The 71015-nt window shown below is 48.5% G+C and overlaps 3 protein-coding genes across 3 annotated transcripts; all 3 read right to left on the bottom strand.

Annotated features, from left to right (window-relative positions):
• Positions 1-33641: 33641 nt before the first annotated feature.
• On the bottom strand, positions 33642-38739 carry LOC120674268 (G-type lectin S-receptor-like serine/threonine-protein kinase SD2-5). The gene has a single exon (XM_039955420.1). The coding sequence runs from the start codon at positions 36113-36115 to the stop codon at positions 33848-33850; it is 2268 nt and encodes a 755-aa protein (XP_039811354.1). The 5' UTR covers positions 36116-38739; the 3' UTR covers positions 33642-33847.
• Positions 38740-38762: 23 nt separating this feature from the next.
• On the bottom strand, positions 38763-51084 carry LOC120672928 (epidermis-specific secreted glycoprotein EP1-like). The gene is made up of 5 exons (XM_039953558.1): positions 50923-51084; positions 44724-44771; positions 43964-44206; positions 43859-43881; positions 38763-40844 (listed from the first exon to the last, which is right to left on the bottom strand). Exons 1-5 carry the CDS (start codon positions 51082-51084, stop codon positions 39740-39742), a joined length of 1581 nt encoding a protein of 526 aa, XP_039809492.1. The 3' UTR covers positions 38763-39739.
• Positions 51085-55844: 4760 nt separating this feature from the next.
• LOC120672567 (G-type lectin S-receptor-like serine/threonine-protein kinase SD2-5) lies at positions 55845-59160 on the bottom strand. The gene has a single exon (XM_039953050.1). The coding sequence runs from the start codon at positions 58652-58654 to the stop codon at positions 56156-56158; it is 2499 nt and encodes an 832-aa protein (XP_039808984.1). The 5' UTR covers positions 58655-59160; the 3' UTR covers positions 55845-56155.
• Positions 59161-71015: the final 11855 nt, after the last annotated feature.

Genomic DNA, 71015 nt, shown 5'->3' with positions numbered 1-71015 from the left:
CTTAGGACATAATTTTCCTTCTATGCTAAAATTGCAGAGGATTGAGTCACCCCGAAAAAAGAAATAAGACACCAAAAATTAGCCTAATGCTCAAGTTGATTTTAATAAATTTTCGCTCTCAGATTCCAAATTACGGGTTACTAGAGAAGAAACTACAATCCCAGGACCAGAAATTGGTTAAACTAGGTGATTCCCCGTGCGTTGCTGCGGGATTTTTTTAAGATGCTTTTTTATACATGCATGATGTAAATAAAAAGTAACATAGTAACATTATATAATATAGTGGTGTATAGATCATATACAATCATTCAGAATGAGCCTTTGATGGTATTATTGGTTGGGTGCTAATGCACCATGTTTTAGGATGCGACAATAGTGGATGGTGGGGACCAAACATCTCGAGATGATGATGAATGAGATTACAGAAACCTGCAAGTTGTGACATTTAATATGTTTTAGTTTGTGATGTAGTTTTGACAATGGAGTCAAAAATAAATAAATAAATAAATAAATAAATGTTGCAATATCTGATTTGATAATCTGAAGACGACTGAAACAAAGAGGCCTTGGTTTTTGGGTTATAAAAAGAGAACATAGAAAGAAGAAAGAGTTAATCCTTTTGTTCTAAACTGAGGATGACAAAATCACATGATGCATACCTGGTGGCTGCCGGCTGCCAAGCTGTCGTGGAATTCCTGGTTACAGACTTCCCTTGTCTTCAAATGGCAAGTATACTGATGACACCTTACGAAATTAAGGAGCAAAATAACCACCGGGAAATAGTTAGTAGAATTTCACAAAAGGAGTCCACAGTAATCACCAAAAGCAAGTGAATGGCAAGTTTTGCCGCATCTACTAAATCTAACTTCTCCGGAGGCAGTAAAGCGACGGCTCCAAGTAGTTGGAGCCCGAGCAAGTTGTCGTACTTGGGTTCGAAGGCCCCCGTCGAGCCCGACACGGGGAGTGGCTTGATGTGGTGGCCCTGGGCTTGCGCTTCATGATGGTGAACATGGTCGTGGTCGCCACCTGCGCTGCAGTCAGCGCCACGATGCCGGTTCCTGCCGCAGCCTCGCGTGTAGTTGGACCCAATCTCCGCCGCCTCCTATCGCATTCGCCGGCCGAACGCCTAATGCTCCGTCTGCACGCCTCGCTCTAGCATTGTTGCCGTGTTGACGACGGCCTTTTAGCTCCTCTGCTTGGCGTCTCGAATGCGCAGCCTCTGCAGCCGCGGGTTGGGTTGGTGCGGGATCTATATATCCTATATAGACACAACCCACTAAACATCATTAATTGTAATTTTTCTGCAACCACATGAAACCACATCATCACATAAATCTAAACCGTTAGATTCCATCCTCTCTGTTTTCCTATATATCCGATGATCCAACATCCACCATCTCACTCACTCACACAAGGCCCCCCTCACTAAGGAATTCTCTCGACATGCAGCTATGCCACCTCAGCAGCCCCACCAAATCCCCATTAGCAGATTTCATGTCACCTGTCTCTTCGCTTCTCCCTCCTGTCATCAAGAAATTTTGCCATCATTATTGATGAGTCGCGTCTCTTCGTTTCTCCATGCCACCATCAATTCTTGGCTTTTCAACTGGGTAGTCATGACACGCAACAACACTATTTATTTATTGCCACGTCCAGCGATCCAGCGATGGCTCGGTCACCCGTTCATATCTCTCTATTCCGATCTTCGTGCGTGTGGCCGGCGGCCGCAGAGCCGCGTCATGATAGGTTCTCTGTCGAGGATCCGTCGTACCACCACGGCAGCGCTGGTGCTACCGTGTGCACATCAGCAAGATCATCGGCGAGTTCATGCTAGGCTCCTTCCGCTTCCGCATTAGCGACTGCATCCCTTGGCTGTCGTTGGGTCAGCGTCATCGACCGTATCGGCGGCCGGCGAGGCTGGAGTTCCGAACCATCGATCGGATCTTCCGTCCTCAACAAGATGATCGTGGACGACGCCTATAAGTAGATGCGATCCCCGGTTGCTGGGCATTGGGCTGTGTTCCCTCCCTCAACGCAGTGCGGCAAGTTCACAGTGATGGTTTGCTTTACCATATGCTGATGCTTATCTAGAAATTATTTTGTTATTTTATATTGTATCATGCAGTCTCACTATTCCAATTTCTTTGTCAATCTCTCAACCATGAATCCTGCATCATATCATAGTATGTGTAAAGTCTTAGATGAGATCAGTTTTTTGGCCACTTCATCGTCATGATGAGCATTGTGTTTATGAACTATTCCAGCTTTTTATCTTAGTCTGAAGAATGCAACAACTATGCAAAATTCACGTGACCATCGATATCTCAATGACAATGTTTAAGAGCCCGGTCGAATTAAGGTCTTGCTTAGTACATATGCAGAACACCATCAGTAGTACCAACTACTATTGTTTTTATCATGGAATAAAATTCGCTGGGTTCCCTCGAAGGTTGAAATAAACATTCCTGTGTATCAGGACTTATTTTGCAAACAATGAACCATTCTCTTTTGCAGCGCAACAAAATTAAATTAGATGTGAACACACTTTGAGGCATGCATAAGTCGTCTCATATACAAAGAACACAAGAAAATTATCACATCAACGTGTGGGGAATACACTCCTCCATACCCGCGGCAACGCGCGGGGAATCCACCAAGTAAACACCCGGGTTGTCTTTCGACTGGTCCTCCACCATGGCAAGACCTGCCTGCTCTTGGACCTACCAAAAGTGCCGACCTTCCTCCTTCACATCGTATTCACAGGTCGATCTCGCACCATCTGGCTTTCGTACGCTTTTTTTCAGTTGAATAATGCAACGTGTGTTACTATCCTAAAATAAAATTAAAATGTCCTTACCATAACTATTATAGTTCATCTTTTTATCAGTTTTGGCAACTAGAACTTCTTATATGTACATCTACGTTAGTATTTAAGCATTTTTTATATACAATCATGCCATATATATCCAATGCTAAAGTTGGCTGCAACTTAATAACTCCATATTTTCAGCACACTCAACTTCAACATTTTTGCCCTAAAATCCCGCAACAACGCGCGGGGTATTCAACTAGTCTGTATAGTTGTCCAGGTGAATGAGATCGCATGGTGCAGGCAGTTTTTAACAGACTTATTGCTAATAGTATTGTCCAATTAGCTTCTTGCAAATTGATGACGTGGTGGAGGCTGTTTCCAAAAGAGTTAATGTTAAGTGGTAGTGGCTAGTAGTAAATTATGTCTCTTCAACATGAACGGTAGATATGATGCTAGTTGCTGAGATCCAACGAACAACAATAATTGAGATGATGTGGCTCAATATGGTTGTAGAGAAATCAAAATTAATAAGCTTTAGTGGGGATGAACTATATAGTGGCTAGTAGTAAATTATGTCTCTTCAACATGAACGGTAGATATGATGCTAGTTGCTGAGATCCAACGAACAACACTAATTGAGATGATGTGGCTCAATATGGTTGTAGAGAAATCAAAATTAATAAGCTTTAGTGGGGATGAACTATATAAGAGTTATAGATATCCAAGAAATTATGTGTTGAAATATGCAATGCATACTTGGAACATTCTAGAAAATTGTGGAAATCACAGAAACTAACTGTGCATTGCAATGCATGAGGATAAGATCATGCCAAAGAAAAAAGGTTCTAGAAGAGTGGAGAGCAAGTATCAGTAATAATTATCATGTTTCATGGTGAAGTGTAGAATTCTCTAGAGGAAAAATATTTGTATGATATGATAAAGATAGAGAAAACTCTAAAAATGTAAAAGAGTGTAGAAGGTGGACATATGACAACACCATACCATGGAGTCCTATAAATAGGGGTGTCCCCCTCCCCCTTGCTATACCATGGCATAAGAGGTCTCAAGTAGGAGATGACAAGGTTGTCATGTAGTGTAATGATGTCATGGTAGGATAGCCACATAAAGAGTGTTTGTCATCTCGTGTTGTATTAAGTTGAGTTGTGAATAAAGGTTTGAGTTTTCTTGTAGAATGTTAGTCTCCCAGTCTCTAAGTACTTAGTGTATAAGTTGTGATCTATAGGTTGGCTCTGCCACCTGCGATCACAAAGGGTCTGGGCTTCATCGTAGGAAGACTCTGCCTCCCGGAAGTCAGCTTCATCTGTTGGTAGGCTCTGTCACCCTGAAGCCAGAAAGCGGCTCTGCCATCGAAAGAACCTTATACACTAGGTAACTAGAAATTGAAAAAGCTAACCGGCTCTAGAGTGAGTTGGTGTGTCTTAGGTGTAGTGGATATTAGGGTCACCTCGGTTCCCAACATTATGGTTTTAAATCACTTTCAAGCCATACACAGCACCTATCATGAACTTGGGCTCACTGATCCGACTAGTGTATGTGCAAAATCCAGTTAAGCAGCATAGTTGAACTGATTAATCTACGATAAGAGGCGAGAATTATTTATGACATTGTACTGTACTAGAAGAAATCTCAGGAAGTACTGAATAGAGGCAAGAACTATGGTATATTACTACTATACTAATCAGTAGTCAATCTTGCAGAAATTATGATAAGAGGACATTGCTAGAACGAACATGGCAGCACAACAATTTGATGGATCGGAACTTGATCACATTAGTAATAGGAACCTCATGAATTTAACAGCACAATAATGAGTAATCAAACGAACCTGAAAAAAAGAAAGGCATCGAAGCGACAGTAGAGCGCGCCGAGCCTGCGATCATCTCCATAGAGCTTCGCGAGCTGCTCCTTGATGCCGCTCTCGAGGTCATAGCGCAGAAGCAGGTTGTTCCTCTTGACGACGATGAAATCGCTGCGCGCGCCGGCGAAATCCGCGGTGATCTCGTGACCGTACACCACCGCCTTGTGCGCACGCTCCCACGGCGCCGCAGCGATGTACATCACCCACACTCCGTGGAGACCCTCGAGCTCATGGGGCCTATTCATCTTCTCGTCGCGGACGACGTCGAACGCACACAGCCGGAGCCGCCCGCCGGTCGACCCCATGGACTGCCCCACGCGCCTGCTGGATCTCTCTGCCTCCGGGGGCTCAGGCATCACCGAGGCACGGCTGCTAATGAGGTCCTAGCGGATGAGGCGGGAGCGGAACCGTCTCTGCAAGTAGAAGCTATTGCCGACGTAGATCCTCGGGGAGATGTCGCCGAAGCAGCACGCCCCGCCCTGCGCGCCGACTTCCGTCACGTTCCACGTGCAGATTTTGGAGGCGAACGTCTCCACATGCACGCGGTGGCGCTTGATGGGGATGAGGAGCACTACTTTGAAGGAGAGCTCCCTGCTTACCTCATCGAGGTGGTACTGGAGGCCGGACGCCGTGTCGCGGATCATCGGGATGGTGGGAGGAGGTAGCGAGAGCCAGCAGTTGGCGGCCAGGTCGCATATGAAGTAGTAGCTCCGGTTGCGGCCGAGCAGTAGCCGGTCGTGCAAAGCAACAAAGGAAATGCCAAGCATGGGCACGATTTGCTCAAAGAAGGCTACGTAGTCTTGCACAAGCAGGTCCGGAGCCCGTGCAGCAGCTTCCACATCCCCCTCCGCCGCTTGTTCCGACGAGACGGCCCCGCCGCCCGCCGGCTGATCAGGATCTGCAGGGGCGCTACCGTCGCGAACCTCATCAGGGTTCGGAGGCTTGGGGCCCTTGTTGTAGAATTTGTGGTTGACGAGGAGGTTGACGCCGAGGCGTTGGACCGGGTCAGTGGCGACGAGGGTCAGGTGGGTGTAGCCGACCCTTCGCCGCGGCTGGATGACGAGAGTGTCGGGGCCGCCATCGGGGAGTGGCAGTGGCCACGGCGAGAGGTGCTTCGCCAGGAACTTGGGCTCCTTCACCGTGGAAGCGTGACGCGTGACCCACGATATTAGTTGGCTTCGCACAATGCGGTTTATCATTTGGGTGGCCCACGCATGACGCGTCAGCAACTTTTGTTTCACACAGGTCGCGGCCATGCTCTCTCGGCCTCTCTTCTGGCGGCTTTGTGAGGCTACTGCGGCGCCGGCGGGCCGGCAGTATATGGCCGGACTCCGGCAGTCTAGCTAGACACCGGGCGCTGCCCCGTCACACCCCTTTGGCTTCTGTGCATGACTTTGGTAAGTGATATTTTCGATCATGCTGCCACGCGTTGCAACTTAAAATCTCTGGAACCACTTGGCAATTGCTGGTGCCTTCGCATCAAACGCAGTACTACGAACCGGCTCATTTTAGTATCGCAACAATTATGCATATTCAAAATTTCAAATGAGTGGAATCCCAAGAAAATGCATTGCCATCCACTTGAACAGCCATGTTTTAAAGCGTTGAATTGAACAAGCAGAAAATGAGAGCAACAAGTAACTATATCAGTATGGTGGAACTCGAATTCCGATGCCCTCATATCATCCTCCAACAAGACCAAACTTCACAACAGTCATCATCAAGCTCGATGGGCATCACAACCTCCGCCTGCAAGAGGACAGAACCAAGAGGAATATGGTAAGCTGAATTAAGGGAACAAAAATGGAACACCAATGAGAAGAGAATCATCTCCACGCTACACATGCTAAATTCAAATGCCAGGACTCTGTTATAGTATTAGTTTTACTTTGCCTTTCCTACAGTTTTTTTTTTCTTTCATATGGCAGTGTGATTTGTCGGTACAATCCTAAGAAAAAGAATCATGAACCATAAATCCGAAATAAATTTCTCAGATCATGAGTTCATGGAAGGAAAATTATGATGCAACAGAACATAGAAATAAACACAACACAACCGGGCAGCTATCAACAGAACCTATACAAAACAATAGTTAGGGTGTTACCTTCATCATCTGTGATAAAAAGCATGGTCTGCACATTCCTGAGATAGTCAATTTCTCTTTCAAGCTTCTTTTCAGCTGTCGAGTCCTCTACAGCTTCCTCAATCTTCTGCTCTACTTTTGCGATATTAAGCTCAATTTTGGACACCTCACAAGACGAGCAGTATGATGGATTGCCCTTGGTATCCTAGAAAAACAAGGTAGCAAAATTAAATGAGATGGGCCAAAAAAAAAGGAATACAGATTACATGAAGATAATCGTAGAGCACAGGTGGCAAACAAAATAAATGCATTCAACCACAAATCATGTGGTAGTACTGTTGACACCAGATTTTGGCACGTGTCAAGGAAGCGTGTTGGAAAGGAGAAAAAGTTCTGCGTTGTACGATCGGTGGATCCGGGAGGGTGATCGTGTGTCACGGTCAAAAATCTTGCTGACCGAAGAGGAGGAAGTTGACTAGATATCTTGACTTCGGTTTGGCAAGAATTATCTTATTTTTAGAAGTAGTTTTTATTCCCTAGAATAGATCATGTTTTGCCGTAATCGGCTAGGATTGTGTTAGCGTGGGGTATAAATATGAACCCCCGGCCATTGTAACAGATTGATACACATCCAACAAACAAAACCTTACTACTTGCAATTTACTTTCTCGTCGGCGGCTTCGCCATCTTTTTTCTTTCTGCGAGCTCTTTCAAGCTGATTAAGGACGTCTCACATTCGAGCGACTTGGTTTGCTGGTAAGTTTTCGTTTACCGAGTAAATCTGAGCCTTAGCTTCCGGGCGCATCGCTGTCGCTTCATTCAGATCTATTCAAAATTTATCGAATTTATCTAAGCTTTGATATCTGGGCGCATCGCTGTTTTCTCGTTTAGATTAATTCACAAACTACCCGGCTTAGTGATCTATTTAATCGACTGTAAACTCCTTGTTTATCACGATAAACCTTGTAAAGCCGATTAGATTGAATCATAAGCTTAGCTTTGTCCAGATCCATACATTCGTGTGTTTGTACATTGTTACCTGACACGTGTTGGCTTTTAGATCTAGCCGTCTGGTTGCTCATCGGCATCGGCAACTCATTGCCGATCCGTAGTAGATCGCTTTTAATACACGCTTATCTTACACGATCTTTTGTCGCCTTCTGTATCGGCAGAGACTTGCCGATACCCCGCGTAAGAGTGATTCGGAAATCCAGCCGATACACTCTTGAATTTGACGGTTTATTGTTTCCTTGTCAATTTACAGATCAAATTGACTGGCACGCTTAGTTTGCATTCTGAGGCTTGGCAAACGGTGCCCTCAAATTCCAGTGTGTTGATTTTGCGTCAACAAGTACTTTGACGACAGCAAGCACAACCAACCAAAAAATTACTCAAGATAACACATGTAAGGAATTAAGGATGCGTCAAAAGGCAGATACATGGCAAATAAACATTCTCACATGGCAAATAAACGTTCCAGGAAATACCTGTGGATTGGGTACAGCCTGGGGCTCAAAAGAAGCAGTCATGTCGCCATAGCACACTTTCAAATTGTCTTTAAATGCCTGCAATTAAAGTAAGAGAATGTCACATGTATTAGTCAGTTCTATATTGTATTATAGTGATACTTTTGATACGTACAAGCTCAGGAAAAAAGTTCACCTTCTGTTTTGAAGGCATTTTGTGCTCCTTTGGCGGTGTATGAGCAACAAGCTTGAAAATGCCAGCTTCCTAAACAAGAAACAGGTCACATGTGAGGGAATGCATTATGAATACAGGGGAAGGGCAAAGAAGTGATCAAATTACCTTTATAATTGTAGACTCCCAGAGCTCAATTTGGTCTAGTAACAATTTTATCATTAATGCTGTTTATCATTAATGCTGTTTCTTGATACACCTCACCTTCAACTAAACTGAGGTCGCAAACTGCTTCCGCGTAAGCTTTGGTTGTAACTTCAGACGCCCTAAAATCCATGCAAAATAAAAATTATCCAATTCATCCAGTGGCCACAAGACAATAACACTCAATGATTGAATGCTAACATACCTCCCAGGTAAGCCCATGAAGTCATGCAGTAGGACAACCATATTCAGCTCTACAGCCAGTTTGAGTGCATTTGATTTTGGCAGGTATTTTCTGGACAGTTCTGAAGCAAGCTGTGGATAAATGCATAAAGAAACTTAGCAAGTACAGAACAAGTATAAAACAGGCTGTGTACAATTGGATGTCCCAATTAGCATGTTCCCGAAAATGAGGGGCATATACATACCTCATAGCAAGTCAAAGATTTATCACAGAAATCAGTTCTCTCAGGTTCTGCTATTTTCAGCTGAGCAAGCAGCTTGTTTGTATCAGCTTTCCTAAAATGACATACAAAAACATTAATCAAATCGTGGTCATAATTTTTTGACACAGGACTTGACTCAATCAGGGATTGGCGCATTACATTTTATAGTGCAGTATCCAACTCCTAGGAGAGGTGGAGGAAGGAAAGAGATCCTTGTCAATTGTGTCGATGGCTTTTGAACAAACTTGGAACATCTCAGCCTCAACAACATTGCGATACTGTCTGACAGTCATCATTCTCAATTGAGGACAGGGTAAGTAGTGACGCCCTCGTACTGCAAGTCAATTTCCTGTGAGAGGTGGAATGCAGAGAATTCTCCTCCTCTGTAAGTTCCGCACCCAGTGATGCAAGCGAGGCCATAGCTTCAAATGCCTCTGCACAAACATATTACAAAGACCAGAACCATATCAAGGAATATGGGAGCAAAACAGGATCTAACGGTCAATTTGTTTAAAGTGGATATCACAGCAAAACAGGAACATGGTAGTAATGCATATTTTATCATTTCATTGTGGTTGTTTTCATACAGGTGCATAAGGTGATTCCTTAGATCATAACATTCAATAGGACATGTATTACACAATGAGTCGACAAACAGTTTGTTCCGAACCACGGATCTGAATCAGCAGAGAACAATTACAGTTCAAAAATCCTTCAAAAGAGTAGCATGGTACAACAACCACAAACACAAATATCACCATCCCATGGAAATCAAAGACAAATCAATGGAAATGAAAGACAATGAAGCAACAATTTCACTTTTAAAATAACTGTTATCTGTGAGATTGTACATACAGACTAGTTAATTAACAACCCCTAGCAGAGATCACATCAAATCGATTAGCACAAGCTGTACAATATAGCCGACTTTAATGCCTTAACGTTGCACCAGTCACGCTAAATCCAACAAAACGATGAACTAATCTATCAGCTTCAGAAGCAAAGGCGCCTGCAGACTACAAAACCAGCATCGCGAAGCACTATCCCATGCAACTTTCGCGTGAAAGCGAAGCCCAAGTCGAACGGATCAACCAGACGAACCCCAAACCAAACCCTAGCAACGTCCCGATCCACACACACACTCTCTACATGAAGTCACGGACTTGAAGCACAAACCTAACCAAACCAAATCAAACCGAATCCGAAACCACACATCAATTCAGAATGCGTCCCGTACCACTCCATCTCTTGGTGTAGCACTACAAAGCGAGACAAAGTGGGCGGAATTGAATCACCGCACAAGGGGCAAGCAAGCAAATGAAACACCATGTTGAAATATGCAATGCATATTTGGAACATTCTATAAGATTTTGGAAATCACAAAAAACTAACTTTGCAATGCATGAGGATAAGTAAGAAGATTCTAGAAGAGTGGAGTAAGTATGAGTAATAGTTATCATGCTTCATGGTGAAGTGTAGAACTCTCTAGAAGAAAGATATTTGTATGATAGGATGAAGACGGAGAGAACTCTAGAAACGTAGAAAAGTGTAGAAGGTGAACACATGGCAACACCATATGAACCATGGAGTCCTATAAATAGGGGTGTCCCCCTCCCGCTTGCCATACCATGGCATAAGATCTCAAGTAGGAGATGACAAGGTTGCCATATAGTGTAGTGATGTCATGGTAGGATAAAGAGTGTAAGTGTCATCTCGTGTTGTATTAAGTTGTGTTGTGAATAAAGATTTGAGTTCCCTTGTAAGTGTTAGTCTCCCAATCTCTAAGTACTTAGTGTATAAGTTGTGATCTATACACTAAGTAGCTAGAAATTGGAAAACCTAGAGTGAGTTGGTGTGTCTTAGGTGTAGGTCTCTGCATAGTGGGTATTATGGCCACCTCGGTTCCTAACACACCACCAAAACGCAAACCCCCGTACTGCTAGATTCTAGTTCGCTACCAAAGCCGCCAAGCCGAGACGAAGGAGAAGGGAGAGAAAGGAGGGAGGGGATCATGCACCAGCATGACGCCCCGCAAGTTGGGCGATCTTCGCCCGGTACAGAAGCTCCTCACGTGAGTTCATCTCGCGATGGTGATGGCCACCTCTGGTGGGATTTTGATTTTCCGGGATTTTCTGCCGCAGAGGCGAAGAAAACAAAGTGGAACGAGCAGAGGGGGTCAGGGGTATTTGTAGCAGGGGCTTGGGACACCAGGCGGTCTCGGCCGTCCGTAACGGGGCCTGGGTGAGATCAGAACTATCTGTTTGAATACTATACGCTTTTGGATGCTAGCCTATATACTGGAGGGCTCATTTGCGTGGATAATCTTTCAAATAAAATATACTAGCTCTACAGATTAATAGTGGTGTAGTATTATAACATGATAATAAAAAATGTAACCTACAATTAGTTGATCACTACTACAATAGTAATTAGCAGTGGTGTAGCGTTAGATCGAGAGAGGTTGTTTTATTAATACCATTGCAAAGTTGCTCAGTAATGTGGTTTTACAGATAGACTAAGTTCTATGGACTAATCCTTTTTAGAAAAAAGCCAATTAGGCAGGTCTGGATGGACTAAATGCCAATCACGTACTTGAAATTTGGAATGGAACGAAGCATATAATTGAAGTATCACACATCTTGCCGCAATAAAAAATTTACGAGAGCAGTTAGTTCAGGCATTGTCCGCACTCGTGTCGCTTCCATGTTCCAGCGAGCTTGCACGCGCTCAGCACGCGGCTCCGCCACGGCCGAGCACAGGCGCATACTGCACCGAGCGAGTGGTTGCCACGCTTGCGATCCGCCAACGGCAACGTTTGCTCAGGGCCGGCTAAGGGAGAGAGAAGGCAGTGCGAATTTTCGGACGAATGCCACCTTTCAGACTGCGGGCATTGAATGCCGCCTTCATGCGCCATGCTCCCAGCTCGATCGGGGCCAGTGCCACCGCTTCGTCACTCCGATGCAGCGCCTCCGGCTGCCGCTGCACCAGAGGCTTGCTGGAACTTGTCGCGGAAGCCCTCGACAAACGCTGTCTTCAAGAACGCGTCGGAGTCGGGGTCTTGGGGACGTTAGCCCAACCATCCAGCCAATGCCGGAGCTAGCAGGATTCCATACATGCGCATGTGGTGGTAATAGTCTCTCCGCCTCTACAGGGTGTTGCGTCCACTGGTGTCAACATAAGCTCCACTAGCGCGCGGCCAGTGGCTCCCGGCCCGTCGAGGCAGAACAAATCGATAAACTAAAGGGCGGCGTGCCAGTGCCATACTGCCATATGGCGGGCGCTATTAGAATTTTGGGCTAGGCCTAATGACAAACTCAGAAATTCCTAATAAATCTCAAAGGCCTATATGTGTGTGCATGAGGGAGGTTGTGGTGCAACCTATAGTCCCACCTTGCTCGTGAAAGGTGAGAATAACTGACTTAAATAGTGAGGCTATACTCACCTCTCTAAGCTATGTGTGTTGGAGAGAAAGGAAGCTTTACACGCGTGCTCACTCGCCTCACTCCTTATGGGCCTCCCTCCTCAGCCTCCCCCTGAGGGCGGTCGCCTTCGCCTCGTCCTTCTTCTTCTCCTCCTCCTGCCCGCGCAAGCGGTTTGCGGCGCGGACCTCAGGGAGTGGGGGCTTGGGGACGTACCCGGTGCGGGTCAGTCCCTATGAATGCGGCAAGGATAAGGAAGGAGAAGGAGAAGCAACACAAAACCGACAACAATCGAAAGCCGTACCCGGTGCGGGTCAGTCCCTATGAATGCGACAAGGATAAGGAAGGAGAAGGAGAAGCAACACAAAACCGATAACAATCGAAAGCCAAACTTACCAGTTTGGTGTACCCCTCCTCGGGGCACATCTTGATCCTCCAGGGGTCGGAGGGGAAGTTCGATACCGCGCTCTTCGTCCTCTAGGCGGCGGCGGCGGCGTAGGAAAGCGACCTTCTCGCCATCCGCGAACCCTTGACAGCGGCCTCGGGGGTCAGCTGGAAGATCGCCAGCTTCCTTTCCATGAGGGGAGCATCCTCTGCCGATGAAAATTGGCAATGACGGCGGCCGCCGTCAGCCCCTTGTTTGCCAGGCGCCGCAGTGCGTCGGTGAATACCTTGAGCTTGGCCTGTTGCTCGGGGGGCGACACCCCCCACTCCCACGCGTCCAGCTTCTCCCGCAGGATCTTGCTAGTGTACGCCGGGAGCCGTCCGTCATCGTTGCGCAGGTAGAACCACCCTCGGCTCCACCCGGCGTTGTTTGTTGTCATCTTGCAGGGGATGTGCAGATCCCCCCTCTTCTCGCGCACTTGAAGCGTGAGGCCACCAGCGCGGGTGGCTCTCCTCGGCCCTTGCTGGGCGCGCTCGGTGTAGAGCTCCCCACGGAATAGGTGCTGCCACAACTCCCAGTGCGCCTCCACCCCCAAGTAGCCCTCGCAGACGGCGACGAAGGCTGCCGCCTGCGAGATGGAGTTGGGGGTGAAGTTGTGCAGCCCTACCTTGTAGTGATAGCAGAGTGCGCGGACGAATCGACCGGCGGGGACACCGAATCCCCGCTCGTGCAGCAGCACGAGGCTCACGACGTAGCCGCTCGGGGGCTTCGGCTCCCTCTCCTCCGCCGTCAGGGCGATCCACACCGGCCACGACGGGTCGGTGTTCGGCGGCAAGAGCCCCTCGGCGACCAGAGACTCCAGGACCGCCGCGTCGGCGGTGGACCTTCCCCACGATGCTGGATCGGCAAGATGCGCCGTCGCTTCGACGGAGGAAGGATGGGGAAAGACTCGAGCAAGGGAAAGGTGCGCTCGATTCTCCTCTTCCTCTTCTTCCTCTCGCTCTTAGCTCTGATGCAGGGGAGGCGGAGGAAGCAGGGGAGGCAAAGGCGATGGCAAGGTAAGCCGAATCGATCCCCTCTCTTTCTCTTTTATCGCTGAGCCGGGCGGATTCCCCGCAGCGGCCCCGAATCCACCGCATTAAATGCGGTAGATTTCCCGGTCGCTGACAGCTGGGCCCCACGCGCAGCAATTATTGTGGTGCGGTAACCGACGCGGAACAGCAGCACTGTAGCGCCGTCTCATCGGCCATTCGCCGCCCACGCCGCTCCACCTACCCGAGGCTGCCGCAGGAAAAGGCGCGCCAGCACCGCACGCACCGGGCCACGTCGCCCACGACCAGCGGGAGACCCGCGCACGACCCACGACTCCGCGCTGTTTGCGGATTGTGATGGAATATTCCCTCTGGGGTTCCTTACCATCGAAGGAACTTTATTCCGAGGCCTTACTGATCAGGGGTTCGAAGCCTGGCCCGCCGAGGGTTCGACAGGCGCCCCAAATCACCAGAGTCAGGGACTGCGTGGATGGGCCATACAAGCTACCCTCGAACACGGAGTTCGAGACGTCCTACGCAATGTTCGATAGCCCTGGGCGTTCGGGTAATTCGGGTATTTCGGGTCGGGTAATTCGGGTAATCGAAAATGCTACTCGAAATTTACCCGAAAAATTGAATACCCAAAAATTCGGGTTCGGGAATCGGGTAATCCCGATTACCCAATTTTCTGTAAGGGCGGCAAGGTGCATTGAGCATCGAGCGAGGCCCGAGCGGTGGCTGCGCATGGGGCCACGGGCGGTGGAAGCGCGCGGTGCCACGGGCAGTGGAGGCGAGCGTGGCGGCGGTGGGCGGGGTTGCAGGCCGTGGCGGCGCACATGGTGGCGGCGAGCGAGACCGCGGGCGGTGGCGATGTGCATGGCGATGGTGGGCGGGGCTGCGGTCCGTGGTGACGCACATGGCGGCGGGCGGTGGTGGTGAGAGTGGCGGGCCACAACGGCGCGGATGGTGGAGGCGGGCGGGGCAGCAAGCATGGCGTCGCTCGGGGCCGCGAAGGCGCGGAAGACGGCGGCGGGCTGGACGGCGGTCGGTGAGCGAGGCAGCGCGTGGGGCGAGTGGTGATGGTGCAGGCGCGCAGTGCCGCTGGCCTGCTGCGCTACTGCCGGGAAATTGGAATCTAGGAGGTGATGAATCAGGGGATAGTATGGCTAGGGTTAGTGACTGGGCTACTGGGCCGTTTGGGCCGTATTGCTGAGTTTGGGCTATTGAAATATTTCGGGTAAATTGGGTAATTCGGGTACCGGGGGTGTGTACCCGAATTAACCGAAATAATTTCGGGTTTCTCGAAGTCCTACCCGAAATAGAGTTTGGGTATTTCGGGTTCGGGTTTAGGTATTTCGGGTTCGGATATCGGGTTCGGGAAATTGTGCTCAGGCCTAATGTTCGAGGCCAGCCGAGGGTGCCTAGTAGGGGGATCCCATCGAGGGAGAGTATCGAGCCCTCAGAGCCTATCTAATGGGTCCGAGCCCCGCCTAGCGCACCTTTGCAAGCACTTTTACGTGACGTGTCTATGGACCACGAGCCAACCCTTATCAAACGGGGCACGAACGTCCGCTTGAACCACCCGCTAATAGCTCACCGAAGCAACCATGGCTCGCGGCCCGGGCATGGGTAACATGGCGCGCTTCACCCCTCCTCCCTGCGAAAGGGCGACGAGGGTCATAACACTAAGTCGAGGGTTCCCCTGAATGCCTTCAGATAGGCCAAGGCTCGGGGGCTGCTCGCACGCTGCGGATAATGCCGTATCCTCGAGTAAATCGGCTGTTGTTGATTGTGAAATCCTACGTGCCATTCAAATCCCCCCTCGCATGATCAACAAAACTCCCTTGCACGTTCAACACGCCCTCCGAATTGATCAAAGGGGCCGCGGGCCACCGTATCAGCACTAAAAAATGCCGAGGCCAGCTGAAAGTAATGCCGAGGCCGGCTGGAAGGAACGCTGAGTAGTTGCCTCGCCCGATCAACCACGCAATGCGACGTCTATAGCCCTTGGACGAGTGCTCGCACTCCTCCAAGGCCTCGGGGGCTACACCCGCGGGTGCGCTGACGCTCCCCCACGGAGGAAACTTCACACATTCGAGGATCAAAACCAACAACCTAGCGTCCGAGTCGCAACTCCGAGGGATCAAGCCTCTCCAGGACTGATTCTCATCCCTACAAAGGCTCGGGGGCTACTGTCGGGTATCATAATTAGGGGCACCCTAACCCAAGGACTAAACCGCCCTCAAAAACACAAAACACAATTAGGCAATCGGGCCCACAGTGCCTACCACATTGTCATACTCTACAGTCACACCGAACCAAGGCCATCAGTCTTCTTCCGATCCGAAGGAAAGAAGGACTACTCGACGGCGATCTTGGAGAGGAAGAAACCACCAATGATGACAACTCCGTCGTCACTCTGCACCCGGATACCATGGAGTTCATCCAACTCTTCCACAGCACTCGGATCCCCTCTAGATCCCAAATAGGCTCAATCCTCACTCAGCATACGGCCCAACTCCGCGGTACGGCCCATCCAAGGCCCCCCTCGAACCCACAGAACAATCTCCGCTTCGCTCGAGGCCTCCCCGCCGAGGCCCTCGACAACGCACCACATCTCTGCCTCGCTCGAGGGTAGCGGACCTACCCTAGGGAGGTAGGCCAACTCCACCTCGCTCGAGGTTACCCCTCGGCAGATGGAACTAGCAACCCATCTGCTCACCCGCCACCTGACAGAAGTATTAAATGCCAACCACTCCACCGCGGAGTGCGGAGTCAGACGGCGTCATGCCACCATGCCGCACAACAGCTGTGACCGGAGTCCCGTCCGCCAACTCCGGTCACTGTTCCGCCATCCGCAGCACTGTTGCGACCCTGTGGAACCTACGACACCCTATGCAGACGTGCCTGGCACTGCTCCCGCCACTGTGTTGCCTACTCCTCGTACTTTCTCCTCTGCAGGACCCTCGACGGGCGTGGGCGCACCCCTCAGACGGGGTACGGATCTTGAACAAAGCAAGACCCCCGCCAGCAGGACCCTCGACGCGTTGCCACGTCAAGCATGGAGGACGGTACCCTCCACAGCGACCACCACGGCGCCCACATGAGCCACCAGGACGCCGGCGCGACCCCCGCAAGACCAAGGAGCTGTCCAGGACAATTGCCACGCCCGACACCATGCTCTCCAGTGGTCAACAGTGTACTTCCAATAGTAGCCGACCACTGCACACCCCCGATTCGAGGAGAAGACGACGACTCCTGATCCCCCTGTACGTGTACTCTGCCCCTCCTTGTGTTTATAAAAGGAGGAGGCGGGCTCCTTCCCAGGACACGCTTTCATCTTCGCACGCACACACGCTCGCTCACTCTCACGATATTGGCACTCGCCTCAATCACTTAGCAGAGACTTGGGAGGTTCCCTCCCTCTCTCGCCTCGCTTGTACCCCCTACTACAGTCACTTCGGTGCAAGATAATACAGTGCACTCGCACACCCCTGCTGGACGTACGGCCCCGTGGCCGGAACCAGGATAAACCCTTGCGTTACTGTATTGCCTCTTGCATCAACCATTCAGGGTGAGGGACACGCAGCATCGATTACTAATTGGCGCCAGGCCGCGAGGTCTGGACACCGACAATATCGTGGGTAGTATTTTATATAAACAGTAATATAAATTATATATTAATAATGATAGAAATAGTAATTTAGAATTTATATTGGTGCACTTTAATATTTTATAATAATTATATAATTTTTTATTCAGATTTATGAGTAATTTAACTTGTATTAATAATGATATAATTGGATAATTTATATGCAAATTTAGGGGGTATTTGTATTATTTTTATAATAGCATAGGTGGATAATTTACACAAATATTAGGGAATTGTTTTAGATTTTTTATAATGGCAGAGATGGACAATTTAGATCTACCATGCGAGCTCATTGCCATCGGTGATAATATTTGTGTTATAGTTCACAATGGGCATGGTTCGGTTCTGCCCAAAGGTTCTTTGAACCGGCCCAAAAAAATGATCCATATGGGCTCCATTTTTTATCCATTAGGTCCGGCAGGGTCCATGGTTCGGAGTCAGTCGACCCTTTGGATCGAGTGGTTCGATCCACTCCCTGTCTCCCGTCGGTTTGGGGGCGGCGGCGGCGATGGTGGCGCCATCTGAGCCACCGCACGACATCGTCCGTCTGTCTGTCTGATTGTCGAAGCTTCAGCAACGGCGGCCTCCCCTCCGCAACGGCAGCCATGGACAGGGGCAGCTCCCGCTCGCCGGCGCCATCCATAATGGTGGCGGCTGCACGTCTGCCCAGCCCATCCACCTCCGCAACTTCCTCTGCTCCAGACCACCCGCGACAACATGGTCCTGCCCTCGACGTCCGCAGCTCCCGCTCGCCGGCGCCATTCGCAACAGCAACCAAGATGAAGACTGCCTCGCCGACGCCATCCAAGAAGAAGGTCGCCAAGAAGAAGGCCGTCCCGCCGGTGCCATCGGCTACTCTCCCTCCTCCCAAGGTACCATCCTCACTTCCCCACTTTCTCAGACCTAGATGGTCTCAGCTTTCTAGTTATTTTGAACCACCCCATGGATTAAAATCCATCAGCTTGACCCTAGATGGATTGACCTATATTGCTATGTGGAATTTATTTTAGCATGTGCACAAATATCAGGTTGTCTGCACATAGCTGATGGTTAGCGGACATAGCAGATGTTTGTCTACAGTTTATTTTAGCATGTGCAAAATATCAGCTTGACCCTATATGTACTAACCATACATGCCCAAATATTTCTTTTTGTCTGCTATGTCTGCTACATGCTCATGACCAAAGTATGCCTGCAGTTTCATATATCTATGGAGGCACCGGTTACAGAGCAGGCAAGACTAAAGCGAAGCAGGACTGAAGCGGGGCAGGAGCAATGCCCTACCTCTGGGGACGAGACTCTACCACCTAATATCCAACACCCCGATGTCACTTCGACACCCACGATGTCGCAGTTCCTATCCAGGTGATAACTTTTGTTTCAAAATAAATGCAGATTAGAAATACATTTATCTTGATTCTAATATACCATTGTTTGCCATTGATTTCAGCATGCCTGGATCGAAGAGAAAGAGAACGCCTCTGTAACACCCCTGGTGTTAATCTTGTACATTAGCCGCTAAACATCGTTTAATCATGATCATTAGTTTAAGCTTTGTCATTAGTGGTAATTGTGTATGCATAATTATATTTTGAATTCATGTCATCACATGCATTCAAGTTTAATTATGTTTGCGCAATTTCTGCTAATTACAAACCAGCAGTCAAAATCCAGTCCAATCTCTGTCTGAACCCCTCTTTGCGCTGAGTCTAAAATCAGTTTTGATCTTCTTTTGACCCAATTTTATCTCTCAAATCGTTGATCAAAAATACTTTTATCCAATACCAATGTTGTAGAACATTTCTTCCTCTACAACTTTTATGTTGGCCAAATTTCAAGTTGCTGTGCGAAAATTGTAGTTTTGGGCGCTCCAAAATTGAATCTATTTTGCCCCAAAAACCGGAGGTTTCGGGTTTGGAAACCGGAAGTTCTGGTTTTGCTCTGTTTCACCTACTCCGACGCCCATACCGGCGACTGTGCCGCCGGCGACGCCACGCGTCACCGTGCTGACGTCCGCACCGCCGCTTAAGCTCTCTACGACGTTGCACTGGCCAACTCCGTTTTGGCTTCGTCGTTCTCCTTCCTCGCGCCGCGAGCGGAGCCAAGCAAACCCTAGCGCCGCCGCTCACCGCACCGCCTCGCCGCCATTCATCGCACCTCGACCCTCCAAAAACCCTGATCCCTCTCACCCCGCACCTCCACCCATTCCCGAGCTCGGCCGTGCCCAAACCCGGCCGGAATCGGGCCGCCGCCGCTGTCTACCATCGCCGTCCGCCCCCTCACGCCGAGCCCCCACCTCCGTCCTCCTCCATTCGATTCAAGTGTGCGGTGAGCTTCGCTGCGTCCCTTTCTTACTCCCCGGCTTATTCCCCCTTTCCTCCCAGCACCGCCGTCGCCGGAACGCGGCCACGCCGCCGCGGTTAGCCCGCCACCGCCACCCTCCCTTCACGGGTCACCTTGGCGCGGTCCTGCGCAATGCCTCCATGCACTGCGGCCCGGCCTACCTGTGCTGGCCATTCAGCTGCCCAGCCCCACCACCGGCCGGCCTCGCCACCGGCAAGGGCGGCGCGCCACGCGCCGGCCATGGCCTTGGCCTGGCTGTCCCCTATTTTTGCCCCCAAAACCGGAACTTCTGGTTTTGGAACCCTGAGGTTCCGGTTTCCAGTTAAATTACAGTTTCAGTTTTGTGTACTGATATTGTAAAATGCTTAGTAAATAGCAAAAAAATGCAAACTAAATTTTGTTGAGTTGTTTAGATCAAGATCTTCAGAGGAAAAATACTCATGCTTATGAAATGTCACTTTTTCCCCTGTTAAATTTTGGTTTGTGTTTAAGCTTATTTATTTAATACCGGTTGTTCTATTGCTCTAAAAATTATGAAATTTATGCATCATGAGCACTTATATCATTTCATTGCACCATTTTATTTATTGCATGGCACCCTTTTTCATACGTGTATACACCGCGAACGAAGCTGTCTACGAGCTAGTTGCTGAGCCGGTCCAGGAGCCACCAGCAGGAGAGAGGAGCCACCAGCAGGAGAGCAGCAGATCGAGGAAGCCGTTGAGCAAGCTCCGGAAGACGTTGCTAACCCCGCTGACTTGCAAGGCAAGCCCCGAAGCATAACCCTTACTTTAAATTTATAAAGTGTTATTAAAGTATGTACTTGTGCATTAAGTTTCTAGGAGTTGTATGGAACTCTAGATGCATAATCCCTAGATTACTCCAGTGTCTCTACTAGTATGTGCAGGACGATAGCACTGCTACGCGTAAAGAAGATTCGGTAGAAGACGGGTGATTTTCTGTCACCCGCGAGATATAGGGTTGTTATTTCAGAAGGTTATGGGAAAAGAGTACTGTATGATTGAAAGTGGAGACCGGGTGGAGGAAAGTTGGACATGACTATGGAATAAAGGAAAAACCGAGACTCCACCTGTGTCGATTGAGGACCGTACCGTTGTTGGCACTATTGATCGAGGATTGAACAATACTAACCACATGCCGGGAGTAGGAGGTAGTCGAAACCGGTAAGCTAATTACCTAAATTGCGTCGAACTCTGATTCTCGACCTGCGGTGCTGGGTAGGAATGACGGATGGTGAAGTCGTCCACGGGTTCACCGGGTGTTCGCACGTGCGGGGCTCATCATCCGGGTGCTGGCGGGCTTGATTCAGGCTTCGGGGTAATCGTGGGAACGGTTGCTCGGTGTGACTCGGCGGGGTCGCACTTGGCATGTGAGTTAGGTTCACCTTGCAAGGTTAAATCGGATCGATTCACCGTGACTCTCTGTCACATCGTAGTAAAGAAGTGAAATGAGACTAGAATGGAAATGTTGAGTTGTATGTTACTAAAAGATAATATGATCAACCATGTATGCTCTAGAGAAATAGGCGAACCTAGTTTGTAGCTGTCAAATCAATTGGAGCTAAAATATTGAAAGTAAGGATTCAGTATTAGTAGCTTTTTCGCAAAACAACTCCAGAGCCAAAGAGCTTTGCATGTCTAGTTAATGGGCTAAGTATACCCATAGACGGGTAAGTCTTGCTGAGTATTAGAGTACTCAGGGTTTGGTTGTACCCCCTTCTGAGCAGGCTGTGTTCCGGAAGACTTCGAGGAGATCTGCGCATCTTGGAGTGGTCAGCCTCTTCCTCCGGGTTGGACTGTTGAGTGGGTTCCGTCTTCTCCATGAAGTACGGGCAGATTGGCCTCACATCAGTGGGCAAAATGTGAAGCTCGTCTTTTGTCATCGATGGCAGTTATCGTATTGTATTTTGGGTCTCTGTTTTAAACTTTGTTTTACTTCCGCTGTGTTGAACTCTGAGATTTGGATTGTAAACCCTCGATTGTAAAACTTTGTTGTAAATTATTTTTGAAGCTTGTGTTAAACTCTGTTTGTAAATTAATTTGAACTCTGCTTTTGCTTGTAATCATCTGTGCTCGTCTTTTGTCGAGAGTTCCCGTGTAATCGATCTTGGTTACAGCAGGCAGTCTGGGTGTACTGGTTGAGTGCAGAAGCTGTGGTTTAAGCTTAAGTTGTTAATTATTGCACTTGATCAGTATTATTTGGACTGTTCTGTGACAGCCTCGTCCAACTAGCATGCCTGAAGATGAAAGAGCGGAACAAGGCCACGCTAGAGAGGCGGATCTCGACAGCGAAGGAGGGGGCGCCGAGGCACGTCTACATGTTCTAGCAGGAGTACACCACGGTGGATCACGCCGAGGTGCGTTGTCATGGCTCGATCAAGTATAGCATATAGGTGTCTACGTGGTCTAATTTGATTCCTTCTGAAAATTGACTATAGGAATAGGTGTCATTTGATGAATATGGATTAAAGCTGTACTAGATCAGAATGCAAATATGTATTTCTAGCCTTTTCAATTGCATTTAGATACTTGCAATTTACTGATATTGTTTGATCAGACACTTCTCTCCAAACTGGTACTCCTGAAATTGAGGCTATAGAGCTTAGAGGGAAGCAATACAGAACCCCACTTTCAAGAATTGAAGGATTGCAGGCCAACAACAGACCGTGTCTTCCAACCAGTACTACTAATGATCACAGCAATACTGACAGTGGTGGTTATCATTTGGGGTACGAGGGTGGGGATCTAGGCGACAGCTGGAGAGGTGAGGAAGAGGACGAGGATGAACCTGCTGAAAATGGTGGTGTTGAGGAGATGGTAGATGGATTCTTATATGGAGAGGAGAACAGGCAATTTAGATCTAAGGTTTGGACTGAATTCTCCAAAGTTCGTGTTGGGGGTATTGTTACCAAAGATCAATGTATCCATTGCAATGTTGATATCAGTGCTAAGAGATGGTCAGGAACAAGTGCTATGGGAAATCACTTGAAGAGATGCAAAGTGAGACAAAGTGTGATGAATATTGAAAATCAGCTTAAGTCTACTGTAATGTCTCATGAAGGTGTAGCTTTAAAGGAATGGAGGTTTAGTCAGGATGTCTCGAGAAGAGAGTTGGACAGAATGATTTCACTTCATGGAATGCCATTCTCAGTCGTCGAATATGATGGATTTAGAAGATTTGTGTCCAGCTTAAATCCTGCTTTCAAGATGACATCAAGAAGGACAATCACGGCTGATACTATGAAGGCATTTAAAGAGCAAAAACAAGCTCTTCAAGAGACTTTAAGAACTGCCAACAGTCGAGTTTCATTGACCATGGACATGTGGACATCAAATCAAACATTGGGATACATGTGCATAACATGCCACTTTCTTGATGCCTTGGAGAATAGAGCTATTGAGGAGAACTCTGACCTTACTGTGACAATTGAGTATATGCGGAGAAAGTTCAATAGATACTGGAAGTTGACATGGTTGCAGATCTCGTTTCCTGTTATTTTTTATCCAAGGTTTAAGTTTGGGTACATAGAATTCCGTTTGAGAAAAGCATTTGGTAACAATGCAGATTCTAAAATTGCTACAGTGAAGAAGCTATTGAAGGACCTGTTTAAGGAGTACTCACAACTGACCGTTGGTAGTGAAGAGGCAACACAACAAGTTGCAGATGTTCAGCTGATCACAAGCACAAGTGGAAGGTATGCAGATTGGGACATCCACATGAGCCTTAATGCTACCTCAACAAGTGAGCTGCCTTCTGAGCTTGATACATATTTAGCTAAGCCTACCATTCCTCGCAGTTGCCATTTTGATGTTCTTGCTTGGTGGAGGAGCAACTCTCTTGAGTATCCAATTATGTCCCGTATGGCTAGAGATATTCTAGTGGTACCTGCTTCATCGGTCGCATCAGAATCAACATTCAGCATTGGAAAGAGAGTGATATCTGATGACAGAAGTCGATTAGCTCCTGAAACGGTTGAAGCACTAGTGTGCCGTCAAGATTGGATTCGAGCTTCTAGTAAGATTTTTATATACTCTATTTGCAATTATGATGCCTTAAGTCTTCATGAAAATATCCTCTAAATAAATATTTCTATGTAGGTTCATCAAAATTTCGGATGGAAAGTATCCATGATTTCATTGAGCAACCTGATCAACATGAATGAAGTTCCGGTATGTGTGTTGAAATCCATCCTCTGCTTTTTGAAATCCATTTTTTTCTGTATATGGCACCCTACATGGTAAGCACTGGCTGTGAAAATATATGACATATATGGCTTGCATCATCCTGAATGCTTTACGATGGCTTTGGTAATATATGGAACTCCAGCGTAGCTAGGGAAATGCCACGTATCGTCAGTAGTTATCAATTTACTGTTGGAGTAATGGGCTTGGCCCATTTATTCTAAAGCATTAAAAGAATTTAAAGCCCACTATTAATGCTAGGGAATCAATGTTTAATTCCGTACCGGGAATTGAGGAGGATCTCAACCGACTTAAAAGGTGGACTTCTTGTACACCACTTGTGAAGCCGGTAAGAGGAGGACGGTGAACCACACGCGCGCGCGCTCGCTCGCCTCGCCGGGCCGGGCCGGGCCGGGCCGGGCCGTGGCCGTGGCCGTGGCCGAGGCCGAGGCCGAGGCCGAGGCCGAGGCGAGGCGCGGCGCGGCGCGGCGCGGTGCGGCCGGACGGGCGGTGCGGTGCGGTGCGGTGCGGCGCGGCGCGGCGCGGTGTGATGTGATGTGATGGCTATTTTGCCGTTGACAGCAATTAATCGTGCGATTAAACGTGCAATTAAATCTATAATTAATGGCCATAACCGCATCACCTAAATGACTCTGATGGTGTCCAGGTTCAACGAACCTGAGCACCTGAGTCACTATATAAGGAGTGCCATGCCCCTCATCCATCCTGCACCAGAGCACTGAGGCAACTCGGCTCCTCTCTTCTCCCTCTCCAGTTGCAACAACTGAGTTCCCCAACGCTAATCTCTGCGCGCACAGAATTAGCGTGAGCAGGCCTCCGAAACCTTGCTCGCCTTGAGATCCTGCACGGGATAGGCGGGCAATCAGGTTTTTGGGTAACGCTTTAGCGTGACTGCTCAAAAATACTAAGGCTTTGCCCGATTGTACGACTACTTCCTGGTGGACGAGCCGAACGACTACGTCGACTACATCTTGGTGACCGTTCGTGGGACTGCACTGCGAACTTCTTCCTGCACCGATTTAGTTCGACTACTTCGACTGAGGCCAACCGAGTAGATGTCTACTCCAGTTGGTAACAGCGCAGCCAATGCCTCCGGCAACGGCCCCGCTTTAGGGTACACCCTGAAACTTTGGTTATTTATATTGTTTATGCTTATATGTGTGATAAGTATAAACATGTTCACATGTTTTATTTTACTCCTTAAAGTCATAGAAATATTGCTAGTTTATACATTTTGGAATTAAAATATACCGAAAATTGCCTAGATGTCTAACAATCCAAAAACCTGATTATGTTAATAGGCTTTCGGTATCTAGCTTTGCTGCATCAATCAAACCATCACCTTTTGATGGTTCAAATTACAAACGTTGGCAAGAGCGGCTTATACTGTGGTTAACACTATCGAGAGTGATCCATGTGAAAGAGGGTAAGCCTGAACAATTCTCTCCAGAGGAAGGGAGTGCGTTCGATGAGGCTGATATCCTCTTTCGAGGCTTGATCATTAGTGTTCTCGGTGATAACCTGGTGGATTCTTATATCCGGCTGCCAACTGGCAAAGCTTTGTGGGATGCTCTTGAGGCTCAATATGGAGTATCTGACGCCGGGAGTGAGTTGTATATCATGGAGCAGTTCCTTGAGTACAGGATGGTCGAAGACCGTTCTGTAGTGGAACAGGCTCATGAAATACATACTCTGGCAAAAGATCTCAAAAATTGCAGCAAAGAGTCCCCATGTGTGTTACCCAATAAGTTTGTGGCTGGAGGTATAATCTCTAAGCTGCCACCTTCTTGGAGGGACTTTGCTACTTCTCTAAAACATAAGAGACAGGAGTTCACAATAGATGGACTCATAGGGACTCTTGATGTTGAGGAGAAGGCGAGAGCAAAGGACATACGTGGGAAAGGAGTTGTTGGTGCTTCAAGTGCCAATCTTGTTCAGAAGAACAACTCCCATAAGAACAAGAAAAAGCCACCGCAGAACCAACCAAAGACTAAGAAGACAACCACTTTTAAGAAGAAGAAGAAGACGGGAGCCTGCTATGTGTGTGCTAGTACGGATCACTTTGCTGCAAAGTGTCCGAACCGCAAAGGCAACGACTCCGCCAACATGGTTATTAGCGAGCCTGGAGGAACTTCGGGGTACAGTAATTTATTACCTACTGTTCTTTCAGTCTTTGGTTCACCCGAGTGGTGGGTTGACACTGGTGCTAATATTCATGTTTGTGCTGATGCTTCTTTGTTCTCTTCTTACCAGACCGGCGGGACTTCCTCCTTGCTGATGGGGAACGGATCACATGCGCGTGTTCTTGGTGTTGGTACGGTAAATCTGAAGTTTACTTCGGGGAAGACCGTGCAGCTGAAGAACGTGCAGCATGTCCCCACCATCAAGAAGAATTTAGTCAGCGGCTCTCTACTGTGTAGAGATGGTTTCAAATTAGTCTTTGAGTCCAATAAATGTATCTTGTCTAAGTTTGGTACTTTTGTTGGAAAAGGTTATGAAAGCGGAGGTTTGTTCCGTCTTTCTTTGTCAGATGTTTGTAATAAAATTGCATACAATGTTATTAACGTTGATGAAACAAATGTTTGGCATTCGAGGCTTTGTCACGTTAATTTTGGTTGTATGATGCGCTTAGCTAATTTGAGCTTAATTCCAAAGTTCACTTTTGTCAAAAATTCTAAGTGTCATGTATGTGTTGAATCAAAACAAACTCGTAAGCCTCATAAGACCGCGGAGGCAAGGAGCTTGGCACCCTTAGAATTAATTCATTCCGATTTGTGCGAAATGAATGGAGTGTTGACAAAAGGTGGTAAAAAATATTTCATGACTTTGATTGATGATAGTACTAGATTTTGTTACATCTATTTGTTGAAGTCAAAAGATGAAGCTTTACACTACTTTAAAATCTATAAAGCTGAAGTAGAAAACCAACTTGAGAGAAAGATCAAAAGAGTTAGGTCAGATCGTGGTGGCGAGTATTTCTCAAATTTATTCACTTTATTCTGCGAGGAACATGGTATTATTCATGAGAGGACGCCTCCCTATTCACCTCAGTCAAATGGGGTTGCCGAAAGAAAGAACCGCACTCTAACGGATTTGGTTAACGCCATGTTAGATACAGCGGGACTTTCCAAGGAATGGTGGGGTGAGGCTATATTGACTGCATGTCATGTCCTAAATCGTGTTCCTACAAAGAATAAAGAGATAACTCCTTTCGAGGAATGGGAGAAGAAAAGGCCAACACTGTCATACTTACGTACATGGGGTTGTTTGGCAAAAGTGAGTGTGCCAATAACCAAGAAACGTAAGCTTGGACCTAAAACTGTGGATTGTATCTTTCTAGGTTATGCTATTCACAGCGTTGGATATAGATTTTTAATAGTGAAATCTGGAGTACCTGACATGCATGTTGGTACTATAATGGAGTCCAGAGATGCTACATTTTTTGAAAACATTTTTCCCATGAGAGATGAAACAAGTTCATCTAGGCAAGAGTTCATCAAGGATGATGGCTCTGCTGAGCCGATAGAACACAATGAACATACACTTGTAAAAAATCCTGAGGAGGATAACAATGATGCTCCGAGAAAGAGCAAGAGACAAAGGACTGTAAAGTCTTTTGGTGATGATTTCATTGTATACCTCATAGATGATACACCCAGAACCATTGAAGAGGCATATTCATCTCCTGATGCTGACTATTGGAAGGAAGCAGTAAGGAGTGAGATGGATTCTATTATGTCTAATGGAACCTGGGAGGTCGTTGAACGTCCTTATGGATGTAAACCGGTTGGATGCAAGTGGGTGTTCAAGAAAAAGCTTAGGCCAGATGGTACTATTGAAAAGTACAAGGCTAGGCTTGTGGCCAAGGGTTATACACAAAAAGAAGGAGAAGATTTCTTTGACACTTATTCACCAGTTGCCCGATTGACCACAATTCGAGTGTTACTTTCCTTGGCAGCCTCTTATGGTCTTCTCGTTTATCAGATGGACGTTAAGACGGCTTTCCTCAATGGAGAGTTAGAAGAGGAGATCTATATGGATCAGCCGGATGGGTTTGTATCAAAGGGTCAAGAAGGAATGGTTTGTAAGTTGTTAAAATCTTTATATGGTCTCAAGCAAGCGCCTAAGCAGTGGCATGAAAAGTTTGATAGAACTTTGACCTCTGCCGGCTTTGTTGTGAACGAAGCTGACAGATGTGTGTACTATCGCTATGGTGGGGCTGAAGGAGTGATTTTGTGCTTGTATGTGGATGACATACTGATCTTTGGCACTAGCCTTAATGTGATTAAGGAAGTCAAAGAGTTTTTATCTCAAAATTTTGAGATGAAGGATCTGGGAGAAGCTGATGTTATCCTTAATATAAAGCTGGTAAAAGAGATCAATGGTGGGGTGATTCTTACACAGTCTCACTATGTGGAGAAGGTGTTAAGTCGCTTTGGTTATAGTGACTATAAACCTGTCTCAACACCATATGATGCCAGTTTAATTCTTAGAAAGAACAAAAGGATAATGCGAGATCAGCTGAGATATTCTCAGATCATTGGTTCATTAATGTATTTAGCGAGCGCTACAAGACCTGATATCTCGTTTGCTGTAAGCAAACTGAGCCGGTTTGTTTCAAACCCGGGAGATGATCATTGGAAGGGTCTTGAAAGAGTAATGCGCTATCTGAAGGGGACAATGAACTATGGAATTCACTACACCGGGTACCCAAGGGTACTAGAAGGGTATAGTGATTCAAATTGGATTTCTGATGCTGATGAGATAAAGGCCACAAGTGGATATGTGTTTACACTTGGTGGTGGAGCTGTTTCCTGGAAGTCTTGCAAGCAGACCATCTTAACGAGGTCAACTATGGAAGCAGAACTCACAGCATTAGATACCGCCACTGTTGAGGCTGAGTGGCTTCGTGAGCTCCTTATGGACTTGCCGATAGTTGGAAAACCGTTACCGGCAATCCTAATGAACTGTGACAATCAAACGGTAATTGTCAAGGTGAATAGTTCAAAGGATAACATGAAGTCATCTAGACATGTGAAAAGGCGGTTGAAATCTGTCAGAAAATTGAGAAACTCCGGAGTTATAGCCCTGGACTATGTTCAGACGGCTAAAAATCTGGCAGATCAGTTTACAAAGGGTCTTTCACGAAATGTGATAGACAATGCATCTATGGAATTGGGCTTGAGACCCACGTGAGTCATTCTATAGTGGAAACCTGTCCTATGTGATCGGAGATCCCGTGAATTAGGATGGTGAAATAAAACTAAAGTCTGACTGTGAGAAGAGAACCTTTGTGAAAAGGGCTCATTCCGTGTATAAGGTGCATTTCTCTTCTAATCTGTATGGCAGGTTGGTCTATACCTTAATGTGTGCCAGGTGGTTTCTTTTAAACAAATGAGTTGTTTTCTTGAAACAAAAGATGTTGTCCTACAGAACATCTGAAAGGAACACACCTATATGAGTTTGACCACTGGTCATGGTCTATGAGAATTGGGTATTCTCTAGAAACTCATGAAGGGCCTGGAGTATGACTTATAAGCTCCAAACCGCGGGGATGCTTTTGCAGCCTAGTACCAGTGTAGGGCTCTGGTCAAACTTGTTTGCACAAAACTGGCAATTCAAGGCATAGTCCATTGCACAGTTGTGAATAAGTGTAGCCTTTGTCCTAGATGGAAGTTCAACTTAACAGTCTCTGTCGAATACTGGTATATCAATGAGAGAATGAGGGTATTTCTAGTGTGGCTTGAATTTCTTGGTGGAGATTGTTGGAGTAATGGGCTTGGCCCATTTATTCTAAAGCATTAAAAGAATTTAAAGCCCACTATTAATGCTAGGGAATCAATGTTTAATTCCGTACCGGGAATTGAGGAGGATCTCAACCGACTTAAAAGGTGGACTTCTTGTACACCACTTGTGAAGCCGGTAAGAGGAGGACGGTGAACCACACGCGCGCGCGCGCTCGCTCGCCTCGCCGGGCCGGGCCGGGCCGGGCCGGGCCGGGCCGGGCCGTGGCCGTGGCCGTGGCCGTGGCCGTGGCCGAGGCCGAGGCGCGGCGCGGCGCGGCGCGGCGCGGCGCGGCGCGGTGTGATGTGATGTGATGGCTATTTTGCCGTTGACAGCAATTAATCATGCGATTAAACGTGCAATTAAATCTGTAATTAATGGCCATAACCGCATCACCTAAATGACTCTGATGGTGTCCAGGTTCAACGAACCTGAGCACCTGAGTCACTATATAAGGAGTGCCATGCCCCTCATCCATCCTGCACCAGAGCACTGAGGCAACTCGGCTCCTCTCTTCTCCCTCTCCAGTTGCAACAACTGAGTTCCCCAACGCTAATCTCTGCGCGCACAGAATTAGCGTGAGCAGGCCTCCGAAACCTTGCTCGCCTTGAGATCCTGCACGGGATAGGCGGGCAATCAGGTTTTTGGGTAACGCTTTAGCGTGACTGCTCAAAAATACTAAGGCTTTGCCCGATTGTACGACTACTTCCTGGTGGACGAGCCGAACGACTACGTCGACTACATTCTGGTGGCCGAACGACTACGTCGACTACATCTTGGTGACCGTTCGTGGGACTGCACTGCGAACTTCTTCCTGCACCGATTTAGTTCGACTACTTCGACTGAGGCCAACCGAGTAGATGTCTACTCCAGTTGGTAACAGCGCAGCCAATGCCTCCGGCAACGGCCCCGCTTTAGGGTACACCCTGAAACTTTGGTTATTTATATTGTTTATGCTTATATGTGTGATAAGTATAAACATGTTCACATGTTTTATTTTACTCCTTAAAGTCATAGAAATATTGCTAGTTTATACATTTTGGAATTAAAATATACCGAAAATTGCCTAGATGTCTAACATTTACTTGTGCCTGTAAAGCAAGTAAAGGGTCTGGAGTCTGTACCTACAGTTAACTAAAGGCAAACAGAGGCGGAGAGGCAGGGCTGTACGTGGGTCGAACCACGATAACCATAGGTGCACCGCGGGGCAGGAAAAGAACCAAATGAGCGACCGGTGCTCCACCACCTACAAATGAGTCGGACGGAGCGATTACGGATCGCTCCGTGGAGCAACCATGCCCATCGTGAGTTAAAGTAGCCGTGTGTTCTTCGTCCCGTCGATCAGTACCAGTAGTTGGACTTGTTTTGCCCACGGCCCCACGGGCAGTCTGAAATTCCACCTATGTAAACACGTCGCTCGCGAATAGTCGCATGTTCTTCTTCTTCCAAGTTCCAATAGAACTAACTAACGCAGCGTTCTTTATTAAAAAAAAAACTAACGCAGCGTTCTTCCCGTCCTTTTGAAAAAATAGCTCCGAAAAAATATATTTCTTTTTCCATCCCTTTTTATCCACATTGAGTACGTTTTAGATTTTTCTCATGTTTTCATTCAACAAATTGGTACGTGCGCTACTGAACCGGTTTTCAAGCTTCCAAGCCCGGCTTCATCCTGGTGACATATTGCGAACGGCTTGTTTATTTCAGTGTGCACGAAGCACCTCACAGCCCTTGGCCAACACCTGATTAAAAGACATCATCTACAGATAATCTCAAGATAGCAGTATACTCTATCCGTTCTGAAATATAAGTCATTCTAGAAATGTTTTACTGTGTCCAGATTTATAGAATGTTTAATGAATCTGGACATACAATTTGTCTAGATTTAGAAAATATTCAATGAATCTGATAAAATATCATAATGACTTATATTTCATTTGTCTTATCGACATCATAACGACACATAACGTAGACAAAAGTAATAATGACATAAATTACGAAATCCTAAACATAAAGAAAACCTTCAGCCCTTGATAAAAGCGCTTCTCCGAAACCACACGTCCGAGTCCGAGAGGCACCGCTCTACTCACGAAACCACGCTATGTTCCCGTCCCCGCGCGGCCGCGGGCTCAGGCCGCGGCGAGCGCCGAGCCGCCTGCCGCGGTCCCTTGTCAGCTCCCGCACGCTGCACCTGGCGTGCACTTCGACTACTCGCAACCTGTCAGGCTGCTGCAATCGAGGCCTTCGCTTTCCCTGACGGGCTGGGCATCCTACCCCGTTGCCGTGGGGTCGCCGGCCACCTGTTCGACGAAATGCTGCATCGAGGGATTTCACGCTGGCAGGGAGTTACCTTCTTGTGGCGCCCGTCTCATGTGCTGGTGAGGCCATTGAGCAGAGCGTTAGGAAAGATGAGTAGTTTAAGACTTCAAGAGAATGTGGCTTTTGATGAGGATGACACGGTGGGTTCGGCGGCCCGCATGGCGTTGCTCCTGCCTCTCCTGACAGGGTGGGCAAAACAGGGAGGAAGGAGCCATCTTGCCCCTTCCAGGACACGAGTGCTTGATCTTGATGTCATGTCTGCAGTGCAGCGCTCTCCAGTTCTGCAGCTTTGTGCTGCATCTGGGGTGCTTGTGGAATGCAAAGGATCAGATGCAAGCAAAGACCATTTGCTGAGTCGCGATCGTGTGCTCTGAGCTTCATGGCGCAAACTGGGCGGCTAAGGATATGAAGAGCCACAGGACACTTCGGTTCGCTATTGGTAAGGTTGTTCCTTGGTCGCCTTTGCTGCATGGGAAATGGTGATTAATTAACATTGAGAGGGTTTGTATCACGAGCAGTTAGAGCACCATGAAGTTTCTTGAAATCTTCATTGGATTTGGAGGTAAGACGTGCCAGTAATTGGTGCTTTTACAGAGAGATACAACGGATTGCCCTGATTTCGGACATCTTTGTGGGTTTGATTGATCAATTCGTCACTACCCATTTTATGAAGATCTGCTGATTGTTGCAGTTATAGATGTTTCTAGATGAATGCTCTCAGAGAGGGAGCAATTCATATCAGCTAAACGTGTTTAACTTCAGGCTCCTAGCAATACCAGGAATGGAAAGTACAAAGTAGTAGCAGCCTCCTCATATATTTTTACTGGTTCTAGCCAGAAGGCAAGTGAAAGCAAGCTTGAATTCTTGGTGCTGGAAGTTGACACAGTAAGAGGACAAGTGGACAACTAACAAACAGCGCATCTAGAACTAGAAGTGCTTGCCATTGCCAGATGAGTGAAAATGTATATGGTTTCTCAGGAAGTACATCTAGGCAAGAATTATCTGTTCAGGTGGCGTTTTATCTATACATGAAGCCATCTAGCATCAACTGATTACTGGTACATAATACTACTTCAACTTCACGTGTGCATTACCTTTCTGCTTGCTTATATTTGCCAACTACGCACATATCACACATGGTATCTGTTGCAATTTCTTTACATTAAAAAAATATTATGCGACAAAATAACCCTGTACCTATAAGACCAACTGCAAGTATACTCTCCAAATTTGTGAAATATTTAGTTAATTTCTTTTGTTATTAACCACAACTAATGCTCATAACTACTACCCTTTCTTCAAAAGTAGGAGCACAAATCCTAAAAGTAACAAACATGTAACATAAATTTATGTTATCAGTATTTGCACTTAATTCTAGCATTATTTGGTGGAATATATAGGCTCAAAACTTATTTGATCCATAGAGAAAATTAAATTGGCACCCCAACAATGGATCTATATCCTTCATCCAGTCCATACAAAAAAAAAACTTAATGGTATTTTGATATTCCTGTGAGAAAACTACTGGAAAACCTCCAAGTACATCAGAATATATTGTTTTGTGCAACAAAAGCATGGTTGATTCTGGGCATGCAAATATTCTGTATGTGATCTTTGCCCAGAAGGTTCATTTCACCTAGGACCTGATAAATGTGAGGCTAGAAGTGGAGCTGATGAAGAAAATTTCCTATCATTGCCAAGGTTGCCTGGAGCAGTAGCTACAAAGTTAAATTCTATATTAGCTTCCACATTCATTGTACCTTCCAATACTTTGACAACAACTGACATTTGAGGCCTCTTGTTGTAATCAATCTGCAAACACCACATGGCGAGCTTCATCATCTGGATCAGTTCTTCTTTGTGAATTTGCATTTCATCGCCATTCATACCAATCAAATCTTCCAACTGATCATTCCTTGCCTTCTCTTGCAATATGCTAATGAGATGAACGTTTTCTTGGGGTTGGGAATAATCAAGGTTCTTTCTCCCGCTGATAATTTCCATGACTACTACACCGAAGCTGTATATGTCAACTTTCTCAGTGATTTGTGATGTCAACCACTCAGGAGCTAAATATCCAGGAGTGCCTCTCATTCTTGTAACCACTTGGCTCATATCCCTGTCAATCATCTTAGATAGACCAAAATCAGAAAGTTTTGCACTGAAGTTGTCATCTAAGAGGATATTTTGTGGTTTGATATCCAGATGAGCAATTCGCTGCCGGCACTCTTCATGAAGATAAGCTAGGCCCTTGGCGATATCGGTGATAATCCTGCATCTCGTTTGCCAATCAAGAGGCCTATTCGCATCTCGGAAATAGATCCAGTTGTCTAATGATCCTTTCGACATATATTCATACACTAGGAGTCTCTGAGATTTCTCGGCGCAGAAGCGAATCAATCTCACTAGATTTATATGGTGAATGTTTCCGATTGTCTCAACTTCTGCCAAGAATTCCTTCTTTCCCTGACCAGCCCGATCCAGCTGTTTTACAGCAACTCTGTGCTCTCCTATCTGACCCTCAAAAACTGATCCGAATCCTCCTTTCCCGAGCAATTTGCTAAATTGCCTGGTTGCTACTTTCAACTGTTCAAATGTGAACCTAGTAGTCATACCTGGTACTTCTCCAAATTCATCGTCATCATCTCTATGCTGATATCGCCTCCAAGAAACCACTAATCTAGTGATGATCGCAGCAAGTAAAGATACTCCTGCTACTGTGAAACCAGCAATTGCGCCAGCAACAATCCTTCTCTTTCCTGTGGGTGTGGACCTATTCACCACACCATTTGAATTCGAGGGACTAGGACGTCTAGGACTAGGGGATGGCTGTGTGATCTGCACCTTAAGGTATGCAGAAGAGCTATAGTGCGTTACTTCCAACTGATTTACTTGCAAGGAAAAGACTTGTGTTGGCAGGTAACATGAGCCTTGAGAAGTGTTGTTACCGAAGTACTGAAAGAATGCAGCCTTGCAGGAGCAGTTCCGCAAGCAGGCCTTCTTGCAACTCTCTTCATCAATCATCTGAGGCAAATCGGCATCTACATAATTGAAGTAAGAAACATTACTTAGAGCAAGGAGCTTGTGGTCCTGCATCGACGCACAAGAAATTGGAGTCACAGGCATGCAGCCAAGATTGATCCTCCGGTTGTCAACTGGCCTGAAGTAGGCCAGGTTAGAATTGTCTTCGGAAGGACAAGAGCACTGCCCGTTGTTGCATAAACCATACTGCCCACAGACTGTTGGGTAGGCGCAGTCCCCTGCACCAAGGACGTCCTGCACAACTGCCCAGCCGTTCTGCCACTCGTACAACCTCAGGTGCCCGTCAGTCTCAAACCTCATGTATTGCAGTGATCGAGGAGGAGCCAGATCGATCAATACGTCGCCGGCACTGACGGTCGAAGAGGAATTGAAAGAGGAGATGAGGCTCCCGTTGATGAACGCAATGTAGCTTGATCCGTACTTAGGCTTTGTCTCGGCAAAGGGTGGGTTTCCGGTAGTGTGATCTGGGTAGTAGAGTTGAGGCGGGCTGGATCCGGCATAGGCGTACAGGCCCGCATCTCGGACGGTGATGTGCAGCTGATCGTTGGCAGTAAAATTGGTGGTCGAGATGTTTGGTGTCAGCACCATCCCTTCTGCCAAAATCTGTCCAGGAACCAGGCAATCCGTCGGGTGATCGAAGGATCGCCACACCGACGCGTTGTTGCCATCGAGCAGCACCAGGTTGCCGGACCTGGTGATCGTCAGCCCGGCCACCGCCTCGCCGGAGGAGCCATCGGCGGACCAGACAAGGCTGCCGTCGGCGTCGCGGAGGACCAGGCCTGCGGCGGCGGTGAGGCTGAGCGTGGCTCCCTCCCCGACGGGGCGGCCACGGTTGGCGGCCCAGACGACCTGGGCCATCCCGATCCGCGGCAGCACCACGCCCCGCCGCTGTTCGCGTTGACGATGTAGACGGCGAAGAGGAACGCGTCGCAGGGAGGCGCGCAGTAGAAGCCCGCGGCGAAGGACGGGCCCTGGTAGACGTCGTACAGGTTGCTGAGGAGGAGCGCGCGGACGCCGGAGCCGTCGGTGAAGTTGACAGCGTGCTGCAGGGATGGGCTGTTGACCCAACTGCTCGGGACGGTGGCGGCAGGGTAGCCTAAGGGCCCCGGCTGCGCTTGCATCACCGGCATGAGCGGCAGCAGCAGCAGGAGGAGCAACCGGGGAATCGCCATGCGAGCATCAGCGTGTGCGAGCCGCCTCAAGCACCGAGTGGGGTTTTCAGTTTTGTGTTCTTGGACCTTGCCCCAGTCTCTCTGCTGATGATTTGATCACCGACATGCGAGCATGGCCAGCTATCAACTCCAACTGTAGCTATCGTCCCCACCAATTATTCGTGTGCCCTTCCATGGAAGACCAGGCCACGGACATGGAGTGGACTGGCCGTCAACGGCTCGATAGTGTGTGTGAACCTTCGACCCTTTTCAAGTCTTGGTTGGCCAATGGCCATGAACACCAGGCTGCGACGCGCTTAGCTATTCTATTCCTCAACAGGTCTCTGCAATGCATGCAGGCAAGAATTGATTCTGTGGTGGGATAAAAGATAAATATTAGTAATTTTTTGGTACAAATTTGGTTATTTTGAAATTGTTTGATTTCTCGTTTTGTGAAAATTGCATTCTTTTGGGACGGAGGGAGCAGTGGATAAATTTTTATTCTCCATTTTTGTTGGGGCGGTCTGCTCCATCGAACCTTGTTTGGTGACATGCGCTTTCTCCGTCTGTAAAACTGTTTCTTCTTATCAATGCAAAAGCTGGAATCTGACCGGATCTTTTTTTTTAGATAAAAAAAAAGATGCTGCCCATTATGGTGACATACCGGGAACTGAACTTTTTTCAGCGAGCACGAAGCACCTGACTGAACTTGGGGCCAACACCTGATTAAACAACACCATCCTATAGATAATCTCAAAATGTTAGGTACCATGACATGATAGCAATATTGCCTGTATCATCGACACCATAAAGTAGACAAACTAAGACTATAATATCCTGAAAATTTTCAATTAGCCTTTTAATAATTAGCTGTCACATCGAATGCTCGATGTCAATTCGAATGTTCAGATATCAACTTAATATAAAATTAATTACATAAGTTATAATTAGGGCTCTAAACGAATCTATTAAATATAATTAATACATGATTAGCAGATGGTTACTATAGCAATTAGTTATTAAATTATGAACTAATTAGATTTAATAGATATATCTCATGATTCAGCCATGACTTATGAAATTAATTTAATAATAAATTTATATTTAGTATTTCTAATTGGTATTTAAACATGCGATGTGACTGGACTTAATGGCTGAAACTAAAAAATCACACATGTTTGGGTCCAGAGGTTAAACTTTAAATTATGTCACATCAAAGAAAATCTTAGTATTTAAAATATTAAATGAAGTCTAATTAGAAAATTAATTGTAGAAACTCGGGGCTAAACGGCGAGACGAATTTAATGATGTATATTAATCTATAATTAGTGGATGGTTACTGTAGCTTCACTATAGCAATCATGGATTAATTAGTCTAAGTAGATTCGTCTTACGAATTAGCATCCATCTGTGCAAAAAGTTTTTATCAACAAATTTTATTTAACACCCTAAAATACCAAGATTTTCTTTAATGCGACGGGTACTAAGTTTAGTCCCTGAGAAGCCTCAGTCTTGATGTAGCGCTTCTCCCTGCGCAGCTGATCAGTCATCAATGGTAGTTTCGTTGTGCTGGCCCACACGTCAGAGAGTCACCACTCCACGGACGATGCCACGCTATGTTTTCACCCCTGAGCGGCCGCGGCCGCGATCGCGCCGGCCAGTCGCCCAGTCCCCTGCAGCGGTCCCCTGTCATCCACCGCGCGCTGCACTGGCTCACGCTTCAACTACTCTCACTTTTCCCGGTTGCTGAGATCTGGGATTGAGGCCTTCCTTTTCCCTGACGAGCTCGGCTTACGGAACCGTTGCCGTCGGGTGGCAGGCCTCATGTTCGACGAAATGCCACATCGAGGACTCTGCACTGCAGCTATCTCTCTAGTTCCCCAGATTTGTGCTGCATCTGGGATACTTGTGGAATGCAAAGGGACGATGTGATGAATCGTGGTCATGTGCTATAGGTTTCCCTGTTTCAGGATGCAGGATTTGGAGAGGCAGGACCACAGGAAACACTTCTGCTCACTATTAGTAAGGTTGTTACTTGGTCGTCTTTGGTCTAGGAGAAATGGTGATTGGATAATGCTGAGAGGGTTGATATTGCGCGCAACCAGAGCATCATGAATCACCATTATGAAGATCAGGATCATATGATTGTTGCTATCAGTGATGCTTGTAGATTAATCCTCAGAGAGATCAATTCATATCAGCTCTAGGCTTCTAGCTCAATGAATGGAAAGTAGTAGCAGGAAAGGAGTGAAAACAAGCTGCAATTCTTGGTGCCGGACAAATGACACAGTATGAAGACAGCTAGCAACACTGCAACAGGGCATCTCAAACTAGAAGACGTATATGTCAATGTGCTAATGAGATGAACGTTTTCTTGGGGTTGGGAATAATCAAGGTTCTTTCTCCCGCTGATAATTTCCATGACTACTACACCAAAGCTGTATATGTCAACTTTCTCAGTGATTTGTGATGTCAACCACTCAGGAGCTAAATATCCTGGAGTCCCTCTTATTCTTGTAACCACTTGGCTCTTATCCCTGTCAATCATCTTAGATAGGCCAAAATCAGAAAGTTTTGCACTGAAGTTGTCATCTAAGAGGATATTTTGCGGTTTGATATCCAGATGAGCAATTCGTTGCCGGCACTCTTCATGAAGATAAGCTAGGCCCTTGGCGATATCGGTGTTAATCCTGCATCGTGTATGCCAATCAAGAGGCCTATTCCCATCTCGGAAATAGATCCAGCTGTCCAATGATCCTTTCGACATATATTCGTACACTAGGAGTCTCTGAGATTTCTCAGCGCAGAAGCCAATCAATCTCACTAGATTTATATGGTGAATGTTTCCAATCGTCTCAACTTCTGCCAAGAATTCCTTCTTTCTCTGACCAGCTCGATCCAGCTGTTTTACAGCAACTCTCTGCTCGCCTATCTGACCCTCAAAAACTGAACCGAATCCTCCTTTTCCGAGCAATTTGCTAAATTGCTCGGTTGCTACTTTCAACTGTTCAAATGTGAACCTAGTAGTCATACCTGGTACTTCTCCAAATTCATCGTCATCATCTCTATGCTGATATCGCCTCCAACAAACCACTAATGTAGTGATGATCGCAGCAAGTAAAGATACTCCTACTGTGAAACCAGCAATTGCGCCTGCACCAATCCTTCTCTTTCCTGTGGGTGTGGACCTATTCACCACACCATTGGAATTCGAGGGACTAGGACTAGGGGGTGGCTGTGTGATCTGCACCTTGAGGTATGCAGAAGAACTGTAGTGAGTTACTTCCAACTGATTTACTTGCAACGAAAAGACTTGTGTTGGCAGGTAACATCAGCCTTTAGAAGTGTCATTACCACTGTACTGAAAGAATGCAGCCTTGCAGGAGCAGTTCCGCAAGCAGGCATTCTTGCAACTCTCTTCATCAATCATCTGAGGCAAAGCGGCCCTTGAATCTACATAATTGAAGTAAGAAACATTACTTAGAGCAAGGAGCTGGTGGTCTTGCATCGATGCACAAGAAATTGGAGTCACTGGCATGCATCCGAGGTTGATCCTGCGGTTATCAGTCTGCTTGAAGTATGTAGTGTTGCTGTCAAGTGGAATTGGGCATGTACACTGCCCATTGGTGCATATTCCATACTCACCACAGACAGTCGGGTAAGCACAATCATCTACCTGCCCCTTGAGAATATCCTGCGTCATGGTCCATCCATCTATTCCTTTATACTGATACAACTTCAGATGTCCGTCAGATTCGAGCCTCATGTACATCATTCCTCCTGCCGTCATGTTGATCTTGCTGCCCGTCTCTAGAATTGATACATTGTCAGTGGAGGAGGATGCAAAGATCGCCACTGAATCATTTGTCAGGGTCATATACGTTTTCCTGTTTCCGGATTTGGGCACTGTCTTTTGGTAGTAGAGTTGAGGAGGCGAAGATTCAACAAATGCATACAAACCATCAGCACGGACAGTAACATACAGCTGATTGTTGGTCGTCCAGTTGGTGGCGGAGGCATTCGGTGTTAACCTCATCCCTTCCACCAGTTGCTGGCCCGGGAGCAGACAATCTGCCGGGTGGCTGAACGACTCCCACACCGGCGCGTTCTTGCGGTAGAAGAGCACCAGGTTGCCGGACTTGGTCAGTGTCATCCCGGCAACGGACTGGTCTGAGGTGCGTGTGGACCACACGAGGCTCCCGTCGGTGTCCCGGAGCAGCAGGTCACCGCCGGCCGTGAAGCTGAGGGTGGCGTTCTCACGGACGGCGCGGTCCCTGTTCGCGGACCAGACGACCTGCAGGGTGCCCGCGTTCGGCCAGCTGAGGAAGCCGCCGCTGTCGACCTGGATGATGCAGACGCCGAAGTAGAAGTCGGCGCACGGGGCGGCGCAGTAGAAGCACGCGGCGAAGGAGACACGCGGCGAAGGAGAGGCCTCCCTGCGGAGGAGCCTGGACGGAGTGTGAAGGACCGAAGCCGGCGACCGGCGGTGAATGGGAGCCGATCAAAATTTCTTCCGAAATTCAAACCGTCGGCTTATATCTTGAAAATCACCCAATCCCTCAAGCGTTCTGGCCAAAGTTTGGAATAGCTATGGAAAAGCTAAACCAACACAAAAGGCCTCGAACGAGCGAGCGAAACCACGAAGCAAATCGGAAGCGACTCGGGAAAACTGCAGAACTAATCTGCCTGGACCGGTCTGACCGGTGCGCTGGACCGGTCTGACCGGTCTTGCCTACCGGTCTGACCGGTGGCACCCAGAAAACACCCGAAAACTTAGATTCAAACGGTGAATCTCGACCAAACGACCACGAAAACCGATGAAACTTGGGGGATTGCTTTGCCCCTACCCCGTGAACATATCCCTAAAAGATCTCGTCCTTAAGATCAACGAATCGAGAGAATTATGGGGGAGATCAAAAGGGATTGGGGTTTTCTCAAGAACTCAAGAAATCGAATTCGAACACGCCAGTGATTCTAGAGGGTTTAGGACAGAGTTAGAAGCACGGGAATCACAGCAAAGAACTCATGGACTCCTCACAATCAAGTGTACCAAAAACGAAATCGAAATTTCATCAAACAAGGGCACAAAACGAGGAGATGGATTGATTCAAACCGCCCAGAGGGCACGAGGAGGTTAGGGCCTCCTTTCCCAATCAAATCCACAAGAGTTCTCACACAAATAACATTCAACTCTACCCTAAAGAGATGAACTGAGGAAGAGAAACACAGGGGCGGCGGCCTGGGGAAACAGAGAATTCACGGACACAATACAAAAGCTGCACTTGACCTAACACAAGTGAAGGGGTATTTATACCCGCGGGACCGGTCAGATCGGTACGCTGGACCGGTTGGTTAGACCGGTCAGACCGGTACCAGGGACCGGTCAGACCGGTTGGCCTGCAGCACCCCCTGTACACGATCTCATCCGACGGCCGAGGTTCTTTCTTCGAAACGAAGTCTTCTCCGCGATGCCGCCGTCTTGATGAAGATCCAGTCCGCGGTTTTGGAGGGTCCGCGAAACCCGGGTAGGTGGCCGGTTTTGAGAAAATCGCCAAAACCTCACGCGCGGGAAGATTCCCGCCTCCGCGCCGTGGCCCTAGACGCCGTTCCCGCCTCGGCCTTCTGACGGCCCTAGACGCCGCCCGACGCCCGTCACCTCCTCGCCCGCAGCGAGGCCCTAGATGCCGTCGACGCCCGTCGCCTCCGTCAGTTCCGAGACCGACGCCCGTGCCTCCACGACTTGGCGTCTTCAACCACCGTCTGCCTCCTTGGTTTTGTGGCGCAAACCAAGAAACCCGCCTTCCGTCGCCACTTGCGTCCTCGATCCAGGAGTGGACGCCACAGCTGCCGCCCGGTCCGAGCTCTGGTCCCGGCTGCCCTTCACCGCCGTCCACCGCATGGTCCATCGGCCACAGCACCTCCACGGCAGCTCCCCGTCGACACTCGACGCCCGTGTACCTGCAATCCAAAGACCAAGCGCATGATCACACCACACGGTTGACAATTCACTCATCACAAGCAGGATAGAGTACTCTCGTTCCTCAATCTCCCCCTTGATGAGTGCATTGTCAACACACCACAAACAAATCAAGAGACGTGATAAAAAGAGAAGCAAGAAGTGAAGAACTCAAGCAAGTGACAAAAAGCTCAGAAAGGCAGAAACAGTCACTTACTCAAGCAGAGATCGATCCCCTAAGACAAGGGCAAAGGCTCGACGCAATCGATCAAAAGCCAAAACATGACTCCTCAAAGACAGAGGTAACGCTCGACGCAGTCATGCAAGAAGCAGAGAGAAAACGAGGAAAACCAGGAGCCAAGAACAAAGCAGAAACTTTTTCAAGTGCAACTCTCCAAAAATGATGCACTCTCAAAGCCCTGTGCACAACAAATTTTTCAAAAATCAAACAAGTATCCCCTTTGTTCGATCACTTCTCTCAAAATTCTCCCCCTTGTTGGCACATGCACACATCAAGCCTAAAAAGACCTAAAGCTCCCCCTGAAGCTGAAACTCCCCCTGTACAGATGATGTGCAATGAATGCAATGCAGGAGGTGTAAGTGAAAGCATTCAAGGATACAAAGATATGAGCAACATCTAGTTTCAAGCATGTGTGCATCCATAAACAAGACCTGCATCTAACTCAACAGGGTATATCAAATCAGTCTAGAGCTAAGCAAGTTCAGTTTAGGAAAAATAAAAGCATCACCCATGATCTAGCACTAACAAGTAGGGAATGAAAAACAGTGCTACCCAAACTCATACAGGTGAGCCAAACTCAGCCAAAAATAAGTTGTTAACATTCATTTTTCAATCAATTTTATATCAAGCAATTCTAATGCCAGGGGTTGAAAGCTTGTCATGCTTCACTTAGCAACGAGGCCAAGCCTATGCCAAAAGACAATCAGAAGCTTAAAGCACTCGTTTCAGTCATGCACAGCCTTGTCCGGGTTCTCACAAGTGCAAAGTGAGCCGTCCCGAAAGCTCGATCAGTGCGACAAGCAATCCCACTTGAATCTTTTCAATCCATTTCAAGAATAGCTCATGCAATTTTATCAGATTTAGATTATTTCAAGTATGAATTGCTGAACGAAAAGGCACACTAGCATGAATAAGATAGCAAAGCATATCAACACGCCCTAACATGCTAGTAGCCAAGACAGGGTGATCATGTTTTCAGTTTTTCAAATCAAAATAGCTTAACTCAGATGATGTCATATACACAGTGGAGCAAGCTATACATGATCAAATTTACCAACTCACACTAGCAGGTACTAGAAGATCATAGCAGTGTATACAAGAATGCTAGTGCAAGTGAAGCAATGCAAAATGCAAACATGTACAATGCATATGCACAATGCAACTACCAAACCTAAAACTTAAGAGAAAGACAAAGAAAAGCCAAAAACTAAGCAACTGAAGAAATCAGCAAATACAACGGCCCAAAGACGCACAGGACTAGACCAAATGGATCCAACTGAGTACCATGGAAAAGGCAACAATCAGAAAACCACAAGTCCATCCTGAGAGGAAAACGTACAAGCCGAACGCTCACATACCTCGATGAAGATCCCGCTGGACCTAGAGCATAGCAAGCTCGAGGTCACCTCCCCTGCGTCCTCAGCGGGTCCACCTTCTGCTCGAACAGATTCTTGTAGAGGTGAACGATCGAAGTGGAAGTAGTGGTACTGGATCGTCCTCCTGAGCTGAGGTAGTCGAAGCAGAAGGGGCTGGAGCCTACAGCCGGTGCAGTAACTCCGGATCATCAATTTGTGGTAGAGCTCCCCCTCAACAAGTGATACCTAGCACAAGAGAAGTTAGGACACAAGAAGATAGCAAACACCAAAGATCCAGAGCAAAACTCAAGCAAATGGTTAGGTGTTAGTCAAGCCACATGCAAGGGTATACCAAAAGACACTCTAGAACATATCAAGACAAAAGATATCCCTAGAATAATCTAAAGGCACTCAACAACATGAACCAAGGCAGCAAGACTATATGAAGAAGATACTTGAGCTAGCAACCAGAACTAAGGAGCAAAAGCTATACAAGTATGAGGGGACTGGACAAAGCACACACCCTGAGCTAGCAAGAGACATGACAAAATGAAAAACACAAAAACTAGCATACAGAGTGGCTAGTCCACCAAAGCGCAACCATAGACCTAGCAAACAAAACAAGTAGAGATGTAGAAACTACAACATGTCACACACAGAAAATGTACAAAGAACTCAAAAGACAAACTCAAATGTACAGAGAATACAACAGCCATCATGGGCTATCCATCAGCCTTGGAGAACCATCAAGTCTTGATCAAACCTGCATAAGACCAAGATCCATGGAGCACTTGTTCTCCAGGCCTCCAACCTGCATCACCATCGAAACAAAGGAGGAGCAAACGTCTCGACAATGGGGTTAGCAAAGTGAGAAGCAAACCAGTGACGAGCCATTTGCTCTACAGAAGGGTAACCAAAGTCAGGTAAAGCGTATCCCCTATCCCGTCTACTGCGAGGCTGACGATCACCACCGCGAGGAAAGCGTGGAGCCTCAAAACCTCCTCCAAAGACTCGGTCCCGTGGTCCATAGCCGTACTGAAAACGACCAGGAGCACAACCGGCAAAGCGACCACCCGCTGGAACACGGTAACCACTACCGTCTCCCTGACCTCCACCTACACGGCGCGCCCTAGCATCTCGCATATCACCATGCCGAGAAGGACCATGCACCCGAGCAGAGTACATGTCCGCGTTCCGTCTTTCCTGCTCTCTCTCCTCACAGCCCGCTTCCTCCTGAAGCAAAACTCCTCCAGGTGACCTTCCCTGTCACAGAACTCGCAGTGGTACCTCACCTCACGCTTGGGAGGTGGAGGCCTAGCCTGCGGACGGGGAGGAGCAGCCCTCTTCTTCTGGGCAACCTGGGCTGTGGCAGCAGGGAGCGTGTCGAGGGGGTTCCTCAGCACATTGGGCTTTAGAACCCAAACCTGCTTCTGCGGAGGTGCTTTCGGTGGTTCTTTAAGCACACCATCCGCGGGGTCAACAAGCGAAGGCTGCGTGCTCGTGCTAGCGGTGTTTCCAGCAGCCTTGCCAATCTTACCATATAACCTATCAAAGTCTGACTTCATGTATGTGTAACCGACCCCAAACCCATCACCACGCTTGAACTGCTTAATCATCATGCCCAACTGCGGCTCACTGCTAGAAGCCCAACTCAGAATCGCCCTAAGATAGGTATTCTCATTCTCCATGTTGGCTTTCTCTACCGCAAGACTATCTAAATCAGCAATCAAACCAGGGCAAACAGAGCAGTCAATAGGTGGGCTAGACTCTACGACCTTAGTCTTTCCAAAAGACTTGATCAAAGCGTTCTTCTCCTCTAGCTCCAACCTAAGCGTGGGACAAAGCTTACAAGCGCCAAGCAAAGCAGGCCTAGATTTAAGCTCCTCTAGTTCACAAACAACAGCAGCAAACTTGGACTGTAAAGAAGCTAGATCAGACTTGATGATAGGACACTCATCGCATTTAAGCACATCACTAACAATGGGAGCGTCCTTGACAAGTTCAAGCTCATGGACTCAACGAATCGAGAGAATTATGGGGGAGATCAAAAGGGATTGGGGTTTTCTCAAGAACTCAAGAAATCGAATTCGAACACGCCAGTGATTCTAGAGGGTTTAGGACAGAGTTAGAAGCACGGGAATCACAGCAAAGAACTCATGGACTCCTCACAATCAAGTGTACCAAAAACGAAATCGAAATTTCATCAAACAAGGGCACAAAACGAGGAGATGGATTGATTCAAACCGCCCAGAGGGCACGAGGAGGTTAGGGCCTCCTTTCCCAATCAAATCCACAAGAGTTCTCACACAAATAACATTCAACTCTACCCTAAAGAGATGAACTGAGGAAGAGAAACACAGGGGCGGCGGCCTGGGGAAACAGAGAATTCACGGACACAATACAAAAGCTGCACTTGACCTAACACAAGTGAAGGGGTATTTATACCCGCGGGACCGGTCAGATCGGTACGCTGGACCGGTTAGTTAGACCGGTCAGACCGGTACCAGGGACCGGTCAGATCGGTTGGCCTGCAGCACCCCCTGTACACGATCTCATCCGACGGCCGAGGTTCTTTCTTCGAAACGAAGTCTTCTCCGCGATGCCGCCGTCTTGATGAAGATCCAGTCCGCGGTTTTGGAGGGTCCGCGAAACCCGGGTAGGTGGCCGGTTTTGAGAAAACCGCCAAAACCTCACGCGCGGGAAGATTCCCGCCTCCGCGCCGTGGCCCTAGACGCCGTTCCCGCCTCGACCTTCTGACGGCCATAGACGCCGCCCGACGCCCGTCACCTCCTCGCCCGCAGCGAGGCCCTAGACGCCGTTGACGCCCGTCGCCTCCGTCAATCCCGAGACCGACGCCCGTGCCTCCACGACTTGGCGTCTTCAACCGCCGTCTGCCTCCTTGGTTTTGTGGCGCAAACCAAGAAACCCGCCTTCCGTCGCCGCTTGCGTCCTCGATCCAGGAGTGGACGCCACAGCTGCCGTCCGGTCCAAGCTCCGGTCCCGGCTGCCCTTCACCGCCGTCCACCGCACGGTCCATCGGCCACAGCACCTCCACGGCAGCTCCCCGTCGACACTCGACGCCCGTGTACCTGCAATCCAAAGACCAAGCGCACGATCACACCGTACGATTGACAATTCACTCATCACAAGCAGGATAGAATACTCTCGTTCCTCAGACTGGAGGAGGAAGACGCTCACGGACATGCCGTCCATGTAGCTGAAGCTCTGCTGGGCGCCATGGCCGCCCGCCTTCAGGCTGACTTCCCAGCTGGTGGAGACGTTGGTGGACGCCGGCGTGGGGAAGAGGTCGCCCTGCGCGTGGGCGCGGCCGGCCGGCGCGAGCAGACGCGCCGCGGCGGCGGCGAGAAGCAGGCAGAGGAGGTCCGAGGGAGGCATGGAGCTGACAGGGAAGTGGCGCAGCAAGTCGGCACCGCTGGCAAGTGTTGAGTGCTCGACGAGCCAAAACTGGAGAACGCGTCGCGAACGAGTCAGAGGTCGTTTATTTTCAAGATCGGAGGTGCCAAACGCTGCCGCAATCAACGACCATCTTAGCGGCCACAAACCGCAAGTCTGACTAGAAGAAAAAGGAGAGTGCTACTAGACATGCATAGGAAAACGTATAAAACCAGAGGCAAATCTTACATCGAGATATATAGATTATGAAGCTTCCGTAACCAAAACCCTCAAATTTACTTGAATTCGATTTCTCGAAGAAGATGACATTTTTTTCCCTTACTCTAAGGCTGCCTGCTTTTCTAGCTAGATAGCTAGCTAGTTAGCTAGAAGACTGCTAGTGATGCTGCCGCAAGAAAAAAGAACATGCCAGCAAAAAAGCAAACGCTGGTCGTGCTGGTTCTCCAGGCGCGACAGCTTCTGCTTGTAATACTGATTCCACGCCCGCTGCTCCTCGCGGTGATGACGCAGCATCTCCTCGGTGGCGCGGGCGATCTCCTCTGCCGTCTGGCCCCGCCCGCCATGACTCCCCGTCGTCCCTGCCGCTGCGGCCTTCTCTATGCCGCCTCGATCGAGCCTCCCTCTTCTCCAGCTCCGGTCCGCTCCTCCTTTTTAGCTAGATAGATCTCCCCGGCGACGGCGAAACGATCGGTCGATGTGTTTCGATCGATGTCTCGCGCTCCCCATCGCGCGTGTGTATATATATGTCGGTATCTCTGGATTATGGTACCCCCTCTTGCTGTGTCAAGACCCGCGTAGTTATCCGTAACTATGTCCTAAGGAGCTGAGCAGCCGGACCCCTGGGGTCCGACTCCATCTCATCGGACCAACGGTCCCGGACCCGCTTCCCGCTCGGGGACGGGTCCTGTGTCACCATGTGTCCCAGAGGTGTTGCTGTGTCTAGGCGAAAGCCTCGTAGTTATCCTTGAACTACGCGCTGACGGCCTGAGCAGCCGGACCCCGCGGTCCGAAGCCCTTCTCACCCGGTCAGCGGCCCCAGACCCGTTCCTTGCTAAGCAAGGGTCCGGTGACGCCATGTGTTCCGGAGAAGGGAGCGCTCAGACAAAACAGCTGGGGGGCCGGGACCTCTCACGGAGTCCCGGACCCCCATATACTATCCGGACCCCTCAGCGGGGAGGGAACAGACACCCCGCCTGGGGGTCCGGAGCCGCCACGTGCCCACAGGTACGGACACGCGCGCGGACGCGAGGCTTCACTGGGAGACTCGTCCACCTACCGCATTCAATGCGGGAGATGTAAGTGCGCTCTGCCTCAGCAGAGCCCGAGGCGACTTTTGTCAGGCTGTACTGTTGATCGCGCGTTACCAAGGCGCACGGTGCAGCTGCTGGTGCCACCTACACCACGCGCGTCAGTCTGCTACGCCAGTTAGACACGATAGCTCGGCTTTGCCCATCATGACGCCTACGCGGTAGATCCAATAGTCTACGCCGCAACCTACACTGCCTTAACAGGCGTCTCGCCGATGGGACAAGTGAAGACCCCCCTCGGTCAGAGAGTCTATAGTGCGATAAAGCGTATCCGGGGAGAGATTCTCAACAACTGTAGCACCATTAATGTCTTTTTTGTGGTATACTATACATCCTCGTTGGGCTCACCTGTCGGGGTCCAACGCCTGTGTACGCGTCTCCCTTGCACTATAAAAGGGAGACGCCCGTTAGAGAAGGAAAAAAAGTCCAAAAGAGGACTAGCAGGCAGAGGATAGACTCATCCACAGACACAAGAGCAATACTACTCTCAGTGGACATATGGTATTACGCTCCGGCGGTCTGAACCACTTTAAAATCCCCGAGTGTTCATGTGTTCATGCTTCATGAGTAGTCTGACAAATTGCTTGCGTATCCCCGAGTAACCACCCTCTGTGATTAGGCGGGTGCACTACGACACCCTGTTGTGGCACCCCTTTTAGAGCCACGACAATATATATATATATATATATATATATATATATATACACACTCCGTATACGTACTAACGGTATGCGGTTGGGTTTGGAGACGGATCGGATTGTGGTCGGGATTCGTATTAGGATCTCTCTCTCTCTACCCTGCAGCCTGCAGGGGCACCACATGCCGGTACGGTGTCGAGCACTGGCTCCTGTCCGATACAGACATGGACTCTCTATCATGTTGGGTGAGTTACTTGTCGACCAAACTAATCCTTTTGTTGTGCGACAAATTCTTACTTTTCTCGCACTCAAACTATGTAATGAACTCCGGGTGTTCTTTCTTCGAACAATGTTGTTCGTTGGCCCGTACACATTTGTTCCACTTGAATATTTTATTAATTCAAGTTCAATAGTTCTTCTAAAACAAGCGGAGATATACAAATATTTTTCCATGAATTTGGTTTGTTTGATTTTGTTCTAAGTATAGAAAACTTTTGTTTCACTTATTCGTTTAAAATAACAGGATGACAGGGGGTGAATAATTTCTTTTGTACTGCTAGCACGACTTTTTTCCTAGGTATCTAGTTTTCTTATTCCACTGGAACAATTTTTTATGCTCAAATATTTCTTTTCCAGTTCGAGCTATACAGTTTTCCTTTTGGAACAATTCTTTCATCCTAAATCTGCACATTTTAATGGTGAACATTGAATGTTGTTCCACTAAATGTAAATATGTTTCATTAAAATGTTATTCGAGGAATCTCATCAAAATATACATCTCTATCTCCGTCTCTATCTCAACTTATTTCTAAAGCAAGCAATGTTTCCTTGGTCCGTCCATCAGAGCCATAATCGAAACTCGTGCAAATCAATCAGAATCTTAATCGAAACTCGTGCAAATCAATCGGAATTCCAATCGGAACACAGATAATCAACGTCTCACACAATTACGCACGGCCTGTACATGAAGTGAACAGACACGAAGTTGATGGTACTACGTAGATCTATTATGTTAACTGTAGCAACACACGATCACTATGCTAGTTTCTAATAAAGCAAGCAATGATTCCGTTAGTTTGTAATAAAGTAAACAATGATTCCTTGTCCGTTAATCGAAATCTTAATCGGAACTCGAACAAATCAATCGGAAAATCCTAATCGGAATTCGAACAAATCAATCCGAATCCCAACCGGAACCCGAACAATCAATATCTTGCGTGGTCACGGCACGGCTTGTACACGGAGTGAATTTGCAAAAAAAAAAAAATGGTCTCATATAAGTCTAGGCAAAATTTATATTAAGCAGCGTATGAGCATACCGGTAGATATATAAAGACGAAACACGCTTGTTACGTGTGAGGGCCAATCTATTATGACGATTTTCTGAAAAATAAAGTAGGAGACGCTGCACAATCATATCTTTTTCTTGCAGGGGCAAACGCCACACAATCATATTGACACACCAGTAGTATCAGACAAATCAGACAACGACTTCTTGGATACTTGGACAGCAATTTATTAAGACACTATTAGAAGAAGAATCAGAGTTCACAGCAGCACGCCTGTAAGACCAACGACTATCATTGCCACAAAGTATCGTGACCTGAATGTCCAGGCTCTCTAGCTTCAGGTCGCGCAGCTGATCCCGCGCCCGCTGCTCCTCGCAATGCCGGCGCAGCATGTCCCGGGTTTCACGGGCGATCTCCTCCGCCGTCTGCTGGCCCGGACCTCTCCCTGTCGTCGCTGCTGCTGATTTTTCCTCCATGTCGGTCGCCGCTTCGAGCTTAGTAGTAGCTTCTTCTTCCTCGATGATCCTTGTCGATCTCCCGTTGTCTCTTCGATCTTCAGTTCGATCTCTTGCGCTCAGGTCAGGTTCGCCGGCAGCGAAAACACTGCAGAGGTTTTGATGGTCTCTATCTATTTATCTATCGCGTACGACGCGCCACCAATATAATATGCCGGTACGGTGTCGAGCACTGACTCCTGTCCGATACAGACATGAACTCTCTATCATGTTGGGCGAGTTACTTGTCGACCAAACTAATCATTTTGTTTGCGGCAAATTCTTACTTTTCTCGCACTCAAACAATGTAATGAACTCTGGGTGTTCTTTCTTCGAACAATGTTGTTCGTTGGCCCGTACAAATTTGTTCTACTTGAATATTTTTTTATTCATGCACTTGAATATTTTAGGATTTAGCGACGTTGTACTTCCAGTGGTAGTCAATGTTTCCGTCGACAGCAATGCACATGTGATGACTTCGTTAGTTTCAAGAATTTGCCAACACAATCTTCGAAAATGCTCATAGTAGGATTTATGTTCGTGCATTTATAGGAGTGAGTGTGCGTGCATTGAGAGTGTTTGAGTTGTACTCTATAATCTTAAAAGGAATAATTCTTCCAAAACAAATGGAGATATACAGATATGTTTCCATGAATTTAGTTTGTTTGATTTTGTTCTAAGTATATTTTTTTTCACTTATTCGTTTAAAACAGCAGGATGATAGGGGCATAACAATTTCTTTTGTACGGCTAGCATGATTTTTTTCTACGCATCTAGTTTTCTTATTCCGCTAGAACAATTGTTTATGCTCAAATATTTCTTTTCCAGTTCGGCCAATACTATTTTCCTTTTTGAAAATCTGAATGTTTTTATCTTGAACATCGAATATTGTTCCTCTCAATAGAAATATGTTTCATAAAAATGTTATTCCAGAAATCTCATCAAAATATACTTAAGTATATATAGCCCTGTATTGAATATTTATTGTAAATAATATAACAGTGAAATTGGAATTTGATTCCGATGTTTTGTTTGGAAACAATATGGGTGTTAATTAGTGATCCTTAGGTCCCTCTTTTGTTCAAAGTTTTTTATTACTTTTCTAAAATGAGATCTTATTTTGATAAAAGTAGTACGAAATCCATGGGTCATAAATTAAGCCATGGAGGATTGAAGGTGCAACTAAGGGTCATCAATTAACACCTCTAGGAAACAACATAATCAAATTTTGTTTGTAGCAAGCCTTCTGTTTCTAGTTGAAGAGGAAAGACAAAGAGGAAAGGGTCCATTGACTTTCTATGGAAAAATGCAGTACACTACCCAGCCACGTGTGTGCATTCCACTTCGAGGTCCATGTATATCCATGAAAGGTCCTGTTTGAATCCTCCCCAACTAATATTTATCTAGCTAATTGATAATAGTCTCTTTTAATTAGCGAGCTAAACTAGCTATTTGTGACGGAACTGTCAAATTAAAACTCTAATTAAGCGTAATGGCCGTCATTTGAACACATCGGGCTCATTAGCTTAACGGCTTAATTTGGCGACTCTTTCTCAACCCACGTCCCGATCGAAACATCACCGATAGTCCCACGCGAAGATGGACGCAGATGGTACAAGCACGACACATACTTGAACATACAATATATATACATAAGACTTTACCTTAAGTTTTACAAACCAAGTTTGAATAAATACATAATTTACAAACTTTGCATTACTGAAATCCGGGTTCAACTAGAGGAAAGGGCCTACAACTACCAAAAGTGTGCCCTAGGGAGATCCCTATCTAGACATCTGGCTCCACAACCTCCCATCCCTCTGCATCACGGCGAATGAACTTGGCGCAGCAGGGACAGAAGTCTACGTCTGCGTGCCCTGAAATAATTGTGGCAACAAACCCTGAGTATACTAATATTCAGCAAGGCTTACCCGACCAGTGGGTATAACTTAACCCACATATCTAGACATGCAAGGCTTTTGGCTGGTAGTTATTTTGCAAAAAACAGCGACTAAAGTTATTCCTTATTTTTCTTATTTTAGCCCAAGTTCTATATAAATTAACATAGTCTAATATTTGCATAACCAAATCTAGAGCAAACATAGTGGAACAATAAGTAATAAATCATGTGTTCATCAACATAAGTATAACCATCTTTTCATCACAACACTACGCTGCGACGCAGTGACCAAGGTGCTCATATCCGAGAGCGACTGACGGTGAATCGATTCGATTTAACCTTGCAAGGTGGACCTAACCAACACGGCACGTGTATGCCCCGTCGGACCACACGCACCAACTATTCCCCTCCCCGCATCGAACTACAGAACCGCCCCACCTGCATATAGTCAGCCGAGCCCTACGAGAGACCACCAAAAGTAAACTTATGCATCCCAATTCTCCGCGGCCACTCGACTCGCCCTAAGGGGTGGGTAGAAGTTCTGTACTTCCGAAGTAAGGCAATACTCGGCTTACCGGTTTCGACTACCTCCTACTCCCGGCATGCGGTCAGTACAGTTCAAACATGATCAGCAGGGCCAACAACGACTCGGTCCTTAACCGACACAGGCGGAACTACACTTCTACCGCCCGGTCTCAGATTCTATTCTTTCTTTCATTTCAAGACTTTCATCCAAAATTAATACTCATACCTGGAAACATAAAACCATCATATATCTCGCGAGTAACCAAAAATTACTCGACTTCTACCGAACCCTATCTAGCATAGTATTTCTACCGCCCTATACATACTAGTACAACTCAAGGACACCTAGGGTTCATGCAACTAGGGTTTCAAACAACTCCTAAACGTAATGCATAAGCAATAAATACAAATACAGGTGTCATAATTTAAAATTTATAGGATGTGCACCGGGGCTTGCCTTCGGGTTGCTTCACAGAACTGGGGTCAGATGGGCCTTGGGCCGGGTGCTCACAACTCTCCTCCTGGGCTTGCGTTGGCTGCTCCCGCGGTGCCGTAATCACCTCAAATACGACGCACTCAGCTGCGGATGCTACACATATGCATATGAAATAAATGAGTGCATCTCAATGATGTAACTAATTTACTTTAACTGGAATGCCCTGCGGACTGTCCGCGCCCAAGTGGCGGACCATCCGCCGTACTATTCTACCGACCCACCAGAGACAACAACGTCTCTGGAACAACTTCTAATCCTACCTGCGGACTGTCCGGCCCCCCCTTGGCGGACCGTCCGCAGTTCACGTATTCAATCCACCAGAGACGACAACGTCTCTGGACAAAATCCTAGACTCTACTGCGGACTGTCCGCGCCCAAGTGGCGGACCGTCCGCAGTTCACTCATGCGAACCCCACCAGAGACATCGTCTCTGGACAACTTTCAACTTTCAACGGTGGACTGTCCGCTCCCCTATAGCGGACTGTCCGCAGTTCATTCTGCTAAACCACCAGAGACAACATCGTCTCTGGACGAAATCTATTTGACCGGCGGACTGTCCGCACCTCCCAGGCGGACCGTCCGCGATACCTAGCTTCTGACCCTCACCACAGGCGACAGTAAGTGCGGCGGCGATGGCGGCGGCCATTCTCCGGCGCCGGCGACGCACCACAGAAGGGGAAAAAGACCGGGAAGCACAAGGAACTCATCACGAATCCATTCCCGCGGTCGGTTCGAGTGGAGGACGACCGGAGAGGCGGATCGACGGTGGAGCAATCTTCAAGCACCTCCTATGGTGACCGGCGGGGGTTGGGCGATTCCGGCAGGGGAGAAGCCGGACTGGGGGTTTGGGAAGGTAGAGGAGGTGCCGAGGAAGGTTCCCGCATGAGGAATCGAGGTTTGGTGGCCGGAGGAGGGAGATCGATGGAAAAGGGCGACGACGGCGCGAGCGCTCGGGCTCCGCTCGGCTCTGGACGAAGTGAGGAGGAAGAGAGAAATGACGAGTGGGTCTCACACCCATCCAGATAAATATTTGGGCGATGCCTGTCGGACTGTCCGCTGGCCCGCACGGACTGTCGCGAGGCAGGTGTTACACTATTAGCTACATGTGTTTGGATCCATCAACTAATTGCTAGTCATTCTCCATGGTCGTCGTCTCGTCGATCTCGAGCTCCTCCTCGGCGACTGTCTTGCTCGCCGGCGAATTCGTAGATGCTTATTATTTGACGCTGCCACGGTCGGCGGTTCTTACGGGAAACAGCAGCGTACCCCAGTCGTCCATGGGCCATGGGTCATAAACTGGGCCATCTCGAACATTGAAACGTCTTTAGCCCAGCGGCCCAGCCCAACGGGATGAATGACAAAGAGGGACAAGGCCCGGTTTCGTTGTGCTGGCCCACACGTCACGAGCTCTGCAGGGAGCTTGCCCTTCGCCGCGGCCGCTGCTGTGCTGTCGCTGTCGCAGAACCATCATTCTTCACAGCCTCCGCGCGGACGCCGCGATTGCGCCGGGCACGGCGGGCACTTCGCCGGCGCGCACTCGTCACGCCGTTGCCGCGACCGAGGCGATCATTTCCCTGGACGAACTCGGCTTCCCAACCCGTTGCCGTGGGCTCGCCGCCCACCTGTTCGACGAAATGCGGCAGCGAGTTTTTTTCGGTCTGGAACTACGACTCTATACGAGGCCACGCAAGCAGTGCAGGCAAAATTTAAAAGCATGCCGTGAATTGCTCTGAGAACTGCCCTGCCCTTGTACAGCACACACAGTCGTACGTATCCTCTTGCATGCTAAACAAGTCGTTTACTCGTTGTACACGATGCTAGTACCATGAATAGTTCCTGCACAAATCATCATATTACCCTGTTTGATCCTTGGTTCATTTCAAATTTACATATATAGCAGAGGTCCCAGCCTCCTAGGTCTTACAAGAAGGCTAATCATTACCTTCAGAACTTCAAGAGATCATATTAAATCAACTTGTAAACAATCAGACCACTGTGCTCTAAGAAACTAATATTTGCAGTATGTTTTTTTAAAGAAACTAAAGTCATAGCACACTATCAATGACTTTCTACAACATAGAAAGTCTTTTTTGCAGGATTATTAATATTTTTTTCACTATAGTTTCATATGTTCACCTCGGGGTAGAAAGTACTGATGTTATAGGTAGAGTTGACAAATTGGGCTCTCCAACCGGAACAGCATTCAAAGCACTTAGATCAAAGAAGTTAAACTCCAAGTTTGTTTCCACTTGTCTTTCTCCTTCCATGACCTTCACCACCAACGAGATGGCAGGCCTTCTACTACTGTCACTCTGTAGACACCAAATTGCAAGATTAATCATCTCAAGCACTTCTTCCATGTGTATGTTCATGTCTTCACTATTCTTGTCGATCATATCCTCCAACTTGCCATTCTTTGCCTTCTCTTGCAACAAATTTATGAGCTGAATGCTACCTTCAGGTTGGGAATAATCTAGGTTTTTTCTTCCACAGATGATCTCCATGACTACCACACCAAAGCTATATACATCAACCTTCTCGGTGATTTGTGATGTCAGCCATTCAGGTGCCATGTATCCAGGTGTGCCCCTCATTCTGGTAACTACACGACTCTTGTCCCTATCTATTATCTTGGATAGCCCAAAGTCAGCAACTTTAGCATCAAAGTTGTCATCTAAGAGGATATTTTGTGGTTTGATGTCAAGATGAACAATTCTTTGCCTACAGTCCTCATGAAGATAAGATAGACCCTTGGCGATATTAGCTATAATCTTGTGTCGTGTGTGCCAATCAAGTAGAGCTTTGTTGTCACCATAGTAGATCCACCTATCTAGAGATCCTCTTGGCATGTACTCATAGACTAATAGTCTGTGTGCTTTTTCTGTGCAGAAACCAATTAGCCTTACCAGATTGATATGATGAAGGCTGCCGATTGTCTGGACTTCAGCAAGGAATTCCTTTGTTCCTTGAGCAGCTTGATGCAAATGTTTTACTGCAACCAGTTGATCGCCTAACACTCCCTTGAAGACTGAGCCGAACCCTCCTTCCCCAATCTTACTGCTGAAATCTTTGGTTGCTACTTGGAGTGATTGAAAAGTGAACCTCGTTGGCATTCCAGGTAGGTCACTGAACTCGTCCTCATTAGCTTCCTCTTCATTTCTCCTACATCTTAAGATAGCAAAGACAGTTGCAAACAGTACAAGAGCAGCAGTTACCCCTCCGAGTGTGTAAGGTAGAACACCTCTCTTCTTTGGATGAGCAATCTGTACCTTGAGGAATGCCGAGCCGGGTGAAGATCCAACTAGTGACAGGACTTGTAGTGAGAGGACTTCTGATACCAGTAAGCATGAGCCATTTGAAGCCGTTTTGTGGTAGTGATACAGAGCAGCCCGGCAAGAGCAGTTCCCCAAGCATGCCTGCTTGCAACTTTCTTCATCAGTGAGCACCCCAGCAGTCTGGTCAATGTAGCTGAAGTAAGAAACATTATGGACTTGTATCAGTTGATGATCTTCCTTATGTTGGCAAGATATTGGAGTGTCAAGGATGCACCCAAGACTGGGTTTGTGGTCATCGAGTTGTCTGAAGTAAGTGCCACTTGTACTACTTGCCATAGGGCAGGAGCATTGGCCACTGAAGCAGATACCGTAATCTCCACAAACGGATGGGTAATCGCACTGCTCCAGTTCCAGAATATCCTGCACTACCTGCCACTGAGTATCCATCCACTCATACAGCCTGAGATGCCCATCGGACTCGAACCTCAAGCACTGAAGCGACTGAGAGCGTTGTAATAAATATATCTTATCTGCCTCATCACCGGATGCAGAATTAGCCACAGCTAAGCTCCCATTCATGAGAGTCATGTATGCATATCTACCTATCCCTAAATAAGGAACAAATCTTGGATTTGTGTTTCTGTAGTAGAGCCGCGGCTCTAGATACCCAGCAAAAGCATAGATTCCATCAGGACGAATGGTGAAGTAGAACTGATTGCTACCAGTCATACTAGCGGAGGAGATATTGGGAGTGAGGCTTTGGCCCGCGAGTAACCGCTGGCCGGGTAGTAGAGAATCCACTGGATAATCAAAGGACTGCCATACCGTCATGTTGTGGTGGTCGAAGAGCACCAGGTTACCGGACTCCGTCATGTTTACCCCAATGACAGATCGGCCTGATGTGTTGCTGGACCAGACAAGGCTGCCGTCGGCATCTCGGAGTACCAGATCGCCATCTCCGGTGAAGTTGAGGGTTGCATCCTGCCGGACCTGGCGGTCATGGTTTGCAGACCAGACGACGAGTCCACGTACAACAAGTTCGTATTCGTTGGGGTCAGAATACAAACTAGGGTCACCGGTGTAAATGGCGTAGACCCCAAAGATGAAGGTGTCGCACGGAGAAATACAGTAGAATCCTGCACCGAAGGACAAACCAAGGTGGCCTGGGATTGTGAGGGGGCGGAGTAGCCAAGGATCAACAGCTTGCTCATAACCACCAATGTCGGGTACTCTGCAGGTCCAGATGGTGGACAAGCTTGCTGAGGATGCAGGGCCGAGCGAGCCGACTTGGCAGTAGGTTTGGGGAACTAGATAGGTGCTGATGAAGATGAAGAGGAGAAAGCCTAGTGCAGCCATGCTCTCATGCGAGGTGCAACTCTGCTCTAGTCCTCTTGGTAAGAGAAAGATGGCGGTGTCTGGAGAGGAAGACGGGACTGGTTTGCCATATGGTCACTAACGAACTGATATTGATGGTGGTGTCGATGTCGAGTGTCGACCAAAATAAAATACGCTTCTGGAGAGTAAGACAGGGGACTTGTTTGCCATATGGTCACTAACGAACTGATATTGATGGTGGTGTCGATGTCGACCAAAATAAAATACTCCTGGATTACCTGCAACCTCTCATTTAAACTGTACAGTATATTGAACTTTACAGTATATTGCTATTTGGTGGGCCTCGGAAGACTTGAGTCGTATCTTTCCTCAATCATCACTAGGTCCAGCATGGCTATATCCTTCCCCTCCAAATCCCTTGCAATCCAGATTGGTTGATTATCGGAGCACAATCATAAGATGGGATTCTAATATCAAGGTTATTATTCCGGAGCTTCCACGGCACCACTGCTCATACCAGATCAAGTGATGAGGGACCGAAACTGGCGACCAGAGGGGGGTGAATGGGAGCCGATCAAAATTTCTTCAGAAATCTGAAACGTCGGCCTATGTCCCAAAATCACCGCAATCCCTCGAACCTAGGTCAGCGAGAATAGCTATAGACAAGCTATCTCGAAGCAAAAGACCTAGGTCGCAGCGCGGAAGCAAAAGCGAGAGAAACTTCACAAATCGCAGAACAGCATACACAGACCGGTCTGACCGGTGTGCCCGACCGGTCGGGCCGGAAAATTCAAACTGCAGACCGGTCAGACCGGTTGCACAGACCGGTCAGACCGGTCGCTCCCAGACAGCCCGCCAACAAAACTCCAAATGTCAAATCTCGAGCAAACGAAGTCCAAATCCAACCAAACTTTGTGGAAAGCTTCGTTACTACTCCGTGAACATACCCCCAAAAGATCTCAGCCAAAAGATTCACGGATCAAGAGAAATCGAGGAAAGATCAAAGAGGATTGGGGTTTTCTCAAGAACACAAAATCGCCAATTCGTGATAACTCTCGATTCCAGTAGGTTTAGCACTTGGCTAGAAGGATTAGAATCGTCACAAAGAGTCCATCAAACCACGAATTCAAGGGTTGGTCTCCTCCAAACAAGAAACACACCAAAAGAGGAGAATTGAACCCAAAACGCAAGAGAGAAGGGAGGACGAGATGCTCAGCACACACAAGTGAATCACAAACAAAGTTTATCCATTAATTCTCAGAGGAATTCACCTATACAACAGCTAGAACCATCCGTCCATCATCCACCCACTAGATTGAAGAAAATAGCTATAATCTAAACTCTCTTTGCGTTGGAATCTTTGGCCCTAACCTAGAGCAGAGGCTGGGAGAAGGAAAAACCCAGAGAAAACAAAAGACTCAAGAGACTCCCACAGCCACGGGCTGGTGGGGGGTATTTATACCCGGCTGCTGTGGCCAGACCGGTCAGACCGGTCCAGGGGACCGGTTAGACCGGTCGGGTCAGCAGCACCCCGATGTACAACCTCGATCGACGGCGGAGCTTCTTTCTTCGACTCGAAGTCTTTGCTGCAATGCCGCCACGTCGATGAAGATCCGGTCCGCGGTTTTGGAGGATCCGCGAAACCCGGGTAGGAGGCCGGTTTTGAGAAAACCGCCAAAACCTCACACGCGGGAAGATTCCCGCCTCCACGCCGTGGCCCTAGACGCCGTTCCCGCCTCGGCCTCCTGACGGCCCTAGATACCGCCCGACGCCCGTCACCTCCTCGCCCGCAGCGAGGCCCTAGACGCCGTCGACGCCCGTCGCCTCCGTCAGTCCCGAGACCGACGCCCGTGCCTCCACGACTTGGCGTCTTCAACCGCCGTCCGCCTCCTTGGTTTTGTGGCGCAAACCAAGAAACCTGCCTTCCGTCGCCGCTTGTGCCCTCGATCCAGGAGTGGACGCCACAGCTGCCGCCCGGTACGAGCTCCGGTCCCGGCTGCCCTTCACCGCCGTCCACCGCACGGTCCATCGGCTACAGCACCTCCACGGCAGCTCCCCGCTGACACTCGACGCCCGTGTACCTGCAATCCAAAGACCAAGCGCACGATCACACCGCACGGTTAACAATTCACTCATCACAGGCAGGATAGAGTACTCACATTCCTCAATCTCCCCCTTGATGAGTGCATTGTCAACACACCACAAACGAACCAAGAGAAGTGAAACCAGAAAAGAACACAGAAGTATAAGCAAGTGACGAAAAGGTTAGAAGGGCAAGAACAGTCACTTACTCAAACAAAATCGATCCCCTAAGACAAGGGCAAAGGCTCGACGCAATCGATCAAAAGCCAAAACATGACTCCTCAAAGACAGAGGTAACGCTCGACGCAGTCATGCAAGAAGCAGAGGGAAAACGAGAAAAATCAGGAGCCAAGAACGAAGCAGAAACTCCCCAAGCAAAGTTTTTCCCTCTCACAAGTGCAACTCTCCCAAAATGATGCACTCTCAAAGTCCTGTGCACAACAAGTTTTTCAAAAATTAAACAAGTCTCCCCCTTGTTCGATCACTTCTCTCAAAATTCTCCCCCTTGTTGGCACATGCACACATCAAGTCGAAAAAGACCTAAAGCTCCCCCTGAAGCTGAAACTCCCCCTGAACAGATGTATGCAATAAATGCAATGCAGGAGGTGTAAGTGAAAGCATTCAGGGATACAATGATATGAGCAACATCTAGTCACAAGCATGTGTGCATCCATAAACAAGACCTGCATCTAGCTCAACAGGGTATATCAAATCAGTCTAGAGCTAGGCAAGTTCAGTTTAGGAGAAATAAAAGCATCACCCATGATCTAGCACTAATAAGTAGGAAATGGAAAGCAGTGCTACTCAAACTCATAGAGGTGAGCCAAAACAGCCAAAACAAGTTGCCAACATTCATTTTTCAATCAAATTTATAGCAATCAATTCTTAATGCCAGGGGTTGAAAGCTTGTCATGCTTTACTTAGCAACAAGGCCAAGCCTATGCCAAAAGACAATCAGAAGCTTAAAGCACTCGTTTCAGTCATGCATAGCCTTGCCCGGGTTCTCACAAGTGCAAAGTGAGCCGTCCCAAAAGCTCGATCAGTGCGACAAGCAATCCCACCTGGATCTTTTCAATCCTTTTCACGAACAGTTCAAGCAATTTTATCAGATTTAGATCATTTCAAGTATGAATTGCTGAACGAAAAGCCACACTAGCATGAATAAGATAGCAAAGCATATCAACACGCTCTAACATGCTAGTAGCCAAGACAGGGTGATCATATTTTCAGATTTTCAAATCAAAATAGCTTAACTCAGATGATGTCATATACACAATGGAGCAAGCTATACATGATCAAGTTTATCAACTCACACTAGCAGGCACTAGAAGATCATAGCAATGTATACAAGAATGCTAGTGCAAGTGAGACAATGCAAAATGCAAACATGTACAATGCATATGCACAATGCAACTACCAAACCTAGAAAACAAAAAGAAGCAAATAAAATCTACAAAGCTAACCAAAGAAAAGTCAGCAATCAAAAGGGGTAACAAACCCCAAGCTCCCCTCGCAAGCGAGCAAAGGTGTCCTGCTCTAGCGGTTTGGTGAGGATATTTGCGGTTTGCCTCTCTGAAGGGACATAGATCAGGTCTATGTGTCCTCTCTTATGGTTGTCTCGCAGGAAATGGAATCGGATGTCTATGTGCTTGGTTATGGAGTGTAGGACAGGGTTCTTTGCAATGCTAATGGCTGACATGTTGTCTACAAAGATGGGAACCCTACCGAAACTCAAGCCATAATCCTGCAAGGTTTGTTTCATCCAAAATATCTGGGAGCAGCAGCTAGCAGCGGCAGCATACTCAGCTTCTGTGAAAGAAAGCGCTACACTAGCCTGCTTGCGAGAGGACCAAGACACCAAAGATGTACCGAGAAATTGAGAAGTGCCGGATGTCGACTTGCGATCCAACCGACACCCACCGAAATCGGCATCAGAAAAACCTACCAAAACCAGAGAATAATCCGCAGAATACCAAAAACCAAATTCAGGGGTGAATTTCAGATACCTAAAGATGCGTTTCACCACCTGCCTGTGGGAGGTGCGTGGCGAAGCCTGATACCGCGCGCAGAGGCAGATGCCGAACTGGATGTCCGGTCGCGTCGTCGTCAGGTACAGGAGAGAGCCGATCATGCTCCTGTACTCCTTCTGGTCCACCGCCTCGCCGTCCAAGTCCTCATCAAGCGTCGTAGATGTGCTGATCGGAGTCGGCTGAGGAGACAAATCACTCATGTCGAACTTCCGCAGCAAGTCTCTAGTGTACTTGGCTTGATGGACAAAAGTGCCCTGAGGAGTTTGCTTGATCTGCAGCCCGAGGAAGAACTGCAACTCACCCATCATGCTCATCTCGAACTCCCTGGACATCTGCTCAGAAAACATGGAGACAAGAGCGTGAGAAGACCCACCAAAGATAATATCATCCACGTATATCTGAACTAAAAGAAAATCAGTGCCAGATCGCATGAGGAACAAAGTTTTATCAACACATCTCATTTTAAAGCCCTGAGCCAGCAAAAAGATTTTCAATCTATCATACCAAGCTCTAGATGTCTGTTTCAAACCGTAAAGAGCTTTCTGAAGTTTATAAACACGGTTTGGAAACTTAGGATTTTCGAAACCAGGGGGTTGCTTCACATAAACCTCTTCTTCGATAAAACCATTCAAGAAGGCAGATTTAACATCCATTTGGAAAACCTTAAAACCCTTGGAAGCAGCAAATGCAAAAAAGATTCGAATAGCTTCCAAACGAGCAACAGGGGCAAAAGTTTCCTCAAAATCAATACCCTCTTTTTGGCAGAACCCCTGGGCAACAAGACGAGCCTTGTTTCGAACAACCAACTCATCCTCACCCTGCTTGTTTTTGAAAACCCACTTCGTTCCGATGGGATTACAAGCAGGTGGAGGCTCGACTAAGACCCAAACTTGGTTTCTTTCAAAATTTTCAAGTTCCTCATGCATGGCATTGACCCAATTAGAATCAGAAAGAGCGTGTCCAATATCTTTGGACTCAAAAGAGGCAACAAACGCTGAATGAGCAAAGCCAGCGATACTTGTTATCTTGGACCCAGTGACTCGCTCGTTGAGATCACCTAGCATCTGTTGAGGTGGATGGCGACGCTGAATGTGTCGCGGTGCTTCCCGTGTCGAAGTCGCCTCCTCCTCAACCAAAGCTGGTGTCTCCTCAGGTGCAGCTAGTGAAGCCTGAGTCACCTCCTCGAACAGCCCCCGGGAAGTAGACGTAGTCGGGTCGGGGCCGTCGTCATCGTCCGAGCTCGTGGCAGAGATAGCTGGGTCCACAGCACGCGTGGTAGCCTCAGCGTCGCCATCTGCAGCTTCTTCCTCCTCATCTTCAAAGATGGAGGTGCCGAGCTCATCATCTCCTGCAACATCAAAGACAGAAGAATTGCACGGTGCAGTCTCGTCGAAAATGACTTCACAAGTCTCTCTGACGATGTTAGTATCAATAATCAGCACACGGTACGCTCTAGAGTGAGAAGCATAACCGAGAAAAATACCGTCAGACGAGCGAGACTCAAACTTATCAAGATTTCCATCTTTCAGCACAAAGCACCGGCAATCGAAAACTCTGAGATGGTCAACACGGGGCTAGCGTCCAAACCGCAACTCATAAGAAGTCCTGTGCATGAAAGCACGCAAGAAAATGCGGTTGGACACGTAACAAGCGGTGTTAACCGCCTCAGCCCAGTATTTGCGAGGAGTCCTATGCTCATCGAGCATCGTCCTCGCCATCTCAACCAGCGTCCGATTCTTCCGCTCTACAACTCCATTCTGCTATGGAGTGTAGGGAGAAGAATACTGGTGTTCAAGCCCTTGATCACTGCAAAAGGCGTCAAAACGAGCGTTTTTGAATTCTGTGCCATTGTCACTGCGGATCGCTCTCATGGCCTGGGGTAACTCGTTTTTCAACCTCAAGATCAAGTCTCGAACAAGCTCGAAAGCCTCATCCTTGGTTCTCATGAAAAAGACCCAAGCATAGCGAGAAAAGTCGTCCACAATCATAAGAACGTATCACTTTCCACCAACAGACATCACCCGAGAAGGACCGACAGTGTCCATGTGTAGCAACTCTCCAGGGTGAGAGGTCATCACCTGATTAACAGGCGGATGTGAAGTGGCAATCATCTTCCCGTGGCGACACAGATGGCAAACAAGGTCCTTTTCAAACTTCAATTTGGGCAATCCTCGGATCAGGCCAAGTGAGCTCAGTCTCGACAACAAATCGAAGCTCAAATGTCCAAGCCTCCTATGCAACTTCCACTAATCAGAAGAAGGACCAGCCATCAAGCAATGAGAAGGGCCAAAAGGAGTTCCAGAGAAGTCAACCAAGAAAACTCGATCGCGAGGTGTAATCCGGCAAACCAAATCTCCTCTGGAATCAAGAACACGCGAACAGCCCTCCTTAAAGCGAACCTCAAACCCCTCATCAAGAAGTTGCGACACAGAGAGAAAATTAAAGCCAAGATTCGAAACCAAAGCAACTTCTCTCAGGGTAAAGCGATCAGAAACTCGAACAGCGCCAAGTCCACGTACCTTTCCTCTTCCATTATCCCCGAACACAATGTACTCCTTTGAGCGCATCGGGGTGAGGCTGGAGAACCATTTGTCATTTCTGGTCATGTGGCGCGAACAACCGGAGTCCATGATCCACCTGTTCTCCAAGCCTCCGACCTGCACATCAGTAGTGAGACAACGGGTGAGCAAATGTCTCAACACTGGGGTTAGCAAAGTGAGAAGCAAACCAGTGTCGAGCCATTTGCTCTATAGAAGGGTTAGCAAAACCAGACAAAGCGTATCCCCCGTCCCGTCTACCGCGTGACTGACGAACACTACCGCGAGGAAAGCGTGGAGCCTCAAAATCTCCTCCAAAGCCTCGGTCCCGTGGTCCATAGCCGTACTGAAAACGACCAGGAGCACGACCGCAAAGTGACCACCCACTGGAGCACGGTAACCACCACCGTCTCCCTGACCTCCACCTACACGGCGCGCCCTAGCATCTTGCCTACCACCACGCCGAGAAGGACCATGCACCCGAGCAGAGTACATGTCTGCGTTCCGTCTCTCCTGCTCTCTCCTCACAGCCCGCTTCCTCCTGAAGCAAAACTCCTCCAGGTGACCTTCCCTGTCACAGAACTCGCAGTGATACCTCACCTCACGCTTGGGAGGTGGAGGCCTAGCCTGCGGACGGGGAGGAGCAGCCCTCTACTTCTGGGCAACCTGGGCTGTGGCAGCAAGGAGCGTGTCGAGGGGGTTCCTCAGCGCATTGGGCTTTGGAACCCAAACCTGCTTCTGCGGAGGTGCTTTCGGTGGTTCTTTAAGCACACCATCCGCGGGGTCAACAAGCGAAGGCTGTGTGCTCGTGCTAGCAGTGTTTCTAGCAGCCTTGCCAATCTTACCATACAACCTGTTAAAGTCTGACTTCGTGTATGTGTAACTGACCCCAAACCCATCACCACGCTTGAATTGCTTAATCATCATGCCCAACTGCGGCTCACTAGCAGAAACCCAACTAAGAATCGCCCTAAGATATGTGTTATCATTCTTCAAGTTGGCTTTCTCTACCGCAAGACTATCTAAATCAGCAATCAAACCAGGGCAAACAGAGCAGTCAATAGGTGGGCTAGACTCTACGACCTTAGTCTTTCCAAAAGACTTGATCAAAACGTTCTTCTCCTCTAGCTCCAACCTAAGCGTGGGACAAAGCTTACAAGCGCCAAGCAAAGCAGGCCTAGATCTAAGCTCCTCTAGTTCACAAACAACAGTAGCAAACTTGGACTGCAAAGAAGCTAGATCAGACTTGAAGATAGGACACTCATCGCATTCAAGCACATCACTAACAATGGGAGCGTCCTTTACAAGTTCAAGCTCATGCTTGGCCTTGGCTAGCTTGTGAGACACGTCAGAAAACGAAGTCTTAGCAACATCTAAGTTCGCGACGTTCTCATCATGCTTGGCACAGAGAGCAACAAGATCATTCATGCGAGATATGCAGCCAGCGCACTCATCCTCACTAGATTTCTCCCTAGCACAAGCCAGCTCAGCCCTAAGCTTTCTACGCTCTCTAGCTGCTTCCTTAAGCAGCCTCTTCTGGTTATCGAGAGCGGCGTACAACTCCCTAACCTCTGTATCAAGCAGGTCGATCGTGGAGTTTACCTCTGAATCGCTCTCGGATCCAGGAGAAGATCCGGAGTGCGTCGGTGTAGCATGTCCACCCGAAGACGCACGAGCACCATCGGCTTCGCCCGCCACGGTGCAGAAGCTCTTGCGTCGACCGGCCGCCAAGCAAAGGCCGATGAAGCCGGTGGCTTCCTTGTCCCGCTTCTTCTTCTTCTTGTCGTCGTCATCGGAGGTCGGTGAAGAAGAGCGGTCGGTGTCGGAGCTCTTGTCGAGGTCGCTGAGCTGCGCCAGGAAGGCCTTCTCCCGTTTCTTGGCCTTGTACTGGAAGTGCTTCTTGAGCGACTCCTTGTCCAAGCGTCCTCCCCGGTCATGACTGCGGTGCTTGTGGCGCTGACGCTCCTTGTTGGAGCCTCCCTCGTCGCGGTCACGGTGGCGGTAGTAGTCGAAGGAGTTGTTCTGGCCACCGCCGGACTTCTTGGGGCAATCGGCGACGAAGTGGTTTAGATCGCCGCAGTTGTAGCACCCGGGGTTCTTCTTCCTCTGCCTGTTGTGGTAGACGCGCTGGAACTTGCTGATGAGGAGGCACAAGTCGTCGTCGCCAGCTGCTCATCTGAAACAGAAGGCAAAGAGGCAAGAGAAAAGCCAAGAGCAGAGTTAGCGTTAGAGCTCGATCCACCTGGGCCAGTCACAAGAGCGACGCTCTTCGAAGGAGGGGCACCATTGAGCTTGCCTCGTGTCTGGTTATCCACCTCCGTGGCCTTGAGCTTGCTGAAAAGCTCGTTCACGGTCAGAGTCTCATAGCCTGCAGACTCAATGATCGTGTTCACCTTGAGATCCCACACAGAGCGGTCAAGTGCGTAGAGCAACTTGAGAGCCTTCTCGTGCTCTGTGTACTCAAGGGCACCAGCAGATCTGTTCGCATTGACCTTGTTCACAATCGACTGAAAATGACTGAACATCAGGTCAATGCTCTCACCCGGCTCCTGTGTGAAGTTCTCGTACTCACGCCGGTGAGTCTCGAACAGTTTGGCCTTCACCTGAGGTGTACCCTCGTGGTAGTTCTCAAGGCACGTCCAAATTTTGTGGGCTTCCTGAAAACCCTGGACGCGTGATGTCGGTACCCCAGGACTGGGGTACCCCCTCTTGCTGCGCCTAGGCAAGAGCCTTGTAGTTATCCTTAACTACGTCCAGCAGCCGGACCCTTGCGGTCCGGAGCCCCGCTCACCCAACAGCGGTCCCGGACCTTCCCCTGGTTAGGAAAGGTCTGGGAGCACCACGTGTCCCGGGAAAAGCTGGCGGTCAGCCCGAACGGCTGGAAGCTCCGGACCTCCTCCCGAAGAGGACCGGATCCCCAGGGAATCCCGGACCTCCCATGGGGTCCGGGACCCCCTGTATAGTAACCGGACCCCTCTCCAAGGAAAGGAATCGTCACCCCGCCTCGGGGTGGTCCGGGGCCACCACGTGTCAACAGGCCCAGACGCGTATATAAGGCCGCTTGGTCTCCTTAAGTCTCACCTACCGCGGCATTCATTACGACAGGAGGACGTCCGCATTAATGTAGCAGAAGCCGAGGCGATACTTTGACTAGGGGGGCACTATTGATCGCGTATTACCAAGATAGTGGAGCTGCTGGCGCCGCCCACGCCGCGCCTGCCAAGTCTGCCATAACAGATGGATACGACGGCTCGGCTTCACCCACTATGACGCCTACATAATAGCCTCCACAGGCTACGCCGCAAGCTACGCTCCCCCAACGGACACCTTGGTGACGGGACAAGAGAAGACCACTGTAGCGCTAGCAGGGCGTGGGAGCGTATCAGAGGAAAGATTCGTAACCACTGTACCCATCTAAATACTCTGCGTAGTATGCTGCGCAGTCACGTTGGGCCCACTTGTCGGGGCCCCAATGTCCTATGTATCCGCCCCCTTGGTCTATAAAAGGGGGCGCCCGCTAGAAGGAAGCTCAAGCTGGGTGAGAGCCAAGGCCCGGCAGAGGATAGACTCATACACAACAGAGATCAAAACTTCTCCCAGTGGACGTAGGGTATTACGCTCCGGCGGCCCGAACCACTCTAGATCGTGTGTTCTTGTGTACTTATCTCAGGGCTAGATCAGCCCAATCGCCTAGTACCTCCCCGAGCACTCCCTCTCTGGGAATAGGCGGGTGCGTTCCGCCACCCGGCTGTGGGTACCCTAGAAATCCCGCGACATTTGGCGCCGTCCGTGGGGAGGGATCAGGCGCTGGCTGGATCTTCAGGCTTCTGGGGCCGTGTTCATCCTCTGCAACGACGAACGAGAAGATGAAGAGAGGCATGGTGGCACCTACGCCACATGTTACTACGCTGTGGCACCGGCGCCCTCGGTGCGACGGTACACGGCAGCGGCGCCTGCTGTGTGTCGCCACGACGACGCCTCAGAGCCGGCACGATGGTGCGCGAGGTCGACGCCTGTCGCGTGCCGCCCCGCGCCATCCCGGTGTCGGCTCAAGGTTTTCTCTCAAGCAACGGCCATGCTTCCTCTCCGGCGGCATGACGTCGGCTCAAGGCTTTCTCTCAACATGGAGCCCGGAGCCGACGGCCATCCCGGAGGAAGTTGGCCGTGTCGTCCTGCCGTCGCCAGCACCGGAGATCCGCTTCAGCATAGCTCGGTGCTGCTGCAGACAAGGCACCGCCGCCAGGCGCGGGGGCCCCTGGCGCTAGCACCAAGGACAAGCCGGCGAACGACCGCACCTCTCCGCGCTTCACACCGGTCCTTTTGTTGCGCAAGGGTGTTTGGTTTCCATCGGCAGACGACGACGGCGGTAGGGGGGCCTCTCCCACTCAAAGCCAAAGAATTTGTCTCATGCTACCTAAGCATATGACAGCTCTTAGGCAAGGAGTGGCCCCCCGAGCTCCCGAGGTGATGCTAGATGATGCAGTTCAGGCACATCTAGGGCGCCTTCGCCTCCGACGACTATGAAGGATTCAGGAGTGGCCGTACCACTTCCAGCCGGAGAAGAAATCGATGTATAGCATGCAGCCGTAGGTTACTCCTAAGAAAAGATTAAGAGAGTTCCTCCTTTGTAAAAACGTGGCGCCTACGTGTGTGTCCAGAGCGGTCAAGGTCTGACCTTGTAAACCCGACCTCTGGCCCTATCACGCAAACAGGCAAAAAGAGGTCCGGAGCGGTGGAGGTCCGACCTCGTAATCCCGACCTCTGATGTATACCGTGATAACCACAATAATAAAGGAGATTTATTTTCTTAGTCATATCTCGACTCCACCCTGATTATATTCATTCGTTCTGGTTGACTATTTCTTGGTTAACCATCTTTTCCCCCAAAACAGAGTCTTTTCTTTTGCTGTTAGCAATCCAAGTTAAGTTGCCGGCTTGAACTCAGGTGAGGACGCTCCTTCTAGCTGGAAGGCAGTCCGGACCCCTAAGGACCTGCTCTGGAGAAGTGGTACTCGTATCCTGGGGTAGAGGAGCTCCGCGTAGCTTAGCCTGGTAATGTACCCTAAGCTTACGTACTTCACTACCTTGATACAAGTACTCTAGTAACCGAGACTGCTGTCTTTAGAGGCCCCGGGCTCCCTTCTAGTATAAGGCTTGGTTTCTTGCACCTTACTGTGAGGTCCGGTGACATATTCCTTTGGTTCGTCAGCAACGACTCAAGTCCACTCCGGTGGCCCGCTCCGGCGGAGACCGCTCGCCACGGTCGCTCCAAGTCCACTCCGGTGGCCCGCTCCGGCGGAGACCGCTCGCCACGGTCGCTCCAAGTCCACTCCGGTGGCCCGCTCCGGCGGAGACTGCTCGCCACGGTCGCTCCAAGTCCACTCCGGTGGCCCGCTCCGGCGGAGACCGCTCGCCACGGTCGACTCAAGTCCACTCCGGTGGCCCGCTCCGGCGGAGACCGCTCGCCACGGTCGACTCAAGTCCACTCCGGTGGCCCGCTCCGGCGGAGACCGCTCGCCACGGTCGCTCCAAGTCCACTCCGGTGGCCCGCTCCGGCGGAGACCGCTCGCCACGGTCGCTCCAAGTCCACTCCGGTGGCCCGCTCCGGCGGAGACTGCTCGCCACAGTCGCTCCAAGTCCACTCTGGTGGCCCGCTCCGGCGGAGACCGCTCGCCACGGTCGACTCAAGTCCACTCCGGTGGCCCGCTCCGGCGGAGACCGCTCGCCACAGTC

The sequence above is a fragment of the Panicum virgatum genome, chromosome 5N (assembly GCF_016808335.1).
Source record: "Panicum virgatum strain AP13 chromosome 5N, P.virgatum_v5, whole genome shotgun sequence".
Classification (NCBI taxonomy): domain Eukaryota; kingdom Viridiplantae; phylum Streptophyta; class Magnoliopsida; order Poales; family Poaceae; genus Panicum; species Panicum virgatum.
The sequence above is the reverse complement of the archived record's forward strand: the minus strand, read 5'-3'. Positions and strand labels throughout refer to the sequence as shown.

Bases quoted from the DNA above. Each gene is read 5' to 3' on its own strand.
- LOC120674268 (XM_039955420.1), bottom strand. From the start codon at position 36,115: ATGGCCCAGGTCGTCTGGGCCGCCAACCGTGGCCGCCCCGTCGGGGAG.
- LOC120672928 (XM_039953558.1), bottom strand. From the start codon at position 51,084: ATGGAGGAAAAATCAGCAGCAGCGACGACAGGGAGAGGTCCGGGCCAG. The intron at 44,772-50,922 runs GTCACGATACTT...ATGGTGATGCAG, and splicing joins TAGAGAGCCTGGACATTCAG to GTTGGAGGCCTGGAGAACAA. The intron at 44,207-44,723 runs GTTTGATCAAGA...CTCTTGTGCTAG, and splicing joins TGGATCTTGGTCTTATGCAG to GTATCACTTGTTGAGGGGGA.
- LOC120672567 (XM_039953050.1), bottom strand. From the start codon at position 58,654: ATGGCTGCACTAGGCTTTCTCCTCTTCATCTTCATCAGCACCTATCTA.